The 71,678-nt window shown below is 36.6% G+C and overlaps 4 protein-coding genes across 9 annotated transcripts; 1 reads left to right on the forward strand and 3 right to left on the reverse strand.

The window, feature by feature from the left end:
• Window positions 1-2,284: 2,284 nt before the first annotated feature.
• Window positions 2,285-8,349, forward strand: LOC132645460 (DEAD-box ATP-dependent RNA helicase 31-like). Of its 2 annotated transcripts, XM_060362455.1 has the most exons (11): window positions 2,285-3,158; window positions 3,225-3,671; window positions 4,330-4,436; window positions 4,693-4,748; window positions 5,145-5,369; window positions 6,140-6,346; window positions 6,417-6,503; window positions 6,590-6,685; window positions 6,863-7,078; window positions 7,569-7,751; window positions 7,896-8,349. In XM_060362455.1, exons 1-11 carry the CDS (start codon window positions 2,401-2,403, stop codon window positions 8,121-8,123), a joined length of 2,610 nt encoding a protein of 869 aa, XP_060218438.1. In that variant the 5' UTR covers window positions 2,285-2,400; the 3' UTR covers window positions 8,124-8,349. The 2 variants fall into 2 exon arrangements, with proteins under 2 accessions (XP_060218438.1, XP_060218437.1); XM_060362454.1 differs by having other exon boundaries at window positions 2,286-3,671.
• Window positions 8,350-9,536: 1,187 nt separating this feature from the next.
• On the reverse strand, window positions 9,537-23,787 carry LOC132645459 (uncharacterized). Of its 3 annotated transcripts, XR_009584108.1 has the most exons (10): window positions 22,763-23,787; window positions 20,808-20,996; window positions 18,465-18,557; window positions 18,121-18,303; window positions 17,930-18,032; window positions 17,649-17,834; window positions 14,688-17,140; window positions 13,146-13,738; window positions 12,238-12,978; window positions 9,537-9,962 (listed from the first exon to the last, which is right to left on the reverse strand). XR_009584108.1 is itself a non-coding variant. In XM_060362451.1 (9 exons), the coding sequence occupies exons 1-9, from the start codon at window positions 22,988-22,990 to the stop codon at window positions 12,969-12,971; spliced, it is 4,035 nt and encodes a 1,344-aa protein (XP_060218434.1). In that variant the 5' UTR covers window positions 22,991-23,787; the 3' UTR covers window positions 12,492-12,968. The 3 variants fall into 3 exon arrangements, 2 of the variants coding, with proteins under 2 accessions (XP_060218434.1, XP_060218435.1); XM_060362451.1 differs by lacking the exon at window positions 9,537-9,962 and having other exon boundaries at window positions 12,492-12,978; window positions 13,146-13,735; XM_060362452.1 differs by lacking the exon at window positions 9,537-9,962 and having other exon boundaries at window positions 12,492-12,978; window positions 13,136-13,738; window positions 22,763-23,786.
• A 15,414-nt stretch (window positions 23,788-39,201) lies between these two features.
• Window positions 39,202-47,316, reverse strand: LOC132645465 (phospholipase A1 PLIP1, chloroplastic). 2 transcript variants are annotated; one of them, XM_060362459.1, is made up of 8 exons: window positions 47,021-47,316; window positions 46,705-46,812; window positions 44,031-44,128; window positions 42,759-43,491; window positions 41,404-41,931; window positions 40,797-40,856; window positions 40,258-40,674; window positions 39,202-40,090 (listed from the first exon to the last, which is right to left on the reverse strand). In XM_060362459.1, exons 4-8 carry the CDS (start codon window positions 43,446-43,448, stop codon window positions 39,671-39,673), a joined length of 2,115 nt encoding a protein of 704 aa, XP_060218442.1. In that variant the 5' UTR covers window positions 43,449-43,491; window positions 44,031-44,128; window positions 46,705-46,812; window positions 47,021-47,316; the 3' UTR covers window positions 39,202-39,670. The 2 variants fall into 2 exon arrangements, with proteins under 2 accessions (XP_060218442.1, XP_060218441.1); XM_060362458.1 differs by lacking the exon at window positions 44,031-44,128.
• A 4,404-nt stretch (window positions 47,317-51,720) lies between these two features.
• LOC132645466 (ATP-dependent RNA helicase DEAH13-like) lies at window positions 51,721-61,390 on the reverse strand. 2 transcript variants are annotated; one of them, XM_060362462.1, is made up of 14 exons: window positions 61,285-61,390; window positions 60,975-61,095; window positions 60,537-60,609; window positions 60,386-60,460; window positions 60,237-60,286; window positions 60,086-60,146; window positions 59,634-60,005; window positions 59,278-59,523; window positions 58,915-59,145; window positions 57,161-57,274; window positions 55,743-56,975; window positions 52,684-54,279; window positions 52,327-52,478; window positions 51,721-52,194 (listed from the first exon to the last, which is right to left on the reverse strand). In XM_060362462.1, the coding sequence occupies exons 2-12, from the start codon at window positions 61,016-61,018 to the stop codon at window positions 52,798-52,800; spliced, it is 3,981 nt and encodes a 1,326-aa protein (XP_060218445.1). In that variant the 5' UTR covers window positions 61,019-61,095; window positions 61,285-61,390; the 3' UTR covers window positions 51,721-52,194; window positions 52,327-52,478; window positions 52,684-52,797. The 2 variants fall into 2 exon arrangements, with proteins under 2 accessions (XP_060218445.1, XP_060218444.1); XM_060362461.1 differs by having other exon boundaries at window positions 52,327-52,482.
• Between the last annotated feature and the right edge of the window lie 10,288 nt (window positions 61,391-71,678).

Below are 71,678 nucleotides of genomic sequence, written 5' to 3' on the forward strand. Positions count from 1 at the left end.
TATGCATTTTCACTTATATTTATAGATTTTTTAGGTTAATTGTCTAATTAGGTGTAAACACCACATGCATCTAAATATTGACTTTGGTTCGCCACCAAATCCCAAAGTTATTCTTACTTGACGATTTCACAATTAGCATTTCACCTAATAATTAAGAATGGAGAAGCTCTTCCAAAAACAAGTGTACATGATTTTTAAATATATATAACGACTTAATTATATACAAAGAAAAGCAATTCTGTGAATTAAGGGTGGTCTTATTAAGTTACCAAAAAAAAAAGGTGGTCTTATTAGTTAGTAGTTACCAGTAATATTTTTGGTAAACAAACTCAAGTAATGCATAACCTTCAACTCCTCCTCACTCCATGCATTGTTTTAAAAGATAGAGAACGATATGGAGGCGTTTTAGTAGTATATTTGGAATGGGAGCATAATGTTCTGAGGCAAAAGTGTAAATCCCATCATTTTTAAAATATATATATATATATAAATTATTAGTGAACGTATAAAACTTGTATAAAATCGAAAGTACAATATATTAAAACCTAATTCAAATATCTGCACATGACAATGACTAATTAAGCCATTAACTTTATTACATATTCTAAAACAAAACCATATAGTGTACTATTATATAAACAAGTCACATTAAAATTTTAAAGATAATAAGCGTAGAAGATCACCAATATAACATGCAAAACTCGCTTAAGACGTACAAGACGAACAAACTAACACAAAGTATGGCCCCTGGTTGCTAACTTGTCACACAAGGGCGTAAGACAAATTCAACTAGTATTTCGTTTAAAGCATGGACTCCAAATTATTTGACACAATTGTGTAGAAAATGAACGAGTGTGTGGATCGGTGTTTTAAAGACAGTTTTGGGACTCGTCTCGGGGCGAGACACTGACAAAACTCTTTAAGGCTCACGTGTGGGGCTTAGTTTTGTGGGACTTAGTTTTGTGAGGCTTACGCTTTAAGCGCTCGACTATATGCCATAAACATGCCTAACGCCCAACGCTCGGGGCTCGCTTAACAGTTCTTACACAAATTATGTGTCAAATTTCTTAATTAATATCGGTGACCCTCATAATTCTTTAGTAAATGAATGATGCTTGATAGTTTTTTCCATATAGAAATAAGAAGATTGAGAGTAACTAAAATAAAGTCATGATATTGTTGCATGTTTACTATTTGAGAACATCATGTGGGTGAATATTACTTTAATATTTCTTTTAAAAATACATAGTCGAATTTTACATCTTCACTTGTGTTGGTCTTCATGTTTTTTCCTATGTCTCATTTTTTTTTATTTCGCTATTTGAAAGTGATTTTGTTTTTATTCATAAAGGGGTGATATTTTAAATTTAAATTATAATACTGAATAAAGCTAAGTTTATTCATTATTTTCTTTTAGGAGGTAAATTTCCTAGTGTTATAGTGATATGTTTTAAGAAATTGCGTAGTTAGGATGTTAGAGTTAATTTGCACCTCATAATAGGTTTTAAATCATTACACTGTAAAATCATGTTAGACGTTTTGTTTTCTATGAATTTCTTTGGTCATGTCTTTTAATTCTTTAAAATTATTAATGTGTGTTTTTTTAAATTTTAATGTTATTATACTATTTCACTACACTATAAATTTAAAGATTCATGGGGCTTACGTCCCGTACTAAGTAAAATGCCTCGCCTCACGCCCCCGCTTTTTAAAACACTGGTGTGGATAAATAGAAACGAGCAAAATTGTTGGGACCAAATTGAACATAGCACCAAATTCGTAGCTGATTTAAAAGTGAGTTATGTAGGTATTAAATTCTGCATAAGTAACACCTTATTTGTTAGCTGGTTAAAGAGATAAGTTATTCATGTATAAAATTAATATGGTGTTTAGTTTGAAATTTAGAAACACGTATAATTAATACATGTATAAGTGAATCTATGTATTACTTTATGTAAGATAGAATGTATAACTGATACATGAATAACTAATACACAAATAACTATGGGAAAATTTCAGAAATATACAAGTTAGTCACTCACATTTCAAAAAAATAGCCCAAAACTTACATTATAAAAAATAGGCCACAATATACAAATATATACAGACACTTATACCAATATATACAAACATATAAGAAGGCAGAGAGAGAGAGAAATTTGAGTCATTTTTTATAAGAATTAAAAAAATGGGTCAATTTTCGTAGCTTGTAATTTTCTCAATAACTATACCCTAGTCACCAAAACGTCGTCGTATTCTGACATACAAATATCTCCCTCTCAATCTGTTACCCTTAAACCCTCCAAAAGAGGGGCTTAAACCCTAAAAACCCTATCCTCTCAATTCCTCTTCTTCAAAACCCTAATTTCTCCCCTCCTTTATATTTATCTCCATTTTTCCATGCCTGTCAAGCTATTACCACAGCTTCGTTTCTTCAATTCAACATTCGCAGTTACTCATTTCCCCACTATGAAATGCAATTCAACCTTAAAGCCTAAAGCAATACCCGCTTTTTCTAGAATGTTCCCACACAAGCTCAAGTACAGGTCAGTTGGGTTTCCAATTTTACCGGATCCGGGTCAACAAGAGCTTCGTAAGTTCTCGACCCGGTCCGGTAGACCCGGGTCGGGTTCGGGTCCCGTTTCGAAGAGCTTGATTGAAGATGAAGCTGAACTTAGTGATTGGGTTAGTGGGTTGAGGTCAGATTCTTCGTTTAAGAAAACTCAGGTGTATAGTGATAGTGATGATAATGAGGAAAGGGGAAGGGGTAAATTTGGTAATAAGAGAAGAAGGGATGATGATGATGATGATTTTAGTGGGCCTGATAGGAGAAGTGGAGGACGAGGTGGAATGCAGTCGAATTCGAGGAATGGAGGGAGGTTTGGAAGTGAATTCGGGGGTGGTAGAGGTGGAGGACGAGGTGGAATGCAGTCGAATTCGAGGGGTGGAGGGAGGTTTGGAAATGATAGGGGTGGAAGAAGTGGTGGTCGAGATCGAATGGAGTCGTCAACGAGGGGTGGAGGAAGGTTTGGAAGTGAGGGTAGAGGAAGTGGAGGTCGGGATCGGATGGAGTCGTCAACGAGGGGAGGAAGGTTTGGTAGTGAGGGTAGAGGAAGTGGAGGTCGGGATCGAATGGAGTCGTTATCGCGGGGAGGAAGGTTTGGAAGTGATGTAGGGAGAGGTGGAGGCCGAGATAGGATGGAGTCGTCATCGCGGGGAGGAAGGTTTGGAAGTGATGTAGGGAGAGGTGGAAGCCGAGATAGGATGGAGTCCTTTCCGAGGAAAGGGGGAAGGTTTGGAAGTGAAATGGCGAGTCCGAGTGAGAGTAGGAGGGGTAATGGCAGGGTTGGTAGTGGATATGGTAGAGAAATGGGAGCACAAGGTGGTAGTAGTAGGTTAGGGAGGAAAGAAGGAACGGGTATGGGGCGAGGGAGTTCGATGTTGTTGGATGAAGATGATACAGATGATGAGAATGAAAGTGAGGATGAGGAAGAGGAGAATGGTTATAAGGGGTTTCGGAATTTGATTGATAGTGAGGAAGAAAGTGAAGAATCTGATGAAGACGATGAGGTTAAGGATGAAAAAGTGATATCTTTGGAAAAGGAGGATAGTCCAAGGGCATCACGCCCGAGTTCATCTGGAAAAAGTGATTCCCACCTCACGGAAACCGGGTAATTTATAAAATCATGACTATATATCATGCAGTATACTGATTGTTAGAATGTTTTTGAATAGCTGTCTGGAGCTGTTAGAAGCATGCTATTAAAATAATGAATAAATAATGACACTCGCATATGTGAGCCAAAGGTTTCTGAATCTTTTGCTAGAAAAGCAATGTGGATTTTGGTGGTTATTGTTATTCAGTACTTCTGAGTCACTTAGGATTTAGATATGTGATAGTCGTTATTCGGGTATATGTTAAATGAAAATAGAGAGATAATCCGGGAAAATTTAGTGGATTAGTTATCATGATCAAATATTATGGGAAGAAGAGAGACACTGTATATGCTTAATCATTCTGTAGGAAAACATAACAGAAGGGGACTGATAAAGAAATTTTGATGACGGGGTTGATTGCATGAATGATACCTCATCAATTAGTTGAGAGTGGATCTATTGTTGGCTCTACACATAGAGAGGAGTTTTGCCCAAGAATGTGGTAACTTGTCCAGTTTTAGATGGACCTTCTATAGAACTTCTAATTATCAAGGCAGTTATAATGAAATATTTCTGTTGATGCTCTAAATAACCTGAAGGAAGATTAAATTTCTTCCGTCAATTTAAATATCTTTATTCTATCAGATAATATTTGTATCATTTTTCCTGCAGGTTTGATCAGTTTCCACTCTGTCCCTTGTCTCTGAAAGGAGTTAAAGATGCTGGATACAAAACGATGACCGTAGTGCAGGAGGCAACCCTTCCCGTTATTCTGAAAGGTGAGCTTTTACACTAGCTCGAAGCTTGAAGCATAGAGGGTTGAGATTTCATTCATCAGTTAGTATATAGTGGTTGATGGCTTTGTAAATGATAAGTCCAGTTGTGTTACTTCAACCAGTCTAAAAGTACATGCAGAAACATATTATGTGTTAAGAGTGCTATCCCAGCCTTGTCTGTTGCAAAGATTTTTTGTCTTATTCACTATTATATGCGTTAATGATGACAGTGCCTGTTGTATTCAATTGTATTTGGTAGGAAAGGACGTTCTGGCCAAGGCAAAGACTGGAACTGGGAAAACTGTAGCATTTTTGGTAAAACACTGAATCTTTTCCATCAGAGAGTATCTATTGATATATGAATTAAAAAAAATGTCGCACACAATCCTCATGTAACAAATGGATTTATACTCATTAATGTCACCAGTTATCATTGGTGTTCCGTTGGAGTAACTTCCTTGGTGACTTGTGTAATTGAACATTCCTACTGCCCTCATTTCTTGGAACAGGGCTGATTGAGTTGTGGCTTCGAAATGGATTCTGTAAACCTAGTGCTTTTTAATTAAAAATATCAACTCTGTTAAATTAATCATGTTAAAGATTCTCCAAAAATTGGTATAAAGTTTGCATAGTCATTTTAAATTTGTCTGAGAAATGATTGGCATCTCTGAGATCACGTTAGCCTGAACCATTCTAATAATTTGATTTCAGCTTCCTTCAATTGAAGTTGTGGTAAAATCACCCCCCAACACTCGTGATCAAAAGAGGCCACCAGTTCTGGTGCTTGTGATATGCCCTACCCGGGAGCTTGCAACTCAAGCAGCTGCCGAGGCCAACACCTTGTTAAAATATCACCCTTCAATTGGGGTTCAAGTTGTTATAGGAGGAACACGGCTTGCACTTGAGCAGAAAAGGATGCAAGCAAATCCATGTCAGGTAATTATTTTTCTGAGAAGGGTAACAGAGGTCGTGTCAGGCGGAGTAATTATTGTTGTACACTTATTCATTATAAAGTCCCTGCATTATAAATATATACATGGCTCTTGTGATAAATGAAGTAACAGCTCTCTAGCTGAGAAGAAGAATTCACTTAGATGAAAATTCTGAAACGCTAGTAAAATCTTTGGCGAGCTTTAGTTTTTGATGACTCAGAAAAGGAGGTTTTGTTTTACGTTTAACTGTCGCATACCAGAATGGCAGAATCTAGTACAACTACAATTTATCCACAACAATAATGATATGATTGGATGTAACATTGCAGGCATGGAGTTACATTAAGGGAAAGTTAAGCCCGGCATGATGAATATTAGAAATGCTCCTCACAAGATTCCTTAAGATCTCACAAAGCAAACTTATTATAGTACCTCTTAGCTTAGTCTTATTCATCCTTTGTATGCATCCTTTAGACTGACTGAAGCATGCTTATTAACTTTCTACGGGATAATGTGGCAGGCAAGTCTTTGAGAAGATACAGATGGCTGTGTGAAAGACCTATTTTTGAACAATCTCAGTGCATCCTATGATTGAAAATAAATAATTTTTCAACTTATAGTCATGATTGCCCTTCCAATGCAAGTCAGTGTTCAACTAATGATCAATTAATAACAAATTAGATTGTCTTGGTTGCTTTGCACTTCCAAAAATAACTACTAGGTCCACTTTTCAAAAACGAAATAATTACTAATGTTTTCCAATACGCGACTCAGATACTTGTGGCGACACCTGGGAGGCTTAGAGATCACGTAGAGAATACAGCAGGATTTGCTACTCGATTGATGGGTGTTCAAGTGTTGGTTCTTGATGAAGCTGATCATTTATTGGATATGGGGTTCCGTAAAGAAATTGAGAAAATCATCTCTGCTATTCCAAAACAGCGCCAAACACTTCTCTTTTCTGCAACAGTTCCACCGGAGGTATTTTCTTTTACTCTCGTGGAGTAAGTATTACAAAGAGATGGAAATGAATTTACCTTTAACTTTCCAGGTCCGTCAAATTTGCCATATTGCTTTGAAAAGAGACCATGAATTTATCAATACCGTGGAGGAAGGCAGTGAAGAGACACATGCACAAGTAGGTCTTGGTTATTTCTTGGAGTTCTAGGATTAATACCTTTGTTGGATCTGACTTGACTTTTTAATTCTTTGTGAAATCTTCAGGTTCAGCAGATGCATCTGGTTTCTCCTCTAGAAACACATTTTTCACTTCTTTATGCTCTATTAAAAGAGCACATTGCTGATGATGTTAACTATAAGGTACTATACTTGGAAATTACGTACGAATCGCATATTTTTTTCTGGGTTTCTTGAGGGGAAAAGGAAAAGTAGGTCACCATAGCTTACTTGTCATATATGCTATTTTTGAACTGGAAGTTCAAATAACCATCACTTGCAGATTTCACCTACTATCTTGATTCTGATCCTTGAGTGCAGGTTCTTGTATTTTGCACAACTGCAATGGTGACAAGACTAGTTGCTGAACTTCTTGGTGAACTTAACTTAAATGTGCGGGAGATTCATTCTCGTAAGCCACAAAGCTATAGAACAAGGGTTTCAGATGAATTTCGCAAGTCAACAGGTCTTATTCTAGTTTCATCGGATGTCTCTGCTCGTGGAGTAGATTATCCAGATGTTACCTTAGTTGTACAGGTATGTCTTGTCAACTTGGGTTAGATGTGATGTTACCTGCACAATATTAAATGTCCTTGGTGCAGTCTAGTGTTTAAATTTCTCTACCAAGCCTAGGCTGAATGCGTTTCTTAAATGTAAGTTGTGTCAAAACCCTCCCTCTGACGAAATTAATCTTGTCTTCTATCATCCAACAGGCTAAGTCATGCATTCCTTTTTATTTTTATTTTTAAAATTGGGGGTAGGGGAAACAGGGGAGGGGATTACAAGGTGGTGGGGAATCAGACCCTCACCAACAAGGTGAAAGTTTAGGTAGCCAACCAATTGAGCTACTAAGATTCCCCAAGTCATGCATTCATTGTTCAGTTGGAAGTATTCTGTTACCAGAGTTATTTAGCTGTTCATCTAGACTGATTTCTTAGAAACCAAGCTTTATATATATCGTCTTTACATATGCTTGCTAATGTATATCATGCATCTGTAGGCTCATGTCAACTCCTTTCTTTTGTAGATTGGAGTGCCAGCTGATAGACAGCAGTATATCCATCGTCTAGGTAGAACCGGGCGGAAAGGAAAAGAAGGACAAGGCATTTTATTGTTGGCTCCATGGGAGGAATATTTCTTGTCTACAATTAAAGATTTGCCGATATCAAAGGCACCTGTACCTCTGATTGATCCAGAGACCAAGAAAAAGGTCGGTATTTACTTTGCGTGAGCCATGATTAGTTCTAGCTAGCGGTCATAATCTGAAGAGAATTCCTTTGTTTTCTTTTTCTATTTTTTAAATAACATATTTTTGGTAATAGCAACATTAAGCTAACATATATGCTTTGCGTAGGTGGAACGTGCATTAGCCCATATAGATATGAAAAGCAAAGAAACTGCATACCAGGCATGGCTTGGTTACTATAATTCCAACAGGTCTATTGGTAAGGATAAGTACAGACTTGTTGAACTTGCAAACGAGTTTAGTCGGACAATGGGGCTTGACAACCCTCCAGCAATTCCAAAGCTTGTTCTCGGGAAAATGGGATTGAAAAATGTTCCTGGACTACGTTCCAAGTAAGTTGAGATAGTGTTGCTTCTTCTCATATATGCATACGAAGTGTATATATACACGCGCAGGCCATGCAATGCAACAATTATTTTTTTAGCTTACGCTGCTTTTACAATTGTTTGTAATTTAGTTACTAGGAAGAATTGAAAGCCTTGACAGAGCATAATTTGAGTTCCTTTTCGTTTACAGGCAAATTGGCCTTTCCTCTTTCTAGTAAATTATTTTTGTCTCTTCATTTTAGAGTCCGGAAATTACAAATGCCTGCATTTCTCAGATAGCAGCAATTTTTAAATTGTAGTTTTGTTATCAACCTTTTCCTAATGTGAATTCAAACCCAAAAATGGTGCTAAGACTAATGCTATGTATATCTGTTGGTGGGAAAATCTTAGTAGCTCAGTTTTGGTTGACTACCTGAACTTTCAACATATTGGTGAGGCAACACTCCCCATCTTGTAATCCCTTCTCCTACCCCCATTTTTTTTTTTTTCAAAAAATATACATCTGTTGGTGCCAGTTTTCAACGTTAATGATGTAAATGTTTTGATATTCGACCACTTGATTAAAATTAAAGGAGCATCTAGAATTCCAGGGTGTTCTTATATAAGGTAGAACAAATATTGCCCAACTCCAGAATTGATTCAGTAGGCACCACAGTTCTCTTTGGAAATTGTTCACAGGGATAGAATTTGCTGAAGAATTATTGTCAAACTATTGGATCTAAAATAGCAAGTATATTTTTGGAAAAGGCCTACATATGGATGAAACTTAGAAACCCTCCCAGTGCAACCTCTTCTTTTTCCTTTTGTCTTGAAAAGGAATGTCTAAATAACGCAATCAGTTTGACGCATATAGGAAATATGATCACGAGCATTTATTGGACAAAAATAAACAGGATTCTATATATGGAATGTGAGTTGTAAGTGAAGTCTTACTTGAAAACTAGTGATAAGATTTTGGAAGCTCTTCCATCATCCTCACAGTACTAGATCTCCCAAAAGGTTCATAATGCTCTTCTCATAACAACCAAGAAGCTATACTAAGTTGTCCTACATTGTTCAAAGTTGTGTCAACTACACTGCATCCATATAAAGCACAGATCGAGTTATAGAAACCCACACTCCTTTCAGATAATTAAAAGAGAAAACGTCTCAAGAGTTTAGTCGAAAGGTGAAGTGCTAATGCATAAATTAAACTTTCTGCTCAATGTTGTTGAATTGTATCAGCAGACAAAGGCAGCAGTCTGTCTCTCTGTTTTAGTTATACGGTTTTTTTTTTTTTTGGTGAGAAGCAGTGCTCTCTCTCAATTATCACTCCCTGTTACATTGAGAACTATACTGGCAGCCTATATACAACTTGTATATTTATAGTTTACCTTCTTGTTTATTTAATATATAAACTACACCGGCAGCGAAAAATGTCATGAGCAAGGTAAAATCACAATTCCAAATGAATGAAAAATTAGTTGTCCAACAACGATCATACTCTATTTGATTTAAGACAAATTTTAAAAGGCATATTACCTATTACAACTAAGTAAAGCTAACCGAGCCTGGAAATCGACTACTGGAAAATCTTCATCTTAATCAATCATAAACGATACTGGGCTAGTAAGTTTTCATCACTAAAACCTATGTTGCTCGGACTCTTCAAAAATGACGCCGCACTCGTGTCGGATCCTTAAAAAATGTACTACTTTCGGAGGATCCGACATGCACCCGTGTCCATTTTTGAAGAGTCCGAGTAACATAGACCAAAACAAGAATCCCTAATCCGTAAAGCGTAACACATGCCCATGGTCTTCCTCCTTCTCATCTTCCTCAACCTCTTCTTCTTCTTCTTTATACAAAACTGTAAGGTATTTTGCCTGTAGATTAGCTACGTAAAAGGCATCAATAAGAGTGATAGGACTATGCATATTCACAGAATGCTTAATTTCTGTCTTCAATCCAGCAATAAAACAAGACACATAGAACTTCTCCTCTAAATGAGGATAAGCAGAAACCATATCACACATAACCTTCTCAAACCTTTCTACGTATTCTTCAACATCCATATCTTCACTCTGTTCAACACTTCTAAATTTTCCCATTACGTCAACACCAAATCGTTTACAAATGTCAACACAGAACTTGTCCCTAGTAATTTGGTCTGAAACGTAACATTGGTACCAATATTCAGCTTTACCTTTAATGTGAAGTGAAATGTATGTCATTTTAAGATGGTCTGGGATTTGACAAGAGTTTGAAGCCAACGCCTTAGGTTATCAAGATCAAATTTTTAATTTTGGGGGTTTGTATGGAGCATCCATGGCAGAATAAGCTCAAATGAGATAGCTAGCTAGGTATTTGTAGGAGTAATGATCAGTTAAGAGCATTAGCCAGCTGTATATTGATATATTCCATGCACTATGCTAACTAACTCACACACCACTATTCCACTGCCCACCTCTATACTCCTTTCCATTTTCGAATGCGACAATAAACTCCCCTAAGAAATATCAGAAAGTTATTAATTATATATTCGAGATATTAACCATAAATAGTACTTCCTCCGTCCCAATTTATGTGATATAATTTGATTAGACATGAGTTTATATACTGTCTGCCGAGTCAAAACAACTTGTAAGTAATTGTATCATGGAAGTAGTTGTTTATAGTGTAAATTAAAATGTCTTTAAATATATATATATATATATATATATATATATATATATATATATTACGTAACAAAAATAGTGTTGATTTGGTAATATTTTATCAAACTTTTGATGCATAATATTTAATATAGTGTTTCCTTGAATGACTGAAAGACTGAGCAACATCACAGGAAAAAAAAATAATGGTATAAGAAAATGTAGCAAGTGAACACCAATACGATTACTTTTATATAGATAAATGAACACCAACACAGTAAACAGAATATTTGAGTGTATAATCTCCAAGAATGCATGACTATAAAATAAATCAACTTGGGCAAAAAGGAGCAAATTGCACGTTTAAGGGATTATGCACTTATATTTGTGTTTTGAATTATGCATTTAATACCCTAACTTACAATAAGGAAGATTTTCATAAATAGATCATTCCACGTCATTGTGTGATTTGTCACAATGTTTAAGTTGTGCAAAATAGTGTTGATTTGCTTTGCCGCAATTCACTGCGGATCATTAGGACTTAAGTACAAAATGTCATGGTAGAACATTGAGACTTTTTTACGGATGACCTTGCTACAACTTACAAGTCCTGGTTAGTCACCTGGAGTTTAGTTTAGTTCAAATTGCGGTGCAACTTTATAACAAATTGTTTACAAATTCTAATGGATCCCCAAGAGTTTCTTATGCAATGGCTTGCCACAAGTCTTAATGAATCACCAGACGTTTAGTACAAGTTGTGTCATAACTTTGGAACTAATTATTTACCAATTCTAGCGGTTCACAAGGAGTTCCTATGACATTTCACCAATATGTTTTTGCTTCGAAATTGATCCAATCGACTCAGAATTTTTTTATCCAGCATTCCCATACCAATTTCAATTAGTTTCAATTGTTAAATTCAACTCAACCCTTCAAAAATAATAGATCCTCTTAGTCTTCTTCAACAATCAAGCTTAACAAAATCCATTAAACAAATGGTATTTTTCAAGTTTTCCAACCACGCTAATCAAAACCAATAACAATGGGTCTTCAATCTTCCACAAAAAGTACGAAGAAGATGGGAAGGAGGAGCAGAGGTCTAAATTTGCTAAACACGTTCCTTGAAAATACTTATGAAATAAAATCTTCACTCTAAATGGTGATTAAATGTTAACGGGTCTAGAAACCACGTCCCTTACACGTGACCCATTTTTATCAAACGTTCTGAGAGTTCAAAGATCTTTTCAATTTTGAGACGGAATAAAAACACGACAATGGCCTCCAAAATTTATCCCTTCATTTATGCTTCCAAATTAAAATTTAGCTGTCTTCGGTTTAATTTTTTTTTTTTTTTTAAAAAAAACCACACTTTATGTATTTTGTTGAAATAAAGAAATTAAATGTTAGATATTGCTTCTAATTTAGGAAAAAGTTAGAGAAAGCGATGATTTGTTCTTCTACAATTCTAATTAAAAGAAGTGTACTAATTACCTGCTCCCTCCACCAACACAATCACCGTGTAACTCTCCACAAAGCTTAGACAGATGAAAAGAAATGACTCGACATCTTTGCCCCAGCCGTTGTATAAATCTGAGTCTCCCCATGGTCTATTCCAGCTTCATTGACACCACGTGCGTACTTTTTGGAAGCAATAATATGATACATGCCCCCTCCTAACCATTGCATGAATCAAAAGAGAACTTCCTGATGTTACTAGCACAGCAGATGAAAGATCATGTTTCGAATTGGACTCTAAATTCTGTGTCAGCATCACAGTCGCATCGCTACACTGTAAAAATACCCCAAGTGAGCCGAAGCTAGTACAAGTACATTTTTCTTGACAAAATCCTACTACATTCTATTGAAAATGAATTTTTTTGATGGTAAAACTACTATAACAAGTTAAAAACTCTAAATTCTTGGAAGAGTTTCTACTTCCCAATGAGATTACAGTATGCTAATCTCTCTACAAGAACAGAATAAACCTATATCTCTTTGAAGAAGGTTGCTGCAGCTAAAATACAAAACTAAGAGCTGAAGGATCAGATGTGACCACTTCCTCGCAAAATCTAAAGAGTAACTCGTGGTCCAGATCTTCACTGCAAAACTAAAGTGAGCATATGACTGGCTGTTACCGTCTTCTTTCCAGCTTAATATTAAAGGGATTACAAATTTGTACCCTTTAATGATAATTCCTTCCAGCCACTGATCTGCCAAAGTCATTAAATCCTCCTGTTGATAATATAAATTGAAAAAGTTAAGAAATTGTCGTCACCAGAGAAGAAACAGATACTAATGTCTGTGAACCTGAGCCAACATCAGCTCAGCTTCACAAATAAGATGCTGCAATTCGAACAAAAGAAGCCCCTGAGAAAACCATAACTATTACCTTGGTTTACCTTTGATGATGAGGTGAAGATGGTTGATCTGGAGAAGACCGTTGCCCAGAAACTGCATGAAATCTCTGTTGCTCAAATGCTCCCCGTTGACGATTTCCCTCACCTGGCTGAGATTGTTCATTTACACTTGCTGGACGACCCAGAGACCCAAACTCAAGCTGTTCTCCTTGTGGACCATAACCGGCATTGTGGTCAAATGGATAGAGCATTACAACAGGGGATCCACCAGGTTCATTTGAAGTCACTCCACTTGGGTTCATTGCTGTTAAAGGATACATGCCATATGCCACATTTGGAGGAGGGCCACTATGGCTTGAGTTTCCACGCAATTGACCATTTTGGGACAGATAAGAAGGAACGGAGTCATGCCTATGTGAGCTCCATGATCTGTCTGCCCGGCTATCATTGGATGCCAACCTATCCCCTCTTGAGTTTGATTTCTCAGATTGGCTGCGGTTGTAATTGCGCCCACCAGCACGAGATTTTGGATTCATAGTCCAATTCGATTCTCTGTCCACATGGTTATCGTTTCTCTCATAGTTGTAATTCCCCCTTCTTGTATTAGATGAGTGCCGATCCCTAACTGAAACCTTCTGAAGCAACACCAAATTGCAAAGGTAAAATATCCACTTGAAATGTAGTACCACGTCTCAATTAAAAAAGATCTTGTGCACAGAATAGAAGAGAAAATTCTAAACGACACACAAAATCAAGCTTCCCCAATGGAAAGAAAGGTGATCTGTATGTGCGCTTCATGGACAGAATATAGACAAAATGTCACTTTAACCATCCTCAACATCAACTCAAAAGCATGGAAAAGCAAACCAGAATGAGATTTCACTTTTCACGAACATCTCCCGTGGAATTAGTGAAAAGGATAATGCTGTCTCTCACTAATAAAAGAAGCATCTGAGAAACCATTCTTTATACTAGTGCTTGAACATTATGTGAAACGGACAGAATGAAAACATTGAGTAGCATTTATAAATCTATAAATCACATACAACAGATGAGAAGTTCAGAAACGAGAGAGATGAATAATTCTATTAAATGAAAGATGTATATTAATTCGCTACAGTAGCTAGGGTGAAGAATGGACCTTGCTGGCCTAACTCAACCCCAAAAGCTCGCTCATGAGCTGAGAATTGTCCAAGACTATATAAGGAGACTAAGTACCCCATCCACAATCAATGTGGGAACACCCCCCCCCTCCCCCCCCCCCCCCCCCCCCCCCCGGCTCAAGACTGGAGATCAGGAGCGTGGACAATATAACATGGGAGCTCTACATTGGGTAAACCAAGAATTGGGATAGGTCTGGCTCTGATTCCATGTGAAAAAATGGACCTTGGGCCTAACTCAACCCTAAAAGCTAGCTCATGAGGTGAGGATTGCCCAAAATTATATAAAGAGACCAAGTACTGGGCCCCACCCCAACTGATGTGGAACTCAACACCCACCTAATACTATCTATTACAGAGACATAAAAGAGAGTTATAGAGATAAAATTTATTAATGTACAAGTCTGATGAGTCAACTACTTACAGGATTTGGCAGGTACGTCCCTGTCCCGCTGCGGAATCTTGGTATCTCATCAACATACCGTTGAAACACATTAGGAGGTCTATTAGAAGCAGACTGTAGAGGTGCAATGGGCAATGCACGAGGACCATAGCTTGTCAGCTGAGTAAAGTGGTTCATGTTCGCTGAATGAGGTCGTCCAGGACCATCCCACGGGAAACGACCCTGTAAATATACAGGTGGTACCATTACAGGAGAAGGATAAACAAGTTGTCCAGAATGTCTAGGGTTTTGGCAAAACCTTCCATATTGCAAATTTTGCCAGTGACTAGCAAAGTCACTGTTAAGTATATCGGGCCTGTGTTCATCAGGTGCCTCAATAGAAGTAGCCCCTCTAAAAGAACTGGATGGAGTTAAATCTTCAGAGTGGTCAAGTACTCCCTCAGACGTATCAAAGTTCTGGCCTGAATCCCTATGATCTAAGCATTCTTCTCCTCCTAAAGGGCTTGTTGAAGAATCAGGTGTTCCTGCCTCAGGTGGAATATTGTATATTGGAAGCATAGTTAGAAATGGAACTGGTGGCCCAGTGGGATAAAATGCAATAACCCCAGAATTATCAGTCATTCTTTGCCGAGAACCAGGCCCAATAAGCATTGGTGCAATGGGCATCATTGGGTCCGATCCACTTGTCTGAGCAACTTCATGTTCAGCCACATGCCTTGCAAGGTGCATGGAAATAACAGATTGAGGTCCTTGGATTCTCTCAGCCATTTCAGTACCCACGTTTGACACAGAATTCCAATCCTGATCTTCATCCTCAGCTTGATCTGACACGTGGTCAGACATCATTTTACCTTTTCCATAACCACTAGTTGGCTCTGCAGCACCTGTTTTCTTTCCCCGGCTTTCCTTTGCTGACTTTGTGCTTTTAGCAGAAGACCCATCCCAAGAACTCTCAGAAGAGGTTTTACTTCTCATAGAACTACTATGAGCACTGGATGAGAACCTGGAACTTGCCATCCTTTCTTCAGCATAAATGTCATTCACTCTGCTATCCTGAAACTGAATATTATCAGAATGTTCTTCCCCAATTGGCCCACGTTTTTCTTTCATATACTTCTGCTGAGCTCCCAGAGAGTTGCCGGAGCCAGTAACCCAAGATGAAGGAACAAAGTTAAAACCTGAATGTATAGACTGTTGCTTAAAATCAGATTGAAGTGTTTCATAATTTCCATTTTCTGGGTCAAATCCAACACTGGAGCCAGCATCTGGCTCTTGCCAGAAATCATTTTCTGCCTCACCTGAGTTCATCTCCATAGGGCTAAAATTTTCATTATTGCGGTCAATTGGATCTTCAGAAGTTGGATTCAACCCGAGGCCTGGGAAGTACTGGTTGAAATGGGGTGAAATCAAACCATGCGGAAATTGCATGTTCGAGAATGCAGGATCCATAAAAGGAATACTAGTGGGAACTCCTGGCATATTTCGTTGATTATAACCCATAGAAGTAAGAAATGGAGGAGAGATAGGAAAAGGCAATTGAGCTGAAGCCCAGTTAAAAGGAAAATGAACTTGCCCATTAAATCCATGCATTGAAGTAGATGCCATCATGTTCACAAGATCTTGCTCTTCCTGATGCATCCCTTGTGTCCCGCTAGTGGATGAGAGCTCTTCATTCAGAACATCAATGCTTGATTCTCGGTGAAAGCTATTTGATCCACCGTTAGATTCGGTGACAGGATCATGACTCTGATGGGATGGAACGTGTCTAACAGATGGCGTGTTATCATTTAAAGATCGACCGCTCTGACCTGCTATATTTTCAGATCCTTGGTTCTTCCTCTTATAACTGCTGTCCTGCCTCATCGGAGTGGGTTGCGTTTTTGCAATCTCTGGAGCTCTTCCACGCCTTCCTTGATTGTTACTGTCACCATAGGTGTCTGTAAGCTCAGGACTAGACCGCGTTCTGGCAAAAACAAACCTACCCTGGATATCATTCACTACTTGATCAGATTTTGATTCTCTCTGGATTTTGTCGGTATGTGAAACCTGAGAGGAAGTGGCTTCCTTCTGCACTTGATCAGGAACCCTTGAGTTGCTCAAATTGCCATGGCTCTTTTGGTTTTCAGTATAAGAGGACACAGAAGAATCATTCATTCTAGAGAAGGTTCCAGAAGAGTGATTACCATGTTGAGAAGAAACATTCCGTGGATTGGCTCCCTCCACCTTACTTACCTTTTTCCCACTGGGGTTGACCCTAAAATTCTGAGAGTCCGGTATGTCATCTGGTGTTGACAATCTTAGGCGTGACAATTCTGCCTCTGGGGCATCAGGCCTTTGGCCACTGCCATGCCTCTCCCATGTATTCATAAAAAACTGGTTTACCTCATAAATTAGATTTTCTTTGGGGCAGTCCAGTAACCTTGCCAGCCTTTTGGCACCAAATCCGAACGCACTCCGTATCCTATAAAAGTTACCTGCCAGAACAATAATCAGACCAATATGAAGTCCCACGAAACAATGATGTGAAGAACATGTCATAACTAGAACTTTAGAAACCGTGCAGTAACTTTATATTAAGCAGTTGTCATACAAGGCTGTGCCTCAAGAATTTCCCTTACTCGAGGCTTTTTATTAGTCAAAGAAAGTTTAGCTACGATAGTAAACAATTGAATTGTAACTTTCTATCCTTCTAGGGTACCAACACGCATCATGTAAAAAACAGTAGTTCTAGTACCCCTCCAAAGCCCACCAGCCTAGGAGTCGTCAACCCTTACCTTTTTGCAACCTATGCGACTCAAACCCCCAACCTCAAGATCATTAGAAGGAGGGTGATTTCATCTAGGTTATCCCTCACTTGTCAGTGGTGGAAGAAATTAAACTTCAGAACCTTACTAATATATAATTAAATCGAGCATCAGAACAGATGACAGCAATGCTTATATTGACATAATTAGTGAACAGCAATATTCTAATTTCAAGTACCTTTACTCACACTACGGCCAAGGTTGTTGTTTACTCGTAAAGGATCGATCACATTAAAATATTTGGAGACAAAAGGTAGCCCTTGGTTTTCCTGCCCACCAGGAAAAACAGCATAGACGGAGCTACAGGCATCAAGAAACAATTTACTGAGAAGCAATTCTCCAGCATCTTTGCGAGGAGGTTCCGCTGTAACACGAACAACAAAATTAAGCCATCAAATAAACTCAAGCCAAACTACAGGAAATCAAAAAATACTAAATGCCTCTACACATGTTCATTACCAGTGACATCAGGAAGTGAACTGATTGGCACAGGACCCCATAAACTAACACAAAAGTTGTCCCAATCGAAGTTGCTGAAGAACTCCAAGAAGCGGTAAAGGACCTATGAGTATGTAATGAAAATATCAAAAATAAGAAATAAAACCAGCAAAACAAAAGGAAAAAACAAAAAAGTGAAAATAAACAAGCACCTCAAGTGGCCCAGCAAAGGAATTGTTGAACACATGAAATATGTAAAGAACTAATGTTTCCAAGGCATAAGTTGAAATGAGACCGTGATGAGCACCCAGTAAACGGCTCTCATAATAACACCATGCCTTAATCAAGATAATGCTGCGCTTGAATAAATGATTCTGGTTTATCAGGTGATCAACCTACAAAAGAAAACAAGTACAGCAAAGAGTTTATGCTCCTTAACCCAGAACTCTTCTCAACTAGTTCCATTTTAGGAAAAGTAATTACTTAGGACAGCATGTTAACTCTATGGTTGTATCATCAAACAGCAGAACCTGTTATAGCATAAGAAACTACACACCTCCTCCAGGAAGCAAAGGGTACATAGACCCCCTAGCTGATTGAAAGATATGTCAACCACGATATTTTCAACTAAACATTTAATTAACTTCACCTGCAGTCAGAAAAGAAAACAAGAATAATGAGAGAGATTCATGGACAACAGAATCACCAAGGTGCTGGTGCATATCAAAAGAACTGCAGAAAATTCAACTATATAACCAACATTAGAAAATTCAACTATATAACCAACATTAGCAACCACGAATAATTTTAAGCTACCCAAGTAGTCAAAGATGATTGATTATTCGTATTGCAGTATTAGCTTGGTTGCTTTCTTTCTTTCTTCTTTCTTTCCTTTTTTTTAAAAAAAAAAAACAGAAGAATTAGCTACAAACTCAAATAACATTTCCTTCATCACCCAACTCCACTCAACACAATAATCTCCTAGTGCACCATGCTTGGTCTAAATACTAGTGGAACTGGAAGATATTCCTCACAACTTGCGAAGAGTCACTGCAATGAACATACTCCAACCAAAAAATGCTCAAGCAATTCCATATATAGCTTCAGGAGAAAATTATACAGTTAAGTATCACTACATCTAATTGATAAGATCCAAAGCCAAAGGGTCAAGTAACTACAAAAACAGACCAATAGATACTCGGACAGAACAAGGGGAGAGATAAATGTTTGTGTCTAAAGGGCTATAGAAAAATAACACTGTAGTGAATGTCAACTGTAATTATTCCTAAAAGCAACGACAATGGATATTACAGTTATTGGCCTTGGGAACGAGCATTACAACAAAACCAACTATAGACATAGAACTAATTACATGATAAAATTCCCCAAGTTCATCAAACTAGGCTCTCAATATATTTCTTCTGGGGAAAATATTATGTAAAAAGACTAATGATGATACCATCATAACTCCAATAATATCGGAAAAAGGGAGCTGATGTATGTTAAATTCCAGATGCAACATTCAATAAATAGGAGCATTGAAAAGAACACTTTTAAACTGACGATTTTGTAGAACCTCTATGTGGTGCTTAACAAACATGAAATATCAAGCATAACTGGGTTTTTTTCTTTTACTGGCAAGCGATCTCATAAATAAATTACTCTTGAAAGTTAAAACGCATAATCCCCCCAGAGTGCCAAATCATCTCAACGTACGAGATCAAATGTTAACGCCATCTGATCGTATAAGAGCATTGAAAATAAACTTAATATAGCATTGGCACAGTTTCTGGAATATAACTCTGTTCTGACAACTGTAGTCAGATACAACCATACATTTAATGTTCGTATGATATCTTCCTCTAATGCTAATTAAGATCTAGTCTCAAGTAAAAATGAGAAAAGTGTCATTACTTTTGCAACTCAAAAAAAAAAAGGTTCAAATGAATGTCACATATTTTCAAAGGAGTAGTTCCTTCTATCTTAATTAAAAATCAAAACAGCAGATAGTAAGTAATCCCAAATAGATATAGTAACACAATTCTTTCTACTTAAAAAAGATTATCAAAGAAGAATCACAAGTCTTGATAGTTGAAAAGAGAAATCTGTTCTGCTAAATTGACCAAAACCGCAAGATAAAATCATTGCATGAATCATAGAAATAAGAAACTAGAATTTCTTTTTTTTACAAATGTGGTGTTCTGGCCAGCTTGCGCGCACCTCAACTAATTCCACGGGGTACCCGCTACCTCCCACCAACAACAGGTACCGGGTAACTTTATCCACCAAGGCTTGGACGAATGGGAAGAAATCACCCAGTGTTCTTGTCTCCGCCGGCATTTGAACCTGAGACCTCAGGGTTCTCAACCAACTTCATTGACCACTAGGCGACACCCTTGGGTGCAATAGTGAAGGCTTTCTTGCATCAAAATAAAAAGAAAAGAAATTCTCTGAAAAGCTAAAGGAAAAGAAAGTTTCAAAAGATTGACCCAAAAAATAGTTACAAAAGCAAATTTTTTAATGTTTTGCTTACGAAATTTCAACAGCAAAAATCAAAGCATAGTTAGCATGGACGACCGATATCTTTACACATCCAGAGTTAGAATCCCGAAAAAGGGGACAAGTGAAATCCAAGCCCCAAATAAAACCAACAAAACATGCTCATCATACCATCTAGTTTTCTAAATTTAACAATACCTGATTAGAACACTCCTTGTAATTAAAAGATAATCCAAAAAAATTCCCCATTCTATCAGAAGTCACAAATTGTCAAATACCATTTAACTCCTAGTGAAAGCTAGCCACGACTACCTATACTCTCTCATAGGCACCAATCGAGAAGATATAGAATATGTGCATGCAAATCTCAAAGAAAACAGGATCTATGAAACGGACTTACTTCTGCCTGAATGTACTGAACCTCCTTAACATGAAATTCAGCATTTTCATTTTTCTCCTCCTTCTCTAGCATATCACGAACCTGATGAGCCCATGTATCTTTTAAACTTTGGTTGTTACTGAAGGCAGTTAAATCAATGTCCCCATCAGGAAGATAAGTCTTCAAGGGTACTGAGCCAAATGTAAAAACCTGGAAACATGAAGTGGTTGAGAAATTACAAGCAAAATGCCAAAAGATGAGACCAAAAGATGAAACCACACATAAACAAGGCTGGAGCATTTGCTCTTTTTATTTTCCTCTCTTTTTGTGTTCAGATGAGTAAGTAGAACAAAGTCCTATACGGAAACTCAAAGTAATGACTTCCTTAGTGAAGGAAGACTTGCAACAACAAAAAAAATAGCATAGTCAAATGTACAAGTCATGCACACTTATCCCGAAGAATCATTTCACCTCAAAAAAAAAATTAAAAAAAAAATTAGTCATACATAGAACAAAGTCTTTTGACATATCAAATGTTATGCACCTATGAGAACAATGAGTCCACTCTTTTAGGAAAAAAATGATTACAAGGCCATAGTTTGAACCCCCTAAAATATCGCCAGTCCACCTTGTACTCTCTTCACCCATCTCCACCACACACCCACACTCTACATTCTATCCATTTTCACACTTCAGAACTCATTGGCCTTCATAATATCCCCAACTACTTCTATCCAACTGCTGTATCTAATCCGCTCCGTTTAAGAAAATAAAAGAAAATAGAAACCTCCACTTCATAGTAAATATCACCTATGACAAGAAAATCCAATTCAACCAAATCTCTTAGTTACCCTCAGTGTTACCAAAAGCAAAAAGCGCAAAAAAAGCTCTAAGCTCTGTTGGGGCTTTAAGCGCAAAGCGCAAATAAAGCATGGGCTTTAATGAAAAAAGGCGCAAACAGAGAAAAAACATAAATATATATATGTTTATTCCAAGACTAATGATTATAAGCTAAGTTGCGCGGACTCATCATTTTTTATGCCGAACCCGTCTCGACGCAAGACTGGGACGGGTTACATCTCGGATTCGGGGTCAACCAACTTCGGATACTTTGACCGGAATCCCTGGACAAATTTGTGGGGGTGGGTGGGGGGGGGGGGGGATTGAGATTTTGATTTCTCAAAATAAAAGATAAAACCGATGTAAGAGATGGGAAATGGAATGCCCATCTGGGAGAATGAACATTGAATTCTACAATATACATGGAAGTTTTCATAGATTTATCTCTCGAAATCTAGAATATCTTTGTCACTCTATTTTCATAATTTTGAATTTTCTTAGCCGAATCCCAGCATCCGTATCCAATATCTGGATCCGCACCCCGAATCTTAAAATTTAGATTTTTCCTAATCCGACACTCGGATCCGTACCCGTATCGGATACTTGCACCCGAGTCCGAGCAACTTAGATTATAAGCATGAATAACATATATATGGACAAAGAAATTGAAAACAAATAACAATAAAGTCAAATATTAATTGTTTAGCATCGCCTCTTCAAGAAACGCTCATTGGCAAGAAAAATATGTCTTGCAGCCTTGATGACGATACCGAAGCGCACATTAAGCAAGGCCAAGCGCTCAACATGTTTTGAGCCTCGCTTCATGGCTTAAGCGTGCTTTAAGCGCGCCCTTTGACAACACTGGACTTACCCTCCTGTTGTATATTCAATAATGAGCTCCAGAATACAGAATAAAGCTCACTAATTTCAACAACATATACATCATTTCGGAAGTTCACAATGCACACAAAACGTCCTAATGCATTGAACAAGTTGATTCATTGGTCCTTGTTAGTAAAGATAAGTCACTCATATCACACAGAAATAACAAAAATATTACTCAATACATAACACGACAACAGCAAATTCCATCAATGTTGCAAATGTAACCACGATTTCGGAACATTAAAGACAACCTGACATGGGAAACACTTCATGATGAGCCGCTGGACGTAATCAGCAACAGCATTTCTACGCTCCTCGGATGGTTGATTAGGCTTAATGCAGGCAATAAGCTCTGCAGTCCTTTCCTCAGCCTTTGACCATCTCTCAGAGTCGAGGACTCCGATAACGGGCCCCGCATCTGCCACTAGACCATTTGGCAATAGCCCACTTGGCTCTGCCCATTCCTCAAGCTCTCCCATACAACACTACTTGTTTTTAACCCAACTACAAAATGTTCTTCTTTTGTTTTTCAACAACTTTAACAATAAATCCAACCTTTTTTCTCCAGTTTCCCTCTAAATGCTGTTTCAAACTAGCTTATCATACAAAAACTAAATCTGAATTACAAATAAAACCCCCCAACAAAGTAGTTCAATTATATGATTAAGGCCAATTCACCATAAATTACCAAGAAGGGTGTCAATATTACTTAATAGCTTTTATATAGTCTTATATATCAACCCCCAAAATGCAAGAAAATGATAAAATAAAATAAAAAACCCACCTTTACCCAAAATAAAAGATTAAAATTAAAACAAAAGGAACCCTAAAGGGGAGCTTCTGATAGGAATACTTGATCAAGGGATTAAAATAGAAATGGAAACCCTAAACATAAAAACTTCCAAGAAACCAAATAAAATGACAAATCCACAACTTTTCTTGATTTTCTAACAGATAAAGATTGAATTTTTTTTCATTCCCAAGAAGCATACATAAAGGGGTTCTTGAAAATCCAAAGAGAAGTAGAAATATAAATAGGAAAAAGGGGAAATGTGTGTTTTAGGAAAGGGGTGTGTGTGAGAATGGGAAGCACAGATTAAAGTGTGTGTGTCTGTGTGAGAGAGAAAAAATGGAATTCAAAGAAAGAGAGATGAATTGGTTTTGACGCTTTGAGGATTGTAGAAAAAAAAAAAATACTACTCTACTCTATTGGGCAAAGGAGAAGAGAGTTTTTTTCTTTTTTCTTTTCTTTTTTGATCCTTTTTGCCTCCTTTATGAAGTTATCCTTGTCCTCTATTCTTTGAGGGTGTGCTAAATAATCAAATGAAGGGGGTGGGGTGTGTAAATATTACAAGCAAAATGGTGGCACTGATTGTTTTAAGATCAAGAAAAAATAATATTATTGGTATGGTAATTAATGCTCTTCTAATAAGTTTCTTCTTGAAAGAATATAGCAACAAACAAAATTTTAGTTTCATTAACTATGTGAAATCTAACGTTCTATTTTAGGCTTAAATATTCGCGCTTCTTTCATAGTTCCATGTACTTTAAGGTTGTTTATCAGGCGAATTGTATCTTAACGGTTCGGCTTATCGATTATCATTTTTAAATGTATTAATCCTCTAGCCAACCGATAAGATATCGATTGATTCGGTATTGAGTTAGCAATTATCGCATGATTATTGGGCGGTGTATCGACTTAATCTAAGAGACAATGAAAATTAAAATCACAAAATCCAAGTTTTTTCTAAACTAGACCTTCGGGATTTTTTTAAGGTTCATACATGCATCGATCCAGTCGAAGAACTTGCTCCAGAGCGACTACTCCGCCTAGCCTATCTTCCTGCCCGCCCCCGGTTCTCTATGCTCGGTTCCACAAACATGTAGTCCAGCTTCCACGGACGTTAAAAATCACAGCTTCTTGTTCTTTTGCACGACTGCTTTTCCGAAGATAAAACAACTGCTTGCGCCAAGTTCTTTTGTACAACTCTTCTAGTTATAAGATCGAAACATAAGCTAAGAAGTTAATAGAATACTGAATAGCGCTTTACATTTACGATTTACAATAGATACTTTATATACCTAGAGGTAAAAAAATAAATATGATAATACTTAACGGGTTAACGATTTACTAGCTGGGGAAATTGAGGAATCCATCCCACATAAATAAATCGCAAAATTTCAACTGATAAAAAAAAAATTGTCTTAATGCAAACCTCTAATTTAAGTAGAGTTTTGCCATACCTGATGCAAAACTCCACCTTAAGGCAGAGTTTGCCTCAAACTCTGCCTGAAGGTAGCAAAACTTTGTCTGATCAGACAGAGTTTGAGACAAAACTCAGTTTTACTAATCCAAACTCTACCTTATAATTTTTTTTAATTTTTGACTAAGCGGAGATTCAAACCCGGAATCAAATGATTTTTAGTGAAGGAGAAAAATTAAAGACTACCAATTTGAGGGACAAAAATTAAAGACTAGTGCCTTTGAAGTGCATGTACACGTTGGGGGCAATTCACTGAATTGCCCTTCTTTTGGGGTGGTCTTTAAATTTTGCCCCTCATATTTGAAATCTTTAAATTTTGCCCTTCGGCTAAAACCTATGGGTTTCAGGTTCGAACCCCCACTCAGTCAAAAATTAAAAAAAAAAATCGCAAGGCAAAGTTTAAATTTCGCTATGCCCCCACCGGCATACACTTGTTAAGGAATTACCAAAGTTATGCCGGACTCGGCATACTTATGCCTTATGGGCAGACTTGGCATAAGTATGTCGGGTCTGGCATAACTTTAGTAATTCTTTCACAAGTTTATGTCGGGTCCGACATACTTATGGGCAAACTTTTAGTTAAGCCTTGACTAAAAGTCTTTTCCTAGTTATGCCTTATGGGGCAAACATTTAGTTAAGGCATAACTAAAAGTATGCCCCATAAGGTATAACCTTTCCTTAAGACGTAGACTTTGTCTTATAAGGCAAATTTTTAGTTATGCCTTAAGGAAAAGTTTCGCCTTATGGGGCATACTTTTAGGTATGCCTTATGAGGCATACTTTTAGTTGTGCTTTAATTAAAAGTCTGCCCCGTAAGGCATAACTAGGAAAAGACTTTTAGTTAAGGCTTAACTAAAAGTTTGCTCATTAAAAGTTTGCCCATAAGTATGCTGGACCCGGCATAAACTTGTTAAGGAATTACCAAAGTTATGCCGGACCCGGCATACTTATGCCAAGTCTACCAGGCATGAGTATGCCGGGTCCGGCATAACTTTGGTAATTCCTTAACAAGTGTATGTCGGATCTGGCATACACGCGACCCAAACCTTGTCTTGCATTTTTTTTTAAAAAAATTATGGTTGAGCGGGGGTTCGAACCCAGAACCTCATGATTTCTGCGTGAACGCTTAGGGTTGCAACGCGAAGGGCAAAAATTAAAGACCAGCAATATGAGGGGCATAATTTAAAGATCACAAATATGAGGGGCAAAATTTAAAGACCACCAAAAAAGGGCAATCCGCGCAAAAAAAATGTACAGGTTATGCATTTTGGGCCTTCATAATTCAGAGGTGAAACACAGTGCCCTGAGGTGTAGGGCCTTTGCTCTAACCAAACCCTGCTCAATTTCTCTTTTTTCTTGCTTTTTGTTTTTCTTTTTTAAAAAAAAATTAATAACGTTACTTTATAGTTAAGAAAGTGTATTTTCTTCTAATTTCTTGTTCTACACGTACCTCTACCTTGTATTAGTATTAAATCCTAATATACACGTTCGTGATGTGTAATTTGCCTTCGTCTCTTTGTGTACTTCCTTTCTTTTTATAAAAAACATATATTCATCAATTTTCTTATGCAATTGAAAAAATAAATAAAATAATTTTTTTAAAATCGTTCATAAGCAACATGATTTAAATTTGCTAGGAGAAGAAAATTTATGTTGTTAAGGTTGTGTCTTTCATTTGTTACGAAATCGACACATTGGTTTGTCTTCCTCCAAACATGTCTAATCGTGGCCTTATTGATTTTCAACAAAAAACTACAATCTTTAATAATACGCTTAAACAAATGATATTATACGTCATCCTCATTATTAAGCTGGACAACAATTAAGCAATTCGTTGCTACTTCAATTGCTTCATCAAATATGTTCAGATTTCACTTTGTAGCAAAAAATTACTATTTGATGTGCGTTTGTTGATGTTTTGTTGATTTTTACCCCTCCTCCAAACATAATTCTACTTGGTGGCACTAGTTTCTAATGTACATTTAGATGCGATCTTTTTGCCTTCATCTCGTGTTATTTCTTTCTATGTCGTATTTCATTATGTTTAAATTTATGTTAACTTTATATTGAAATTAAACTTTTTGAAATTTTAAAACTATAAACGTGTTTACATATTAAAAGTTTAATTTTGCATAACATATTATTTCATCCGTTTGTTATTTAAAACTTTTTGTGTGTATAAATGAGAGTTGAACCAACAAAAAATGTTGAGAATTGATTCGTTGAACCAACAAAAAATGTTGAGAATTGATTCTATCTGTGGAGATCCATTCAAATGGTCCAAAGTGGTGCCTTGCATTACTTGTTGTGTTGTTCTACCATTGAATCATTACGTGTTCCACTTGTTTTTGTCAATATGTAAGCTAAGGATCGAATAGCGTGTGTTTGTGAACAAACATATAGTTGATATATGATGTGAATTACAAGAACGAGTTATTATCAATGGATGTTGGCTAGTAGGAAAGAATGCTATCATTTTTGAAAACTTTTAATGCCAGATGGTTTTAATTGTTTTAAATTTTAATCTATTTCAACCTTCTCAGCAATAGAAGAAAACAACTATATAATGAGGTAAGTGGTAAACCAACGAATGCATGATAACATGAACAACATTAATTTTGGCCGAAGTGGAAAATTTTATTCAACTGAGTAGAATATCTATAATGTTGTCAGTCCCTTGGACTCTGGAATTGGTCCTCAAAAATATTTCTTACTACACAAAAATAGAAAAACAGTAAAACGACATCTTCTTCTAAGAATCCGCGACTTTTCTAGTACAAAAAAAAAAAGTTAAACCAAACTAATATAAAAAAAAAAAAAAACACATTAATAGTATTCACGCACGAAATTCGTGCGTGAAAGGACTAAACTGCAAAAACGCAGTTTTGAAGGAGCCTGCCACACTTGATTATTTGTGGATGGGTCATTACATCAGCAAAGGTGACTTAGGTGCAGCATTTCAGATTCCAAGGCCACTATATTGCCTCTCTTCTTTTGTATGTTTCCCTATTATACGAATGATTACTTAATTTTATTTTATTATATAATAATTATATTAAACTATTTAGTATAATAAAATATAATTTAACATAATTATTATCACGACCCAACCAGAGTGTCTGACGGGCACCCGATGCTAATCCACCCGGCCACCTCTTATCGTACATTCATATTCACATCTAGGTAGGCCACATGGCCTGCCTTGTCGACTCATATTTTGTATGTAATTTTTTAGCCTCGTCGACTTGTGTATATGGATATGGGCATTGTTGTTGATGATGATATAAATGTGTCATTACCCAATGAGATTAGTATTATTGATGCATAGAAATCATGAGCAGGCCATGTGGCCCACCTAGATGAGAATATGAATGTACGATAAGAGGTGCCCGGGTGGATTAGGGTGCCCGTTATGGCACTCCGATTGGGTCGTGACAATAATTATGTTAAATTATATTTTATTATACTAAATAGTTTAATATAATTATTATATAATAAAATAAAATTAAGTGATCATTCGTATAATTAAGTAACTCGAGTGTAATTGGTTCAAAATTAGAGAATCAAATCCTAATTCGTTGAAATATAACATGTGGCTGGTAGGATCCGGCCGCAGTGTATTGAAAATAGGGAAACATACAAAAGTAGAGAGACAATATAGTGGCCTTGGAACCTGAAATGCTGCACCTAAGTCACCTTTGCTGATGTAATGACCCATCCTCAAATAATCAAGTGTGGAACTAGGATAACTGTTAATGTGTCATATTTTATAGGAATACTATTAATGTTTTTTTTTTTTTTTGGTATTAGTTTGGTTTGACTTTTTTTTTTAGTACTAGAAAAGTCGCGGAACTAGGATAACTGTTCAACGTTCTAAAATCTTCCCTCATCTCTGCTATTGATTGCCCCTGAAGTGTAATTAAACTACGATTTCTCGAACTCTTTCCATGCTATCCCTTTGTATGTTCTGAAATCTCCTCGCGTTGCACTCAATCCCTATATTGTAAACTGAAGCTGAAAATAAGAACTTTAGAATATTTGCTTTTATTCTATTGTTGAGTCGAGGGTCCATCGGAAACAACCTTTGTACCCACAAAGGTAGAGGTAAGGTCTGCGTACATCTTACTCTCTCCAAACTTCACTTGTGAAATTACATTGGGTATGTTGTTGTTGTTGTAGTAGTAGTATTCTATTGTTCTTCACTCATTTGGCCAGCCGCATTCCAACTTGTTATCACCATGTCCTCCCCTATCCACTTCAACAAGGATCTCCATAATTGTTTAGCATATGAATAGTCAAACATTATTCAACAACTTCTGAATAACAGACCCGACACTTTTGTAACCCATTTTTTTTTTTTTGGAACCAAACTAACCCGTTAAAAAAAAAAAAAGAACCAAACTAGGCTTCACGCACAGAATCTGTGCGTGAAAGGGCTAAAGTGTACATTTACACTTTGGTCCTTTCACGCACAGATTCTGTGCGTGAAACCTCTTTCCCCCTACCCCAACCTTTATTCTTTGGAAATCAAACTCAAAATTGAGGTTTTTTTGTACTTTGACCGAAGATTAGTCACGTTTCAAAACACCGGAATATAAATATTTTGTATAAAACTTAATATTTTTTTAGTATACAATAATATCGGCTCATTACATCAAGTATACATATACATTTGGATCGTCGTTTTAGGGGTTGTAAAGTGCTCCGAAGTACGTTTGAAAATTTGTTATATTTAGGTTTAAGTGTCGTATATAGGGTTTTGATTAATCTCTTTTGTTTTACTCCCAAAGCTATGAAAGTACTTTTTTGGTTCAAGAAAGATAGAAAAGAAAAAATTACTCTACTTTGTATTAGGTTTTTTTTTCTTTTTCTTTTATGTCTTTTTTATTTTGTTATTGTATTGTGTAATCCGCACCTTTTGAATATGCAAAAATAAATATAATATTTAAAAATAATTCATCCAATACGAGAGGTTCATAATAATTGAAAAATATTTCATTCCATTAGCAACGAAATACATTATTAAATTACAATAGAGTTAAAAAAAAAATCAAACTCTAGACACTCTTCTACTTCCAGATGTGCTGCCACCACGAGAGTTTTGCCCACATGAACGCTTATCATGCCCAAATTGCTTACATGTCGAGCACTTGCGAGAGTAAGTCTTTTCGCTTAGATCTGAAAAAGAGGGAGCAGTTATCATTTCATCATCTTTTTATTTTTTTCTTTGTTTGAACAGAGTCCATTAACAAAAAGACCAGCAATGGAGTTATTCCACAAAGCAAAAGCAATACGTTTACAAAGTCATCATGACAAGTATTTAACAGCTGATGGAGATGAAGAATCAGTAACACAGGATCGTAACGGTGCTTCAAAAAATGCAAAATGGTTTGTTGAATTTGTGGAAAAAACAGACAATGTTATACGTTTAAAAAGTTGTTATGGAAAGTATCTTACTGCTTCAAATCAACCTTTTCTTTGGTATGACTGGTAGAAAAGTCTTGCAAACTTTACCTCAAAGACTTAATTCCTCAATGAGGAGGTTTTTTTCCAGTTTGTTGTGGTGGTTCGGTAGGGTTTTTGGAGTGGAGCGGGATGGTGGATCGGAAGAAAGGCCGCGGAGGAAGGAGGAGGGTTTTTCCAGTTGTTGTGGTGGTTCGGTAGGGTTTGTGGTTGTGGTGTTTCAGTATATTTCGTTATATTTCAATGTACTGTTTCAGTATATTTCTGTATATTTCAGTGTACTGTTTAAGTATATTTCGCTATATTTCAATGTATTTATAATTTACGAAACAGTTTCTGATACATTTCATTGGATTCCATTGTATATACGCATATTGCAATTTTATATTTCTTAAACAATCAACCATATTTCATTGTATTCCAGTGTATATTTTTCTGTATTTGGAAGTATTTCTAAAAGTTTGGAATGGAGTAATTTGGAGAGAGAAACGTGGGTTGTTATGGAACTTGAGCCGTTTGCGTGATACATGGTTGATTTAATTTAATTTACCATTTAAAATGAAAGAAGATAATATGTTCCATAAATACAGCCTATTTATACTCTGCCAAATTTTGTATTTTCGTGTATTTCAAAAACGCGAAATACAACCGAATATAACAAAACCAGCAAAAAACTTTTGAATGGACTGATTTTAATAGAGAGATGTTAGCTGTAATGGAACCTCATGAGGTTTGCGTGAATCATGGAACCATTAATCCAAATTACCATATAATTTGAAAAAGATTTTTATTGCCATAAATATAGCCTTTTTTTAATTCAACAGCCACACTGTATTCACTGTATTTAAAAAACGCGAGATACAATTGAAATACAGCCAAAAGCAGCTACGAATTGTAAATCTTCAATTTATAGATATAACTTATTAGAAGCTGTTAAAAGGTAGTTATTTGTGTAAGTTTTACCATTTAAGGGAAACTTACATAAATGACTACATTTTGGGAGTTATTTTTGAGGCATAGCTACACTTTAGCTAATTACATTTCGTAGCTATAGAAGACGCGCGCAACAATAGATTGTATATTCAAAATTCGGATTGTATTCAAATTTGGCTGTGTCAGATTTTAATATATTCAAGTTAAATTTCACTGTATTCAAGTCAAATTCCGATGTATTCAAGTTAGATGTATTCAACTAAGTTTAATCCAAGTCAAATGTATTCAACTCAACCGTATTCATTTGTAGCTACTATTACACTGTATTCACTTTATTATATTTAAAATTAGTTGTATACAAAAAAATATCCTTCAAAAAACAAGAAACAAAAATACACCCCAAACACATTTTTGCACTAAAAATTAATGAATACACTCAAATACGGAATACAAGAAATAAAATACACTTCAAACATTGGATCGTATGCTAAGAAATTAATGAATACACTGGATTGTATACTAAAAAACTAATGAATACACTCATAAAAGAAACACTATTTTTCAAATCCGGCACCAGAAAACGACAGGATCTGATATTACCGGCGGCGAGAAAATACCAACCATGCTTGCTGAAAACGACAAAACAACCAGAAAATTAAAAAAATCACCGCCACTTTCACTCCCATCACTGCCGGGTAGATTTGAGCCACAATAACACCATTACACTCCGATCTGAGATATACTCAAAGATCTTAACTTAATTTCTATGAAGAATACGAGCAGCAAGACGAAGAAGATGAAGAAGAAGTAGGGAACGAAGAGTCCTGTTCATACAGAGAGAGCTTAGAGACAGAGGGAAGGGAGAGAGAAGGGAGGGAGGAGAGAGAAAAATGTGGATGCAGGGGTTGCTTTTTTATTTTAACCTATTTGTATGTTTTAGTTATGTAGTGTAATTGATATACACCTTTTAGCTACGAGGCGTAAATAAATTAAAGTATAGCTACTAGATAAAAATAAGGCTCAATGTTAGCTACACCACGTAGATTTCCCTTCATTTAATCCGACCTGGCCCATTTTTATTTTCTTTTCATCATCTTCTCTTTTGTGGCCGGAAAAAAATAATATCTCCGGCGATTCTCTATCTTCTCCTTGACATTCAGGAGAAATATGAGTCATACTTAACAATTCAAAGACTTACCAATAATTAAAATTTTATAAGTCAATAATTTCTAATACCGTTAGTACTCCTATAATTCAGCGAATCAAAGTGTGCTACCAGGATTAATAAGTCTACATTCCATTTTTTTTGCTCGTACTAATTATATTAAATTAGACAGAAATGCTAAAGGAGAATATTGTGTATTATATTTGTGTTGCATTAAATAAGCTCTGGTAATTATTTTGTATCTTAGTCATTCTATAACATCAAACTAACAAAAAATACGGAAATTCTTTGAAAGTTTACCCTTGAGATTCTTTCTTTTCTTTCTGAAAATATAAAATAACATTTTTTTTTGGCAATAAAATGATTTCATTACCAAGTGAAAACAGTTACAGCGCAAATAACGTGAGCTTGGACATTGTCCCAACCTTCAGGATGTTCTTATGCTCATCTATGACTTACTACCCTATGGATACCAATTCAGCTGTTGAAACACACTTGCTAGTCTAGGAAATTTTTGACCTCTAAAGACAATTTCTTGCACCAGGTGCCTGATAAGTATATCTGCTGGCCTTTGTTTACTTTGAAACACCCTTAAGTTCTTTTCCTGCCATATAAAGTAGATGCCAGCACTTAGCACCATTCTGTACACTTCAGCTTGTGCTGATCTTCCTCTATAGTGCCCTGTTGCCCATTATAGTTCATCTTCCCATCGCATAACCTGTCTGTGTATACCCTGCAAATGTAGTAGTCTTTGCCACACCTCTGCTGAAAATTCACACTGGAAAAACAGGTGGTTGACACCCTCATCACATAAGCTGCACAATGGACATGTAGTTGCTACTGTCACACCCCACTTTGCGAGGCTATCCCTTGTGTATATTCTGTTGTGTGCTACTAGTCTCAATAGGAAGATCCACTTTGGTGCACCAACATTGTTACAGACCAACCTCCGCCAAGGTACTTTTTCAACTTGTCCCCTCAGTAACATATACATCTTGCTAATTGAGAATTTTTCCATGGCTAATAATTGAGACATCTGAAGTCCAGCCTGTTGGACATACTTCCCAGCTTTGACAATCTTTTGCATTAACCAGGAAGCTTGTTTGCATTCAACCTCCCATATCTCCCCACTTCCTCTATAGTATGCACAAACCCACTTTACCCAAAGTCTGTCCTTTTTCAAACTTAGGTTCCACAGTTACTTACATATGGCAGCCTTATTCCATATCTCTACGTTGGTGAAATTTATTGCTCCAGCGTTTTGGGATAGCATAGTGTATCCTATGCTAATAATGCCATTTTTTATTCTGCTTTGTCACCTATCCATAGAAACGTTCTGCAAATGGTAACTATCTTCTTAATGACCTTCTTTGGCAACACAAAGACTTGGGGCCAATATGTTTGTATTGAGAACAGTACACTCTTGATCAGCAGTTCCCTCCCTACATAAGATAAGAATCTACTTGTCCAAGAAGTGACTCTACCTAGCATCTTCTCCACTAGTGGTTGACATTGGGCAATGGACAGTCTTTTAGAACTCAATGGAATACCTAGGTATCTGAATGGCAACTCCCCTTTATGGAATCCTAGTATTGCTAGGATTTGTTCTTGTTGGACTGGATGCACCCCACCAAAGTATATAACACTCTTTGATGCATTTGCTATTAAGCCAGAAGCTGCTGAGAATTCTAGGAAGCTTTCATACATCAGTCTCACTGTTTTTGTGTCCCCTTTGCAAAATAGTAGTAGGTCATCTGCAAAGCCTAGCTGGGTAATTTTTGTTTTAGCACACTTGGGGTGGTACTTAAAATCGGGGTTCCTTGTGACTCTCTTTAGTAGTCTACTCAGGTATTCCATAACAAGCACAAAGAGGAAAGGGGATATGGGGTCCCCTTGCCTCAGTCCTCTTTTTGCCACAAAAGGGTTTGACGGTTTTCCATTGATGGTGATTGAGTATGATACTGTAGTAAGGAATAACATTATCAGTTTGGTGAACTTTGCTGGAAACTGTAACCCTTGAAGCATTTGCTCTATAAATACCCATTCCACAGGATCATAGGCATTTGTATATCTATCTTGATCATGCACCTAGCAGAAATCCCCTTCCTTCCTTAGCCTTTCACTAGTTCATGACTTAGGATTACATTGTCAATAATAACCCTCCCTGGTACAAAAGCTGTTTGGCTTTGATCAACCAAACTGTTCATTACTGTATGTAGTCTATTGGTAATCACTTTGGATATGACTTTGTCTAGTACTGTGCAACATGATATGGGCCTGATGTCTTTGATTGTCAGTGGGTTTTTGATTTTGGGGATAAGTGTTACAACTGTGCAGTTGATTGGTTTATAGAGTTCATCCATGCTGAAGAATCTCAGGACTGTATTTGTTATATCCTGCTCCACTACCTTTCAACTTTTCTTAAAGAAAAGTGCATTGTATCCATCATAGCCAGGTGCATTGTGATCATCTATACCCATGAGTGCATCCTTGACCTCCCCACTGATAACAGGTTGCATAAGTTATAGTTGATGTTCCCTTTGTAGCATATGGCCTTCAGCTAATACCTCTTCCTGAATTACTGGCAATTGAGCTGCTGAGGACCCCAACAGTTGCTTATAGAACCCTATGATCTCTGTTTCTGTATCTTTTTCATTTTGGACAGTGGCTCCTGTCAGGGTGTTTAGCTGTCTGATTTGATTTTGTGCAACTCTGCCTTTCATGCAAGCAAAGAAGTATGCATTGTTAGAGTCACCCAGTTGTAACCATCTAACTCTAAACTATTGTCTCAATATGATTTCTTCAATGGTTGCCCATTTCTCCAGTTGTTGTCTCAACTCTCTTTCTCCCTCAGTCATCATAGCCAGGATGGTTGGGTCCCTCATTTGTATTTGGACTGCAGCCAGTTCATGCCTGTACTTTTGCACATTGTCATTCACTTTTGAGTATTCTCTACTGTTTGGGAGCTTCAATTATTGCTTAAATTTCTTCAACTTATACCAGATATGTTGCATTCCCATTCTTCTACCACCATATGCCCATGTCTGTTGTATAATCCCCAAGAAGTCAGGGTGATCAACCAAGTGGTTGAAAAACTTAAAAGGCCTAGGTCCTATTATTGGATTATCTGTAATTTCCATTGCCAATAGGGAGTGATCAGAGCAATGGGGGTCTAGTGCAACAGCTTCCAAGTGAGTGTAGTTTTTCCTCCACTCTCTATTCACTAGGACCTAATCTATCTTGCTCAAAGTATGATTATTAGACCAGGTGTATCTTCTGCCTGATGTTTTCAATTCAGTAATTCCATTGTTTAATAAATAAGCATTGAAGTCAGCTACCTCAAATTCCTTTATTGGATTGCCATACATTCTGTCATCTATTTCCCTTACTGTATTGAAATCCCCTAGGATGACCCAAGGGCCCTGTTGCCTGCTATCAATATCCCTTATTGCATCCTATAATGGTCTTCTATCTGCATGACCCAAGGGCCCTGTTGCCTGCTATCAATATCCCTTATTGCATCCTATAATGGTCTTCTATCTGCTATGGTATGCAAGCCATACACAAATGTCACATGAAATTCCATCTGTATACCATGAAGCATAACTTTCCCATGAATAAATTGGTTTTGGATATCTATGGGTTGAAACCTCAGCCAATTTGTGTCCCATAGGATCCATAATCTACTCTTCCCAGTACCATCATATTTCCAGCAAGCATCCCAGCCTGGTGCTATTTTGTTTTTAATTCTACTAGCATGTGCTTCAGCAATTTTATGTTCTAATATAGCTATCATACCTACATTATTTTGCTTAATAAACTTCACTAACTCAGTCTGCTTGTAGACTTTATTGAGACCCCTAATATTCCAGGCTATCATCTTCATTGGGAAATAATAGGATCATGAGGTCTTACCACTGTGCCATTCTGACCACTTTGTCTCTGTTGGAGCACCCTCTGAGTATTTCTCTGTTGCATTGGAGGGAATTCTAATGGGCTGAATACATATGCAGTCACAATCCCTTGTTGCTGGTCATTTTGCACCAGTTTGTTTGGTGCCTTGGTATTCCCCATCTGAGCTTTTGGAGCAAGATTATTCTCCTGCTGGTTATTGGAGCTTGCAGCACCCTGTTGGTTGGGTTCTGCATTTCTTTTTTGCCAACGTTTAACATTTTTTGCACCATGCTCATGTCTCCTAGTAGGTGCTTTAGGCTCCTCTTCCACTACAACCTTGTCAGCAGGTGCTTTAGGTTTGCATACATGACCCACTTGCAAACATGTTGGGCAATATGTTGGCTTCCCTCATACGTGACAGGCTGCTCAAACATTTTCCCATTCGGATCTTGTAGCTTTAATGTATTTGGCAGAGGTTTTGTGATGTCCATCTTAACTAGTGGACGTGCATACGAAATCCTCTCCATACTGGTTGTGCAAGCATCTGCATAAACAGGTTTACCCGAGGTGCTTCCTATTCGACTCAGACATTTTGGGTTCCAATAGCTAAGAGGAAGCCCATGTAGTTTGATCCATAGAGGAATCATCCTGAGCACCACCTTGATCAAGTCGAATTCAGCCTCCCAACCCTTCATGATTACAGGTTTATTAAACATCATATGCGGACCATCATATAGTACTTCATCTCTATCCTCAATGCATTCGAACTTGAGTAGGAAGTAGCCATCGTTGTGATAATACACTTTGGGTGCAGTTATGTGATTCCAAGTTGTGGAAATATATCTCACTACTGCAGCTTTTGTAGGAGAACTACCAACTACCTAGAAAATCAAGGCATTCTGCCAAATTGCTACCTCTTTGTCCACATCTTAATATTGATCTTAATAATCACTATGTTATGAAAGATCCATAAAGAGTTAAAATATATTAGTGATTAATATATCGAATAGTTAATATTCTCTATGTCACAATTTATGTGACACACTTTTCTTTTTAGTCTGTCGCAAGAAGAATGTTACATTTCTATATTGAAAAATAATTAAACTTTATGGGATAATTTATAATCACAAAAATATCTAGAACTTGTTTTTTTTTTTTCTAAATTTCGTACCTAATGCAATGGTGTCATATAAATAGAAACGGAGAAATTTGGGGTCCCTTTAGAATAGTATGGAGTGGAATTGTGGCGTGTGAGTGTTAGCACAGTGCATGGAATCTTACAGCCGGCAATACTTTCAAGTGATCATCACTGGTACAAATAAATAACCTCTACCATCAGTCTTCCTTTATTCAAAATCAAAACCCTAACTAGCTATCTCATTTGAGCTTATTGTGGCATGGATGGTCCATACAAACCCCCAAAATTAAAAATTAAATTTCCGGAATTTGATCTTGATAACCTAAGGTGTTGGATAAGGCGATGTAACAGTTTCTTCAAACTCTGTCAAATCCCAGACCATCTTAAAATGTCCTACGTTTCACTTCACATTAAAGGTAAAGCTGAATACTGGTACCAATGTTACGTTTCTGATCAAATTACTTGGGACAAGTTCTGTGTTGACATTTGTAAACGCTTTGGTGTTGAACCAATGGACAAATTTAGAAGCATGGAACAGAGTGAAGATATGGGTGTTGAAGAATATGTAGAAAGGTTTGAGAAGGTTATGTGTGATATGGTTTCTGCTTATCCTCATTTAGAGGAGAAGTTCTATGTATCGTGTTTTATTGCTGGTTTGAAGACTGAGATTAAGCATTCTGTGGATATGCATTGTCCTATCACTCTTATTGATGCCTTTTACTTAGCTAATCTACAGGAAAAATACCTTACAGCTTTGTATAAAGAAGAAGAAGAAGAAGAAGAAGAAGAGGTAAAGGAAGATCATGGGCATGTGTTACGCTTTACGGATTAGGGATATTCTTGTTTTAGTGAACAAAATCTTATAAGTTCAGTATCGTTTATGAGGGTTAAGATGAAAACTTTCCAAATAGTCAGTTTCCAGGCTTGGTTAGCTTTACTTTGTTGTAATAGGTGATACGCCTTTTAAAATTTGTGTTAAATCAAATACAGTATGACTGTTGGTGGACAACTAATTTCTTGTTCAGCTTATCCAGGACATGACCTTAGATAGTCTGGCTTACCTTTTGATACTAGTAATTCGTAGCATTACTCCTGTAGTTTCTTGCCCTTTTATCTCTGTTACTATCTTATGTTTCTTGTACTTCGATTATCGTATTATTATGTTGTAGTTGCTGTTAAGAATGCTTTGTCACTTGAGCCGAGGGTCTATTGGAAATAGTCTCTCTACCTCCCAAGGTAGGGGTAAGGTCTGCGTACACTCTACCCTCCCCAGACCCCACTTGTGAGATTACACAAGGTATGTTGATGTTGTTATTATTTTGGCTGCTGGTGTAGTTTATCTTTTGATAGGTGAGGGAAATCATTAATGAAGCAACAAGAAGGTAACTATACATGCGCAAGTTGTATGTAGGCTGCCAGTATAGTTCTCAATCAAACAGGGAGTGACAATTGAGAGACAGAGAGCATTGCTTCTTAAAGAACTGCCTTTGTTTGCGGATACTTAACATCTTTGAGCAGAGAGTTTAGTTTATGCATCAGCTAGAATCCATTTTCTCCAATCACCACTTCACCTTTCGAATCTGTTGGTCCACTTTTACACTCTTGAAAAGTTTACTCTTTTAATTTCTGAAAGGAGGAGTGTGGGTTTCTATAACACGTCTGTGCTTTATATGGATGCAGTGTCCGTATCGGGTACTTGACACAATTTTGAGCAATGTAGGACAACTTAGTATAGCTTCTTGGTTATGATGATGAGAGCGTTATGAACTTTTCGGTCTGGTACTGTGTCGATGATGGAGATAAGCTTTCGAAATCTAAACACTAGTTTTCAAGTAAGACTTCACAACTCACAAGTTGACATTTTAATTTACACTATAAACAACTATCTCCATGATACAATTACTTGACAATGTGTTTTGACTGGGTAGACTATATACAAGATGATATAACTTAACAACTCTTAGAAACATTTCCTGTATTTCCTCTTATGATTTATGTCGTTACTATATCTATTCTCCTTTCCCCACAGTATGGCCACTAACACGATGCACTTAGATATTGCAGCACCAACAGTAGTCCCACCAAGGCTCCTTCGCTTATGTGCTTTCCCGATATGTCTTCATATAATAGGCTGAAACATCTCTCCCTCGTATAGTTCCATCAAAATCATAGGTTTGTAGGATAACTTGGAGGCTCTAATTGGCTGGAAGAATTCTCAAATGAAGTTGAGCTCTTGTAATGGATTTGTAATTTGGCAGCAAGAGAAGGCTCAAGGAAAGGGGTATGAATTCTCGGTAGGAAATCAAACGCCTGACATTATTTCCTTTCTTAATATTCCTCTGGTTTCTATGTCACGCTCATGGCTCCATGCGTGTGGAGATTGTGAAGCCAATAATGGCCAAATCAGGCTCCTCTGTTTTCTTACTCTCCGGACAAGTAGCTTAGTGCGTTGCCTTATAATGCTGTTCACAGCCTTCAGATAATTGCTCGAGTCATGATCCCTGAGAATTGTACCACCAGAACCATATGCCGTAGGGTCACTTAGAATTTCTAATGGGTGTGGAGAATTCAGAAAGGCTCTGAAAGCTCTCCTAGTAAATGCACAATGGGTGGTATCTAAGGAATAAAGACCACTGCCTGGAGGAAGCAAAGGGTGAGGGACAGATGTCTTCTCATCAGGCTGGATGATGAATATCTTTCCCATTGGAGAGTATAACAGTTTCTGCCAGAATAAGCACACGTACCAGGGTGTGTTAGATTGTTACACAAAGCTAGAAGTAAATTCTTAGTTGTAAAACTCAGTTCTTCTATGTATTGGATGGGGTTTGAATTTTGAAATAGCTTCAAAATTTTAAAATATAAAAACCATGTAAGGGAGAGTGTACTCACATTCTTATTCAGACAAGGATGGGATCTGAATGTACTGTTTAAACGTTTGAGGACTTGGGCCACATGGTTTGGGTAGTTGCATGAAAATGCCCTTGGAACAATGTCTCTATGCATCATCACACACTGCACATGATTCTCATCCAAACCCAAATCATTGAGTACCTTTTGACCACCACAGAACACAAATGGTGATCCAAAAGTGACAACTGGTAGAAGAGAGGATGGCTTGACGACCTTCCGAGTTAGCAGCATTAAGTTGACCAGAAGTGAGAGGCTTCCTCCTAGAGAGTGGCCAGTAAATTGAAACTTGGCCTTGTTGCCAAACCTCTGCAGATGCTCCACTATCTCTGGCATGAATTGGTCATATATTCCTTTTGCAGCTTCATAAATTCCTCGATGAACCAACACATCCATTTCCTGTGACAAGGAAATTATTTGTTGCTGATTCAGTTCATCGTCTCCATAACTATAAAGACGAGATTATAGAGAGTCACTTCCCTTCATCAAAAAGATTATAGAGAGCCACTTCTGATACCTACCTCAAATTTGCTGGGTTCAAAGAAGAGATTTGCCTGCCATGATGCCAATGAGTCTGATCCCTGCAGTTCACACATGGATAACTTGTCAATCTGGATGGAAGTGAATAATCCCCGCCTGTTCCATTTTATATGGCGCTCTTCCTTTCTAAACCATCCCAGAAAGAATGACACCTTTCTATAGTTGAAAAACTGTAGACTTTCACTCTTAATATGACATGTTTTTATAATCATTGGAAGGTCATGTCATGTTTAAGACCACATGTTCTGAAACTCTTTCTTTTTTTCTTAAACTTAGCGGTAAGTCAAACACCGCCATATAAAATGAAACGGAGGAAGTACTTTTCTATTCAATGTCCCACTTTGATTGCCTATCCAATTATTTATTTGAGCTTTGCTGTTTCCTGATGATTTTTCATCTCTCTTTGAGCCAGGGGTCTTATCAGAAACAACCTCTCTACCTGTCAAAAGGTAGAGGAAAGGTCAGCGTACACTCTACCCTCCCCAGACCCCACCTGATGGGATAATACTGGGTATGTTGTTGTTGTTGCTGTTTCCTACACTTCTTCATGTATGCTTGTTTGTCGTCAAGTTTAATAGAAACGATTACCTGAATAACAAAAGTACGAGTATATGTGGATAAGTCATCACAAATAAACCATTCACAAGGTGAGGATTGAAGTGATTGAAGGTCCATCGCTGCCTCCAGCTTTTGTTTCTCATCAGCTGCAACCATTGTTGTCATTGTTGATGCAGCTACATATGCCGCCATCTCTGACTTGTATACTCTTTGGGAAGAATTGTCTTGTTCATCTGCTGAGCACCTTTTGTTGCCTTTCAAGGTCGCATCATCAACTGCCAATTTGGACTCACTGCCAAGCGATAACAGGCCCTTAGCACGGGAGTGGACATAAGATGCTGCAGAAGCTGCTATATCATAAGCAACAGATGGCCGAGGTAGATGCTTATGCTCGGTTTCCTCTGTTTTATCTGAATTAAGCATTGACTTATCTGATAATGGCACTGGAATACGAATTGACTCCTTGTTGAACTTGGCTTTGATAGCCATAGCTTCTGCCTTTTTCTCTAAGGAAGATGTTATGAAGTCCAGTCCATAGCATCTTTCTAAATCCTTGGCCTGCATATTGGAGGAATGATTTTCACTTATTAGACTTGCTGAGGACTATTGAAATAAATAATAACTAGTAATCATGCCACGAGCAGGGAGAATTACCTCAAATGCAATTGTAGATTGAGACTGACCTATAGGGGTGATTGTTCTAGGCCCCTCTTGGTTAAATGTCTATTTACTGAAGTACAGGCGTACAGCTACCGTAACCTTATTTACGATCACCTAAGACAGGTGTTTAGGACCGCACTGGAGGACTTTATTGAGCAAAGGATATGGCTTCCTTGGGAAATATACTTAACCTGTTTTACACAGGATAATTGGCTATCATGGTGTACAAAAATAGGATTAGCAATCAGACTTTCAGGTTTCGTTTAGTTGGGCTGCCATGTTGATTTGTTTTGCCGACTAGGTTAATGTGGACTTAAGGCGTCTCTTCCAGAGAAAATCTTCTAGCCTTGGAAATGAAAGCTAAGTACCAAAAACCGTTTAACTATTTAGCCCAGATAATGCTCTGTGAAAACGAAAAGCAAAATGAAAGATGGATGTAAAGCCCAGCAGCTTTCTGTCGTTCAGGTGATGTCATTTTTTTTTTTTTTTGCACAGAAAGGAATAGAATTTTTTTTAAGAAGTAGAAAAACATTCACAAATGCGCAAAAGAAAAGGGTGACAGGCACACTGATGATAAGTAGCTTCTCTTCATCAGTTTGTTTCGTTTTCAAACATTTGGCGAGTGGGAGGACACATGGAAGGTAAAGTTGAAAACTAGATTATGAGCAAAATATGAGTAGAGAAATAACATAAGCCTTATGCATGTCCTGGATAAGTGAACAAACCTTGATCTCGGGAATAACATAAGCCATGTTGCATAAGAAAGCCAGCTGAGAGAAAAGCTTGGACTCTGACCAGGAGACTCTCCTTAACAAACCGGAGAAGGATTCTCTATCAATGTTCACCTCGTCTGCTGCATCATTGTCATCATCATAATCTATTTCACAACCTTCCTCCTCAGAGTCTTCACCACTATTTTCTATGTTGTCTTCAAGTATCTCTGCATCGTCCTCCTTCTGTTTCTCTATCCAATTTCTCCTTAGTTCCACGAGCCTTCGAATCCAATTGGACCTTCTTGTCTCTTCCTCAGCCTCCATCCCATTGTTGTCACGATCGTGATCATGATCAGGATCATGGCCAGTCTCGAAGATAACGCCCTCTATGTTAATATCCTCACTGGTCTCACTATCAAACAAGAATGACCGAAGAGAATCAGGGAGGAATGAACTTGACAACTGAAGTTTAAAGGGGCCTCCTGTAGAACGACTACTCTTCAATTTCGGCTGTGTTTCCAAACTCTGGATACGATTTGCACGACAGCTCAGGTGGTTGTCGGAATAGCATCTTCTCATTTGAGCCTTCTCACGACTCCCTTTGCTCGAAAATGACCTCCGAAAGTTGTCTTGCTCCATCCACGAATCTTTAGAGCTTTTGGTCACAGGAGAGTTTATTATGGATACACAACTGCACGCCATGATTGCCAAGAGACTTGATCACTTCTTGTGGCGAACCTAGAATCTACACATTAAAAGAAGAAATCAAGATGAGAATAAGAAGGATTCTTGGAGGGTTGCTGAGTTAAAACAGTAAATGACCTGGGTCTTATAAAGAAGCTATTCATGACAAAAGTATGCTTTGTGCACAACGAGGACATAAAGGATGATTCCCTTTAACAACCGCAAAGCACAAATTGAAGTACTTTGAAAATGACATAGTTTATCCTAATGTAGCTCGCCTATTCTATCAAAGGGATATGGGCATAACAGTAATTAAATTGGACCTATAATAAGAGAGTGATAGATTTTTGGAGTTCAACACTGTAATCGATGTTCTTTTTTTGGATTTTACAATCTTTTCATAATCCTAAACCAAAATTTGACTTAGATCTCCAAGGATATATGAGTCTTTTAAGTTTGCTCTAGTTTATGTCAGGAATTAGGATACCTTGGGAAAATTAGAAGGTTTAATATTTAGCTATTGATGTCGCTGTTGCGTCATGCATGTGGAAACTACATTTTCCTTCTCAAGTTCACACGAAAAAGTAACTAAGTACGTACCTTGTTAAACAACAAATATTTGTCCTGAGCTATGAATTTGACAAAACAAGCATTTTGTTGTTGATTTCAATGTGGAATCCTCAGAATAACGTTCTCAACTAAGACAGTCAGTATATATGCGTCCGTCACAATTAAGAATGTCCAAGAAGATGAAAAGAGGATCAGTATTAAACTTCAGGTTTGGAAACAAATTAGAGCTCCATTTTTTCATGAAAAGAACGATGAAAGGGGAATTTTATATACTAGGTGCTGGATCAGTCTAAGGAGAAAAAATGGGCATGGAGGGTGAGGGATGTTGGAATAAATCTTAGTACTATTCCTAGATTGTAGCACATGCTTTAGTCGTTCTAACAAACTAATTAATTTGTTACAAAATATTTGACTTTCTAAAAACAAAAAGTCATTTATTAATCTCTTTTCATATTTACCCTTAATTATTTTAATACGTAGAGTATTACTTAAGATACTTAAAGAAATATAAATGACAATCTAGGGAAATAATCTTATGATTAATTCCATATAATGTCCTTAGGGTACATAATAAGACTGTTTATTCGTCGGTTCGGTTTTAAAGGTTATTGATTCGGTAATATCGGTTATCAGTTTATAGATATGCGAAACAGTTATAGAATCGTTAAAATATCGGTTACACAATTCAATTATCGATTTAAACATACTGGACGGAATATTAAATGACACAAAGCTCAAGTTCATTTTTATCACGATGCAGCACATGATTTAATGTAACAGCCCATGAAAACCATTTAATGAGAGGATGACAAAAAGTGGTGGTTCGATGAGAAACTAGAAATTGGGTATGGGAACATATGTCATTCCTAATTTCAACTCCTTCATTGACCATATTGTTTATCAAATTCATATGCATACTCGGAGTTATCGTCTATGGTTAAGTGCTACGGTTTATTGGTCCATAAGTTTCCTGCCACCTTAATTATTTTATAGTAATAAATATGTTCACATTAGAACTGGAAACTTCTATGCTAATACTAGTAATACTACGAATATACTCTCTTTGCCCATCATAAATGAACACTGCAAACTGCAACGTGGTGGCAACTTAAAAGGAGGGTCCTTAATAAAGAACACCTAGTGTCAAAATGAACTTGGCTAATTAACTGATAGTTTCTCTATTGTCTTTTACTTGTCCAATTTGTATCTTATACTTCTTTTAAAAGGTAGTATTGGTTAAGTGTTTATTTAACTATATTTTCTTATTAACTATGCTTTAGAAATTTAAATCTGATTACTAATATTCTAATAAATTTAAAACATCTATTTACTGATAAAGGTAAAATTAAAAATAATTAATTCTCTCTTAATTTGTTAAAATAAGCCAATAAAAATCAATATTTAAAAGAGTCATTTCTTGCTACTTCTCACAAACCCATACTTCTAGCTTAATTTATCTTGGTTAGCAATCCCTAGTTTTCTTTGTCTCTCTTCATTATTACCGTTCAATCAAGAAAACTTGCCAACTCGTTTTTTGTTTTTCTTTTCGTCCGACTTATTTGTACTGAAACATTATTTGTGTTGATTTTTGTTATAAGTCTCTTTATTATGGCACTTTAAATAACCTTGCAGCTTGCAATTATGGTTGTAGTTCAACTACTTGAGGAAATACCGAAATAACGCTTATTAATGCTTCAAAAGTAGGTTCTACTCCAGCCATATAATTATGATTTTCCTTTCTTTTGTTGCTTTTTTAAGAAAAAATAAAATAAAAAGGAAAATAATGTACTTTTAAATAAATCAAATTATATAGAGTTTAAGGGTGTGCGTGGAACGAAGGAAAATGTTTATCATGGTAGAAAACATTTTCTAGGAAAGTAAGTGGATTTTTATTTATTTTTTTGAGTTCGGTATGTAAACAAAAAAATATTTCTATATAATCTAGAAAAATATTATGGAAGGTGGGGGATGTGGGCTACGGGATTAGGGGTGAAAATGAGGTTTTGTTGAAGGGTGGGAAGGACACAATGCGAGAAAGTCATGTTACTCATTTTTAACTTATTTTTCCAAAAAATTATTAAAAAAATTAACTAATCGAACCTGAAAAAATTGAAACTCCGTACTGAACGCACCCTAACTAACATAAAGCGCATTAAAAAGAGCTGTCATTTGCGTTATACGTCATTATTGAAGTGAACATCTACTAGCGAACTATAGCAGCATTTAAGAACAACTCCATCAACATTTACTCCAAATATTGACCACAAAGAACAGACTAAAGAAATAACATCCAATCTGTTGTCATTTCTGAACAATTCGATATACCAGTCAATATTGAAAAATATGACAATTTAATATATCAGTCAATGTTGAGAAATCATATTTTTACTCTCTCCGCTTACTTTTACTTGTCAGGGTTCTATTCTCGAAAATCAAATTATATGGACTTTGACCAACATTCTAAGGTATAGTAATATTAATATGTGAAAGTTCCAACATATAGGAGTAGTATTTGTAGTCTAGTTCTCGAACATCTAAGTTTTAGTTTTAAAATATTCAATTAATCTAATTCAATTTAGCTACGAAAATTAGTCAAATTGACTTTCGAGAAATGAAATGTGACAAGTAAAAATGAACGGAGGGAGTATTCGCAGTAAAAAAAATATTAAAGATACTATGAAGCAAAAAACAAATAAACAATTACCTGGAATTCCCAGTCGGATCAAATCAGATTCAAGTATTTCGATCAGAACAGAGTAACAATGTTATGCATAAATCGAATCATCACGTTGAACTCCAAATGTAAATGCTTCTGCAAAAAAGGAAAAAATTAGTACATTTCCAGCTCAAATGAATGTGGTGAGAATTAAATCCAAGAATCTACCACAAAGAACTAACAAAAGAAAGAACAGATTTTTTCACATATCCAAAAATTAAATACACCAGCCAATGTTGTAATTTGAAGCAAATGAAAAAAGAGCAAGGTAGAAGTAGAAGCAATAAATAAATGATTTACTTACAATGTTGATACGTCTCTCCAGAACTCCGATTGAAAACATAAATTAAATCTCCAATCACTTCTGTCTACCGGCTAATCTTGAAGAAATTGGTTCACTCTCGTCCAGCAGAAATGCCAAACTTGTCAATGTTAGTGTGATACTAAACGCAACTCTTAAGGTTTAAAGAGCTTTTTTGATGTGAAAGTATAAAACTTAGGTAGGTGCAGAGAAAGGTGATGAAATTGTTTGGTACATTTTCATGTGCTGAGAAAGCACACGAAGAACCAAGATCTTCACTTTCTCTGCTAAGAGTTTGTGGTATTTACAGGGTATTATATAAGGTGGGCATTGGCAGGGTGGAATAACAAAAACCAGCCTAAGGGAATCTTGTCACGTGGTAATTGAGTCTCTCTTGCCCTTTAAGAATCTTCACCTCCACTTGACATTTTTAACCTTGGTATTAACTCCAATTTCTCATATTTAATTACAATTTTTCTAAAGTGTATTTCTTTTGTTTAATAACAAATCTGTAATTTAAAAGAGTGAATTAGTTGAATTATTAATCGTCGCTACACTAAAACTTATCAATAAATTGAGGAGGAGAGTGAATACGTTTTTCAAAAGGTGCAGGTTAATATAGTAATCACATATTTTAGCTAAAACGGATTTGAGACGACCAAAAACTTAAATGTTTGTATAACTTCAAATTTTTATGTGTTTAATATTCATCTGCAACTTTTTCCGTGAAAAAAGCCCATTTTAGTCTATGGAGGAAGCTTTATATGGTTTCTTGTTCATCGAGCTCGTGACATTCAACCTTTTAACAAGCAAAATTTCTTTTTTATCATAAAGAGAAAGTTCAACATTTATATATGCTCGTGATTGGTAATTTTTTCTATACACAAGTTTCTTTACAATGACGAAAAATCAAAGTCACATTGTATTAATACAAGGGACATACTTACGTCGATCTTATACATAATTAAATTAAGGTAAGAGTTGGAACTTTTTTCATAGATACATTCTAATCGCTCCGAAAAAGGAAATATCCATATTGTCCATTGTTACTGTCCTTATAATGAGGGGTTTATGTCTATATTCAACCTACATCATCTTTGGAGAGATCCCAATAGGAATATAATATACTCTATACTTTTAGCTTCAACCTATATATTGGAGATTCAAATTAAATCAAGTTTAGCAAAGTGATCGAATACTATAGATCCAAGAAAAAATAACAAAAATAGAAAGGGGCATTTTAGTCAGGAAACAAGATATGACAGATGAGAGATAGTATTGATAAAAGGACATAGTAAGGGCAGTTCAGTCAATAAGGTATTAATTAAAGTGGGCGCCAAATGTGCGGTTGCATGCAGCGGAATACGGGTGTCTCCGTATTAAAGTTTGCTTATTCCACAAAGACTTTTTTCTCAAACAAAAAACAAACAAAAGAAGCAAAACCACTTACACTTATAACTTACTTTGTCTATCATAGAAACCATGCAAACTCTCCCATGAAAACGTGTGACCCCCATTTGGATGTTTTTGAACTAACTGGACGCCAAATCCTCAATGAATTCTCCATGTATTTCGGTCATGTTCACTTTTGTATAAGTAAATATCGATTTATTGGTATAATTCGGTTTGTACGTGAGTTTCGGTCGGTCGGTCGATTATGCGAGTTGAATCATATCATGTCCTATTATATCATCGTCATATCATATTATTCTAAATTTTTAATAGTGGAAGCTTCTAAGTTAAAAGTTAAATTACTAAAAGTCCATTAAAGATGTTAATGGACTTTTATGTCCTTAAGAATTAAATTATTCATTTAACATTTAATGTATAAAATACTAAGCTATATGTCTTTGAATTTATATAAATGTATGACTTGAAATATTAGGCCTATGTGGCCCCTTAAACTTGTCCGAAATTTTCATTTAGACACTCATACTAAGAGTTGTTTCTACTGAACACAAGTCAATGTCTGCCTATTCAACATCTAACTGAAAATCTCTCAACAAAATAAAATGTGTGATTTTCACACGTGCTGACATGACAAATCGATACGCGACACCTGAATTTTTTTCAAAAAATCTCTCTTTTGCTAAATTTTTTTTAGAATCCCTCGAATGTAGATGTATACGAGGAAGGTCTACTTATTGAGAATTCTGCGAAAATTTTGGCAGAGTTTCCTTTATATTCGGGCAATATCCCATACCTGCAAGCAGTCAAAACCCAACATATACACCTCACAGATCCATATAATGACCACATATACAAACACCCGTCTTTTCTATTTTTGGTCGCCGACTATCCCGTTGCTCGTCGCCGTTGTCCTGAAGTATCACTCCAGCTCTCGTCAAAGCCTCCAAACAGAATTTATCACGCGGTGTCGGCTGCGGGGTAGAACCTGGGTTAAATGATGAAATCGAGGATTATTATTTGGCAATGGAGACATCACCGCACTGCAGCCAGGTCTGGAAGACAATCTTATATCATTGCTTTTATTGGAATTATTATTATTACTACCATTCTTAGGATTAAGATTTTCTAGGAAATCTTTCGCATTTCTCAGGTTATCCTCAGTTATAGGGGGAAATTAGTTACAATCATGTGGCCGCGAAACAGCCTCGCCGTCGAATCGTAGGCCCGAGCAACTTTTACAGGTGTATCAAAAGTCCCGAGCCACACACGTGTCCTTTGTCCAGGATCTCAAATCTCAGCCGTGTACCTCTTCCTCACACCCCTATAAAGCACCTCATCTGGGTGAATCGCCACCATTACGTCACCACATTTCTTCTGCGCCATCTGAAAAAAGGAAGGATTTGATGGCCATTATAGGGATGAGAGGAAGAGGCCACCGGGGGGGGGGGGGGGGGTACGCAGCTCAAATCAGAGATCCAGGCCAGAGGACACGTGTCTTGGCTCGGGACTTTTGATACACCTGTGGAAGCTGCTCGAGCATACGATACGGCGGCGAGGCTGTTTCGCGGCCACAGGGTCGTAACTTATTCCCCCCTACAACTGAGGATAACTTTAGAAATGCGAAAGATTTCGTGGAAAATCTTAATCCTAAGAATGGTAGTAATAATAATAATTTTAATTAGAGCAAGCGGTGGGTCTCCATTGCCAAATAAGAATCTTCGGTTTCGTTGTTTTCCGCCATTTAACTAGGTTCTGCCTCGCAGCCGACATCGCGTAATAAATTGTCTTTCACGTTCTCACAAGCTCGCCACGACGTCCGACGAGATGAAGCACATTGAAGCTTATTCTTTTTTTTTTTCTCTCTTTCGGAGAATTAGATTTATATTATGGGTGGATGTTTTTTCTTTTAAATCCATGTCAGCTAAATTTTAACATCCTGACGCGCTCAACATAAGTGAGTCTCACTTTTTTGTGCCAGGTAAGCTTTTTTTATCTAATTGACACATATTGACTTGAGTTCAGGTGTTAAGAAATCACTCTCAGTATGAGTGCGTAAATGAAAATTCGAATAAGATCGAGGGTCGCAGATGTATATTATGATGCATGTATCTAGACAATTACATTTTCTAGAATTAATCGACTCTTTAAATGCTAATTCGTGTATCACGTCTTTTTATCTTTTTTGGACAAATTTCATAATTGTCTTCTCTTAAATTAGATTGTTAAGATATAAGATGATTCGTTTTAATGTAACTTATATACAATTTATTTTAACCACTTTGACAAAGAAAGAGATATAAATGTTCACAAGTTAAAGACATTTTGATGTGGAATTTTATGTAAAATTTATACCTTAATTTCACAATCTTGGTTATATAATTAATCAACCATTTGTGGAATTAAATATTGTGTATATTCTTAATATATGTGTGTTTATGATAATAAATAATTTAACCTGGTATTGTAAATGGAAATATGCAAGAACTGGGTTTCTTAGAACAAATTTCAAAAATAAAAAAAGAAAAGTTGCAATTTTATTTGCTAATCCAATTTATAATTTTTTTTTTTCTGATTTGATATTCTTATTGGAAGCATCTATTTCAAGGTTCAAAATTGCAATATTAATGAGATAAATATCCATGCTTGTGTTGCTATTTTGCTGACTCTATCATGTACTATTAGTTTTTAAATCTGAAGGAAATGGTACGTATATGATTGATTGCATTTCATTTTGGGGATAGAACGAGAGAAAATTAACTGAATAAAAAAATATCCATTGTATTCAATGCTAAAATACAAAGTACTCTTCCGATCCTTCAGCATTAATATATTCGAAGCACTTCACAATAGAAAGGAAGTATCCAGATATATATTCTGACAAATTCGAGCAATTCAATGATCGAGTGAATAACGTTGTAAAGTAACAATAATGTGCGAAAAGGATGTTCATATAAGAAACTGAACTGAAGAAGCAAAATTAATGTCCATATAAGTAATTCTCTCTCCTATTCTTCTAAGTGCTTTTAAAGGCAACTATAGTTCTACTAGTAGTATTTGTGGCATTAGTAATGAGTTCATTGTTGCTCATAAAAGGATAAGTAGCTTGAGAATTAACTAGAGATTTTCTAACCATGTTTTTAGCCCTTGCCTAATTGCCTGATTGAACTCTATATTAAATTTGGAGAGATCTATATTAAATTCGTAGAGACGCTACGACAAGTCGGCTTGCCTAATTGCCTGTTTGCTTATTGACTTTATTTGTCTTATTTTTAAACAAAATGTCGAAAGAGTAGTAATTTGCAAAGAAATAATAATAATAATAAAATAAAATTCTTCTAAATGCTTAGTAGTTCGGATTAGTGAGAAGATCATCATCAACACGAGCTAGATTTCTACAGTTCTATTTTTTGGCCAGAATACGTTACAAGTTTTTCATTAAATTCTCCAACCATCTAGATAAATGCAGTCCCAAGAACTTTAATTCTCTAACCAACTAGATAGAGTGAAGCCTGATAAGGATCTTTGCAAGTATAATAGTTTGCATATGTCCTGTAGTAACTGTTGAATCTAAAGGCAAAGCATATGAGCTCTGAATTCTTGTATAAGCTGAAACCAAACCTGCAGCGAACACGTTTTCTTCCATGTTAGAAGATGAGTGTCATTGTAGCTTTAGTCATGGTTGGATCCTTCTATTCTTTCTAAACTAGGTCATTGCATCCAAATCGAAAATCAAGTTCCTTGGTTCTGAGTTTGATATCATCTTCTAACTGCAAACACCAAATTTTTAACAGATAATGTAAACTTGTGCCTTCATGAAACAGATTACTGTAGTACGGAAAAAGGAACCAAAAAAGACTTGTATTTTAATATACAAGGAAACATCTACAGAAATTTGCTACCTCATTCTGGGCATCAAAGCTTGTTATTTTAGGAGCCACACATCTCTATCCCATTGACTTGATGATGAGTTACGTAACATGGACTGCAAGCACCATTGCTTCCAAGTTCTAAGCAGTAACAGTCTACTAGAAATCCAGAAATGCAGACAATTCTACCTATCATTATTTCAGTTAGTCCTTGCAGGAAATCATGGTATCCAAAAAATATTACTAAAAAGAAAAACTGACTAAAATCCCTTTGCCCGTAGTCAATGTGAGAAGACGATTATACTTTAATGGTCAAACACATGAAAATCCAAAACCAAACATCTAATGACCGAAACAGCAAGGAAAGGGAAGGCAGGAGACTAGCATTACCTCACACTGGCAGAGATATTATGCCTGTGCCAACACGCCAATGGAGTACACATCACCAAAATAAGCAGACATATATTCTGCAAGGCATTTAATATTTCACTAATCATCGGAAGTTCATGGTTTCCTTTTCTCTCTCTTGACCTTCTTGGAAAAACGTTCTTTTGGGTCTAAAAGTACTTCAAGTTGCATCTGTGCCCAAAGGTCTTCAAAATGGTCATGAAATCCTTCCTGAAACCAATTCAAAATTTCTGAAAACAAATCTCGAGGGTTATCATCCCACAACTTCCTTAGCTTGGCACAACTATCGATCCTTCTCTTCTTGATCCTCATCTTGTTTAAAAGACTGCCAACCCGCTTAAGGCCTGATGCCTCAGGCTTCAAAATGATAGCTGGTGAGGCTGCCAAGAATTTCTGTACAGATTTTAGGCAAGGCAGAACTTTGCCTTCAAGCAAGGAACTAGTAAATACTGCCACCTGGCTGATATCATCTTCGATTGGCAAACAATGCAGAGGAAGCTTCCATAGATGAGGACCAAAAGTTGGACTCACCCAACAGAGGACCTGGTCATTCAGTGGGTCATAATAAGGCTTTGGATCTGAGAGAGGAGCAGAAAAACTGCACAGGGACGGAGCATACTTAATGAGCCAATTCTCTTTCACGCTAGTCGCTCCTTGGATATATGGCCTTTTTGTATGCAGTAGTTCAGTGTAGACTAAATATTGTGGAGCAGATCTAGAAATAGATGACCTTCGATGTAGGAATACGATTTCTTTCACCAAGCAGGCCTGATATCGAACTGCATGAGTTTTTCGGTCAGATTCCGATAAGGATGAAACATCCTTAATGCGTTTAGCAACCCTGTCAGCCCAGCCAGCACAAATAGCTTGGCCCAAAATCTCCTCCTCATTCAGTTGAAGAGGACATTTGTTTGAAGGAATCCTCCAAACACATTCTACATCTTCCAAAGTACCATGAGGCCATGAGAAATTTTGCTGTGAATCACATAATTTGGAGTTAAAAACGAGATTAATAAGCTGCTTCCTCAACTTGGACATTTCCTCCATTGTTTTAAGATGTAACGTGTGGTCTTTGCAGAATTCCAGTGGTTTACCAGAGAGTTCAAAACATTGTAGAGCATATGCCACGGTCAAAACATCACTGGTGGGGTTTGAAAATTTTGCACGAGACACTCTAGCAATTTCTTTCAGCTTTTTTATCCTCTTTCTTTCCTCTTTCCCCAAGTCTCTCTCACTTTCTGCTGAACCTGGTTTCTCATCTTGTTTCAGATCATCTAGATCTTTATACTTTCCTTCAAGCTCCATAAGGAAAGGATTTGACAAACTCAAAGCTGCAGCTGCTGCAACTGCATAAGCCAAGACTGTGTTTGCGCGGGAATAATCTTTCACCTTTTGCATAATTTGGATTACTGTAAGGAGCATACGGGAGTGGCGAGGACTCATTGGATATTGGGCCATGGCCTTCCCTAGAGGTGTCAGCCTGCCATTGCTATCGAGTGCTTCTAGAACCTTTAAGCAACGCTCTGCTTCAACTAAGGCTGTTGGCTCAGGAGGAGTCGGGAAAGGGAAGTTAGCAACCTGAAATAACAATGGATACATATCAGTGGTGGTAATCTACAAACAACAAGAGAAATAACATGCAGAATCACCTAGAAAAGAAATCCTCAACCTGATTGCGATAAGCAAGTAAAATGACCATCGAGTGATTTTATACCTTTTTGATTGGGATGGGGGTAAGAATGTCGATCAGCCAATAGTTTTTTCAATCTATGAAGTTTTTTTGTTTGGGTCGGGGTGGGAAATGGGGGAGGGGGAAGGGGAGAGCCTGACGGTAGTTAGACAGCTTAGAGGACTCCTCAAAGGGCTATGCCTCACTCTGTTTTTGCCTTTTTGGGACCCACAAGACTGTTTCCATCCTATGGGACTCCAGGCGAAGGTGCTGAAGTCAGTAAGACGGAAAAAATTTACCTGCACCAGGTATTTACACCCAGCCAATAAACACATAACACATCATTTTATTTAACTATAGTTCTTAATGTTTAATTAACTATCATATATTTCCCAAAAGATCTTGAATAATATTAACAATATGTAATAGAGTCTTGCAAAGCTCCATTATACCCTTAACTAACGTCACTGGATCTACGGAACTAATTTCTTCTGCACTTTGTGCCACCCAAAGGCCATCAGTGGCCATTATCAACATAAATTTTTTCCTTCTATTAGCTGTAACAATCATCAGTTATATAGACATTTTAACTTTGAAAAGAAAAATATAAATATTTTAATCTTAAGAGAAAAGTATTTACCTTTGTATATCATCAGTGTAACAAATCTAAAGATTCACAGACCAAAAAACTTCAGAAAATTGAACTTTGCTTTGCACGGTTGCACTTCTACACACCATGAAAAGATTTAAACTAAAACTGGAAAAGAAATTTTACTTATGATTTAACATCTTTACGTAGTTGCCTTTGTAACTTTACTGCTTACTGCTTAACTACAATATATCCTATGCTTACCACAAAACTTGTACTCTCGGTTGAGTGCTTGACAAAATACTTTAGATTAATTTTCCAGTTGAATATTCAAAAAATAACCAGAAAAAAATATATTGAAAAAGTAAATTCATCTTAAACAGAAAAGACGCAAAACGTCGGAATTATCCGGTTTAACTTTCCTAGACTCTGCTGTTTTGGAATTGTTCAAAGAATGAAGAAAGGATCAGATGCAAGAGAAGATCAGAAATATGAGAATGCTAGAAGAAGATAGGAAATAAAAGAAAGAGGAAGCAAGAACTGACGGCAAACCTAGGTAGTTTCTAACTTTAGTTAGTATGACTAAATTCCTTTTTAATTCTTTTTATTTGTTTAAAATAACTCTTAAAAGACATTGGTTTATCTTCTACCCAGTGCAGGTAAGTTTTTACCCAGTAAGACACATCTTCAATGCTGGTGACTTTGGCAAATACTCAAAATAATAACACTTCAACCAAGTATGGAACATAGAGGAGAATAGCCTATTTCAAACAAGATACTTGCCTTATCAATATGCATGGACTTCAGAAGTAGGACAACGCCATCAACTGGTACTTTCAATATTTCTGCATTTGAGAAGTCAAAGAACATGTCATTGAAGACTGCAGAAGAATAAAGCCGATAACAGTGCCCAGGACCTGTTCTTCCTGCCCTTCCTGCACGCTGAGCAGCTGAAGCCTTACTTATAAATTGTATTTCATATGCTTCCATACCGTTAGAAGAGTTGTACTTTTTGACCTTTTCTCTGCCTGTGTCAACCACATATTTTATACCAGGAATGGTCAATGAGGTTTCAGCCACATTAGTGGCAACAACAATTAGGCGTTCTCCTTCCTTGACCTCGTCAAACACACGAAGCTGTGCGGATGCCGGAAGCATAGCATAAAGAGGTAAAACACACATCGGACCAGCACAAGTCCCATTAGCCCCAATCCTAACCTTGCTTAACAGAGGTTCAGATTCATTTGAGGCCGCCCCTTCTTCAGTGATAGGAACAAGTTCCTTTCCGCAGGAATCAGGTTCTGATGTCCTTTTACCGGCCAAAGCTTCAAAAGCAGCCTTCAGTGATGCAAGGCTTCCCTCCTCACCTAAGACATCTAACTTACCATCAGAGCTTGGAGACTTCGGGTTTAGCAGCCCTGCATCATCACTATAAACATCCAAATCACTGTCATCTGCTGAATCATAGGAAACTTCTGAGTCATCTTCATAAGATTCACCATGATCCTCATCATAGGTATTAAAGCGTTCAGTTATCTCATTTACAGAACTCCTTTCAACATCAAATGCCTCACTTATCTCCTTGTCAACCTTCTCCGTGATGGCATTCCCTTCAGATACCAAAGATAGCTCATTATTCTCTTTGGAAGCTCTCTCAACTATCTCCTTAGAAGCTTTGCGCAGCTTTTGACACAAGTATTCAACTTCCCTTTGCCCTGTCACAAACACAAGTATACCACCAGGTGGCAATCTCTTGTGAATTGACAATATCTTTTTATATGCCTGGCCAACATAGTCCACCATCTCAGTTCTCTTGGAGAAATGAACAGTCACTGGGTATTGGCGAGTGGGGACTTCCATTACAGGGGGAGGATCACAGAAAATTTTTCTGCCAGATATAAAGTCCTCAACTCGAAGTGTAGCACTCATCAGCACAAGTTTCAGCGGATAAACTCTCTCTTCAGGGCTTATTGTTTGTCCTGAAAGAAGCTTCTTCTGTTGCTCCTCATATTCTTTCTACAGCAAAAAAATAAAAAAAAAACCCACAAAGAATAGAAGTTAGTAAAAAGGGGGAGAGAGAGAGAGAGCAGTAGATAAACAAGGAGAACAGGGGTCTTAGATTAACCACTAATATTTTTAAGGCCGCCTAAGAATAATGAAATGACAACCGACAGCATGGAGATAGCAAACTATTTTCTCACCTGACGCTCTCTTACTATACGAGAAAGCATACCGATTAGTATATCGGTGTTCAAGCTCCTCTCATGAGCCTCATCCAAGATTAAGATCGAGTAACGCCTTAAAAGAAAATCATTCTGCATAAAAGGTGGAGGGACAGGGAGAAAATATCATTGTAAGAAGAGTATATAAACTTGCTTAACTAAATAAGATTCAAGAGAACTAACGGCAGGAAATTCAAAATTGCTCAAAAGATACAGTGAGAAGACAGCAACAACTAAATCTTTGCAGTCGCTTCACTTGTTAGTTTTCCCTTATTGTGTAATATATCATAGGCGCAACCTGCCCTTCAAAGACAACCCTAACATGCCAGTTTCTAAGACAAGTAAGATGATTATCATTTTGGTACTGCCGCAAATAGCATATATTTATGTCATTCATTCCCTATCTCCTCTAATAAACAAATAGAGATAACCTTACAAGTCCAATCCTTTGGACATGGCCTTCTTTTTTTAAACAAAGAAGTCCGTATAACTTCAAAAGAATCAATCTTTACGAATCAAGTAACACTCAAATAAAGGGTGCATTGCCTTTTTTGCCTTTTTGAGTGAAGAAGAGAAAGGCCTTGTGTAGACACTGTTGAGCCATGTTTGTCGCCCTAGGCTAATCATTATTTCATTTCACCTATTGTTTGTCCTAACTCCATAGAGCTAAGAGCATATGCCAAAATTCATAAAATTATTTACCTGTCAAAAAGTAACTCCAACATATACCAGTTTATGCAATTAGAACTTTAACTCATATCTGGAAAGCAAGGTCGAAAATGCGTGTGTTTATTTGATGCTCACAAAGCACAAATTGACAAAGCATAGAAGAAACAAGATTGAACCATCTACAATGGACAAAATGGAGCATGAATTGAATATCTCATGTAACGTGACATTGCCCCTACCAAACAAGTAACTTCATTCAGGAGAGACTGAATACAGTTGGAACCTTAATCCTTTCCTCCAAATGACACAGAAAGGATATTTTTATACACATAGCCACCTACTGTTTATAGGAAAGCATGGAGTAGTTGAGATTTGGTTTATGTCCATCTGTGAATTGTTCAAATAAAATTTAAATTACTTCAAAGTGTACATGTTGGTTTTCATTCAACATTATTCAATTTAATATGCAAATTGCAAAAATGTCTAGGTGTGCCTAATCACTATTTCTCCCAAAGATAATTACGTTAATAATTTTGTAATGAAACCTCACAACCTGCAGCACAATACTCATCTCACTGCAGAAGGTTAAAAACAAGAACAGTGCGATTATAGTAGTATTCATAGACATGCTTTGAACTGTATCCCGATTTCACAATTGATCCCGCTTCGGCAATTAAACTGGTTACCTCTGTCTCTCCGTGTTATCTCAACAATCAAAGGAGCCACTCGTCCAAAAATTAACTTCTAAACAGAAGCCCATACTGCTAAGATTTTTCATTATTAGATTAAAGATGGATCTGAATTGAGTGGAATCGAGATTGCAGATTCATATAGCCAACTCCAGCTAGTTAGAAATTGAGAGGCATAGTTGGTTGATTGAAAGTTTGTGGCTTCTCTGGAAGTAAAATTTATAATGTTTCGATGCTTTCACTATTTACGGTGTGCACCTCTTTATAGAGTTAGGGACAATATGTGTGAAAGGATGATAGTAAGGACACAATACGCCACTTAAAAGGTAGGGACGAAGATTTCAATTCACTTAAATACTAATACTGAAATCTTACCTGCAGTTCCCGAAGCAAAATTCCATCAGTCATGAACTTTATGGAACAATTGTCTCCTATCCTCCTGTCATGTCTAACTTGGAAACCAACCTCTTTGCCAAGACGAAGACCAAGCTCAAATGCCACTCGCTTGGCAGTTGCAAGTACCGCAACACGGCGTGGTTGAGTCACACCAATAATACCACCACGACCATTGGAATGATTTGTACCATAGCCAGCTTCATAAAGGAACTGAAAGATCCAAACAAAAAGGAAGAGATAAAACCACTAAAACAAAACTGAAAATTAAGAAATAACAAAGTTCAACTCTACATCACCGATGGAAGGAAAGGGAATCATATATAGAACAACAGAATATCTCACCTGTGGAACTTGGGTTGTCTTGCCACAACCAGTCTCACCACAAACTATTACACAAGTGTTGTCATTTATAGCTTCCATTATCTCCTGCTCCATCATGACTATCGGCAGATCGCTCCTGTTATTTTCAACCTCCTTTGGTCTTGAAACATGCACCACAGTTGGAGTTGTTAAAGCTCTTTGAGGAAGAGAGTTAGCTGAGTTGCTACTATTGCTGAGACTGGCATTTTGAACAGCCTTGGCACCATCCTGCTCAATATGAAGAGCCCGCACAGAACACGGATGGCATGCATATGAGAGAGCCTTAATGAAAATCAGGTACTGCATATATGATGTATAAACAGAGAGTTAAGCAATACCGTTGGTTTCCCCCTTTCTTCTTTATGACAATCATAATCTGACTTTAAACATTCTGCAGTTCTATCCTCTTCTTGCTTATTTCGCACAGAAGCATCTCTACCGCATACTAAAAGTCCACTCTGACAAGCCAACTCCTCAGAAGACCCTGGTACGACTGGTGTATCACTTGGGACTTCACCTTCTCCTATGGAGGACTGCAAAAGATTGCCATTGACTATTGGACTCGACTGCATTTCTTCAGAATCTTGCAAGACATCACTAGATAGGTCGTCAATAGTCCTCTTCTTGACTGGCCGATCTCTATGTGGCACATCTAACCCTGCCCTAGAATACTGCACTTCTCTTCTACGCTTTTCTCGGCTAGTTTCACCCTACCACAATACAGGACACGCTTTGAGCTAATGTCTGATCAGTCAGATATAAAAGTAAAATCGAGATGGAATACACATACCTGACCTAAGTTCCTTGAAGACCACATAAGTGAATAAAGATCATCTTGGATCTGGTGCTTCCTGAAATATTAGTTATTTATCATTTTCGGGAAAAATGTTCTTGAATACTTAAAGTGAAAAGCCGTTCAAGTTAGATGAGGCAGTTCTTACTTCAAGGTCTTAATGCTTTCTGCTAAAAGGATTGCCTTCTCCTTGTCTTCCTACATTTTTCAAGAATGAATTAGTCGAAGCCCAAAATATAGATGAAAAAACGTAAGTAAATTAATAAGAGACCAATGAACATTCCTGGACGGACTTACCTCGATTTTCTTCAACTTTTTTTTCTGTGATTGGCTTAACTTAATATTATTCTTCGGTTTAAGCTTTTTGGACACCTGATCAAATATATTAAAACAATGAGTCATCTACAAAGGCTGATTACATGTAGAGGATATGATTTTCTATTTATACCTGTTCCTTTCCTTTCTTCTTCTTCTTTTTCTTGTCTGGTAATATAATCGCATTGCTGTCTTGATCATTCAGGCTATTAAGAGAAGAAGAATCGAGATATTTAATTAATAAATACAAAGGCTTCTAAATCCACATTCTCAACTGAAAAGAGAAACAACAATTGTTTCATCAGCAAAATAAGTTACTCCCTCTGTTTCAATTTGTTTGTCTGAGTTCCCATTGAAAAAAAAAAAAAGAATTCTCTTTTTGACAACTCTTTAATTTACAACATCCACGTGACATGTTTAACACCACAAGATTAAAGCACATTTTGATACATTCCACGTATCTTTAATCTAAGACCACAAAATACAAAAAAGCTACTTTACTTTATTAAACTCCGTGTCAAGTCAAAACCAGACAAACAAATTAAAACAGAGAGAGTACTAAATTGATTACCTCCAGATGTCTGTATCGAGGTTCATATCTTCACTACGCTCCATTATCTCAATCAAACAACAGTATTTCTTGCAGCCAGACAGTAATCTCAATAGATGCAAATTGATAACTTAGCAGTGTTCTAAAAAATCCAAGGAAAAAAAAAAAAAAAAAAAAAGAGGTTCATTAGAAAACAGGGATTAGGGTTTTTGTATAATTAAAGACAGATGTACTAGAATGAAGTATTTATTGTTGAACATTATTTTAATTAAGTAATGTATAGTGATGCAAAGTTGTATGACTGTCACAAATGAGGAAGAAGAAGGCATACCAGATAGGGAAGGTGCAGTTTTGCTCGGTATTTGGCGTTTTACACCCTAAGCTTCTCCCTTCTTATTAGGGCAAAATTTTCATAAATACCATTATTTATATCTCTAATACCTGCGCTTGATCATTTAAAAATAAAATATAATTAAATATTAATAGCTCTTTTTTTCAAAAGAAAAGTATTCTTTCTGTCTCAATTTATGTGATACAGTTTAAATTTTGAGAGTTAAACTTCTCTATGTTGATCGTGAATTTGAATATATAATTAATATGTTTTTTGAAAAATAATTTACGTATTTAGAAACTACATAAAAAGTACTATAAGTTAAAATAATTAACAATTTAAAATATTTAAAGGATATGCATATGAATTGCGGTGGTCAAATTTTCCTGTTTGACTTTCGAAATCTTAATTTTTTCAATCAACCATCTTTTCATAACATTCTATATAAAATCCTCGATAAAAAAAATATGTGAAACGCATTTCAGGTTATAATTTGAAAATGAGACAGAAAAAGAGTGACATAAACCTATTGCAACAATTAAGAAAAAATGTCACATTAGAACCCAATTACGAGGATGCCCTCTCCATAGTAAAATGCATGTTAGCCTTTAATTTTTCACGGTTGGGTAAATTTATACACTAACTTATTGTCCATACAATTACAAACGCTTAATTCATGAGAAACTGCTGTTATACTTTGAGAATTTGCTCCTTCATGCTACTTATACCATTCCATATTATTGTAACACCCTTTTTACCCCGTGTCTCTTTAGATGATAATGTATCAATTATTTTTTATTATATTTATTATTTTCCTCGAATTCTATGTTTTCACTTAGCAAAGAACTATTACTATAATGAATGATGAAACCCAATAAAATAAGGTAGAACGTGATTATTTCAATGATAAGGGTAATAAGATAAAGATAAGAGCTCTTGAAATTTTCTTCACTTGAGACCTTCTCCAGTTGAAATCCTACAGAATGCAAGTTTCAAAATCAATTGAAACCGGGAGCAAAATTTATGGGGTAAGTGTAAAATTGCAAGAGAAGGTTGGGATAGATGAAAAGAAAAAAGCATGACTTTAAAGCGATAGTTGGCAAATTTACTATAATTGGCAACTGCTTTCGAATACTGTAAATCCATCACATAAGAGATACCATGCTTTTTGGTAAATATCTTTCGCGGCATAGAATTCAATCCTAACTTATTCAACTAACATCAAATAGAGATTCCTCCTTGTCATACAAAGGGAGAAATTATTCGGTGTCATATAATCTTATAATATATGTTGTCAGTCACCAAGAAAAAGACCATTGATAGGGCATAAACACGGGGAGACTACGAAAAACAAATGATAATATAACCTGCCGCCAGGGGCGGATGTACCAAGAGCCCTGAACACCCTGAATAAAAAATTATAGTGTATATTTAGGGTAAATTTTATGTGTTTATGTACATATATTAACTTTTGAACACCCTGAACATATATTATAGTGTATATTTAGGTTCAATTATTTTCCCGAATACCCTGAGTGAAAATCCTGAATCCGCCACTGCCTGCAGCGGACATCAATGGTTGACAGTATAATCTCGTATGCATAGGGGATTTGAACATTCACATCGATACATATATGCGGGGATAAAATTCAGTATGAAAGAATCTTCTCCTTTGAACACAAAGCTTAACCTATAGAGGCAGAAAGTTCAAACAATTAGTGATTATAAATCAAATAAAATAATTCCAAATCCAACTAACCCTAACCTTATATATGTCGGAGTAGTTTGGAATACAAAGAGGCGTGAGAGGTTGAAAATAATAATCAAACGGTTACAACTATATTAATACATAGATAGTTAAAGTCTGCTAGTGGGAGAGAGGAGCAGATGAAAAAATTGTTACTCCTATATGCATTAACTATCACATTGAAATTTGAGGATTAAAAGAGTTTTAGTGTCCTCAGGTCCACGTTAAAGAATACGATTGAATGGTTAACTGACATAATTAAGAGATAATTAAAAGAGTTAACGGAGTAACTTTTTAGCTTTTTAAAATAGCAAACAATTGGAAAAAAAATGAAAGAAAAGGCAAAAAAAGGAGAAAAAAGATAAATAGGAATGGTGGCCATAGAGAGGTGTCACATCACCTTGTTTATGCCTAGTTTTATATTATATATAGATTGGGCTCGAAATTTGTGGAATAAAGGAAGATTTTTAAAATTTACGGTCTAAAATAAATTATATAATTTTTTTGATTTCTCAGAGGCTTAAAACATACTCAGCCCTTAAACTTCACAGAATATTCTATTCAGAAATTCAAACTAAGTCATGTTTCAATTGAATATATCAACTCCTAAAATAAGGTTCTAATTAGACACTTTTGGTTCTTAGTTTGAAAAAAAATGCATGTTTTTTCATTCTTCTATTAGGTAGTTAAGTTAACCACATAAAAAATGTCATCTTTAATTATGTGCATCAACGTCTCGACTAGAAAATGATTGGTGTTTTACGGCTTAAGAGGCGAATGCCTATAATTAACAGACACAATATTTTATGTGGTTAACTTAACTACCCAATAGACAAATGAAAAACACACACAAAAAAAAAATTGAACAAAAAGTGTCTAATTGAAACACTTTATTAGGAGTTGTGTTCAATTCGAACAGGGCTTAGTTCCAATATTTAAATGGAAAAGGAGCTACTTACCCTTTTTCAAAGCATATCATACGTACATTAGCGACATAAAACCTACACCAACCGTCATACATATATATACCGGTCGTCATACATACATGTACATACAATAAAAGTCTATTATAAATGAAAAATCTAGCTATTTTTGTAATAATTTAAAATATTGTTAAAACGAAAATTTGTGGACTATTTTTCCCGAAAAATTAGTGGATTTAAGTCGGGTTATATCACGTAATTTTTCCTATTAAAAGTGGCCTCAGAAAAAGCCATATGCTCACTTGTTTGTTGAGTGCGAATGGACTAAAGCTGTATGGCATGAAGTGAACCAGTGGACAGGCGTAACAGTGCCGGCTGGAGGCATCAAACAAATCTTGGAGGGCGTTAGAAGGAAGCACTGGAAACAATTTAAAAAGGAGATAATAGCTGCCCTTTGTGGAGCTATGTTATACCACATTTGGCGAGCAGTAAGAAGTCACACAAAGGCATAATTGTACATAGACATGAGGTATTTTATAGGTGAAAAAAGGAATTGTAGAAAGATTAGACTTAGAAATTCCAAGAAGGCACAAAGATGTAGGAGTTTAGTTCAGCACTTACTTTGTAACTAGTTTCTGTTTTTGTTGGAGGCCTAACTTCTGTTTTCGGAATTAGGTGCTCTTCCTGTATACTAGTTGTTGGTTGTTCTTGGGACCCGGCACTTTTGTAATCCAAAAAAAAAACCCTGGAACCAAACTAACCCGTCAAAAAAAAAAAAAAAAACTAGGCTTCACGCACAGAATCTGTGCGTGAAAGGGCCCAAGTGTACATTTACACTTTGGTTCTTTCACGCACAGATTCTGTGCGTGAAATCCCTCCCCCCCCCCCCCCCCCCCCCGACCCCAACCTTTATTCTTTGAAAATCAAAATTAAGGTTTTTTTCGTACTTTGACCGAAGATTAGTCATGTTTCAAAACACCGGAATATAAATATTTTATATAGAAATTAATATTTTTTTTAGTGTACAATAATATCGACTCATTACATCAAGTATACATATACATTTGGATCTTCGTTTTAGGGGTTGTAAGGTGTTCCGAAGTACGTTTGAAAACTTGTTATATTTAGGTTTAAGTGTCATATTTTATAGGGTTTTGATTGATCTCTTTTGTTTTACTCCCAAAGCTATGAAAGTACTTTTTTGGTTCAAGAAAGATAGAAAAGAAAAAATTACTCTGCTTTGTATTAGGTTTTTTTTTCTTTTATGTCTTTTTTATTTTGTTATTGTATTGTGTAATCCGCACTTTTTGAATGTGCAAAAATAAATATAATATTTAAAAATAATTCATTCAATACTAGAGGTTCATAATAATTGATAAACACTTCATTCCATTAGCAACGAAATACATCATTAAATTACAATAGACTTAAAAAAAAAAATCAAGTTCTAGACACTTTTCTACTTCCAGATGTGCTGCCATCACGGGAGTTTTACCCACATGAACGCTTATCATGCCCAAATTGCTTACATGTCGAGCACTTGCGAGAGTAAGTCTTTTCGCTAACATCCATTTGATTGTGATAACGGGTTTGCTTGTTTTTTCCCAATTTACGGATATGCTTCTTGTTAGCAATCATAGAAAACGGCGCGGCTGGCCAATAAGCTTGATCACCAAGGGGACGGAAGTGGCCGGAATATGTTTTAACGTATTTTACGACCTTATATTCCTCCGCCACATAATCAGTTACATTTCTGGCCATTCTCTTAAAGCACTTGACTGCATAAGAACATGACATGTGGTACGTTTTCCACTTACCACAAGTGCATGATTTTGTAAGCTCAGTAACGATATGTTTGTTTCCTCTTTTGTCGTCGCAATAACCCGTTCTAACTTCATACCCTGGTTGAGCGACGTCATACTTGGTCATTTGGTGACCCTCTGCCTTTCTTCTATGGTGCTCCATCTTTTTGTAGGGCTTTGGCATCCATGTTCCGTCCTCGGCTAATATAGCTCTGGCCTGCCTTGTCCTATCCGCAAATCGCTCCACGACCTGCCTGAAAGTTAGTCTTACCATTGCGGTGACAGGTAGTCCTCGAGTAGATTTGAGGAGTCTATTGAAAGACTCTGAGCTGTTCGTTGTGAGCATGCCCCATCTCCTTCCTCCATCAGCATAAAGCGTCCATTTTTCAATTTCTAATTTCATCAACCAAACATATGCCTCTTCACTCACTTCCCTTAGCAGCTCCATTTTGCAGCCCATTTTCTTTGTTGATGCTGCATCGCAGCCCCTCACATCAATTTGTTTACAGTGCCATTTCCAAACTTTGTTTGCAAATTAGCCTTTAAGTGCCTTAAACAATATCGATGGCAAGCAAGTGGAGGCTGCCACCCTTCCAGAGTACGCATATTGTGCAATATGCCTTTATGACGATCCGAAAGGACACATATGCCCTGACGACCCTTAATAACATGAGTTTTTAGATGAGTCAAGAACATCCCCCATGTCTCGTTGCTCTCGTTGGCGGCCATTGCGAAAACAAGAGGGAATATTGACCTATTGGCATCCATACCTACTGCAATTAGGAGCTTAATGTCATATCAGCCATATATATGCATCCCATCTATCGATATCACATTCTGCAGTGAGCAAAACCATCAATACTTGGTTTGAATGCCCAAAAGACAAAGTCAAAAATTATGCCCTCTAAAAGCCGCCACTGTACAACAGTGCCAGGATTAGCATGTTTTAAAGCCGCCATATACCCCGGCAACGCCTGAAAAGAGGATTCTCAAGTTCCAAAGATCATCTCAAAAGCACGTCTACGTCCGAGAAATCCTTTCTCTTGCTTATGATTTTACCATATTTTGAGTGGATTATGATAATACAAGTTTTGATAGGCATCCTGCATAAGTTTAAACAAACCACATTTAGCAATGATATTTTAATTGCTATAAGATATATAATGTAAACGGTCAGTTAAGTTACCTTGGAGTTTCCTCAATGTGTTTAAGTAACACATGAGAAATCATGTTTATATCTAAATTAAAATGATCTACTCGACTTTGTCCCATATCACAAGTGTGTTTTGGGTGGAATTTTGTGATTTCTCACAGACCATCAGGCTTAACAATTCCCCGAAGCAACCACTGACAGCCTTGAGTATGTCGCTTACAAATCAGCCTTCATACCGATTTGTTTGAGTCATCAACCTTAAACTCCCTCATATCCTTTATACAATACATTCTGACAGCCCGTTGCAACATCTTTTTTGATGTGAACTGCATTCCCTTTGCAAGGTCGCATTCATCAATCATGGGATTTTTTTGTTCAATCCACGTTTTTTGGCGACTATGATCATCATCTCTTGTGATGACAAATGCATCCTCACGACCTTGGAGACTGTCAAGATATGGAATATAGTCAGAATGCCACTGCATTGGGCTGTCAAGAATTGGGTTTTCCGCCATCAGAGGTGGTATGTGGTGGTGAATTGGTTCTGGTTGGTTCTGGGGACTAAAATGCGTATCTTCTTCATCCCCTTCACTATCTTCATCATTGGTTACCTCTGCATTATTAGCTGGTTCATCGTCATCACTCTCTGATGTATTCACATAACTTGGACAATCAGCGCCATCTAAGAAAGGCATCCTCCTACACGATAAAAAACATATGTTAAATTTCAATATATATATATATATATATATATATATATAATTATAATTATATAACATCAAGGTGATGAACCTACACATATTGAGAATGAGCATGGTGTGGAGAATGATCAACTCCACCAAACTGAGAGGAGTGTCTTTCATCCACAATTGGTACTGAACAGAGAATTACTATAATAATTAGCTCCACTGAACTAAGAGTTTTGATAATAATGAGTTGCTCCACTAAATTGAGATGATTGCCCAATATTACTCGTATCAGGTCTATAACCCCTACAAAGATTTAAAAATGGTTATTTACCAATACATACAATAAACACGTGCTACTTCATAAAATAATAATATAAGAATGCATATTTACCAAGTTTGATTTAATTGTTGGGTAAGGTTTTCCAGCGGCACCTGGCCACTCAAAATACCCCCGTAACAACTAAAATCTCCATACGTGTTAGCTTGACTGGGCTATTCTTGCGGGATCTCTCGGGGTATCTTTTCAACATACATCTCAAGAACATTAAGGGTGACTAAATGTTTTAATTCTTCTGGCGCATTCAAATAATCTCTCAAAGAATGATCATCATTGATATAATGCCTACCATAAAGCACTATACCATGGGAAACTGATTGTGGATATCTACCTATTATAGAGATTTCATACTCATCTGTACTAACCTTCATTTTTTCATATATGTAAGTGACTAGTGATTCATAAGACATTTCAAGTGGACATTTAACATGAACGTTTGGTCTTTTATTGTAACGAACTGTACTATTGTCATCAAGGATAATACCATCCCAATGTATTGAAACCTTAACAGGTAGAATATCTTGAGCCATTTTTTGTAGGAAGTTTGATTATTTTTTTTGAATGACTTAAGAGAGTTTTTTTGAATGACTTAAGAGACTTAAACTTATGAAATGGATGAGTTTTTACCTCATCCAACATTCTTCTTAAATAGATTCATATTGACCCCTATTACGCATTGAAACGCTGCGTAATATGAATTAAATTCAAATAAACGGTCAAAAAATGCAGCATTGTATTGTCAAATCGGTCCTTTACGTGTCATAAAAAAAGCTGAAATTAGCATGCATGATGTGTTGTCAAATCATGTTCTATTGCGCATTGAAACGTTGTGTAATATGAATTAAATTCAAATAAATGGTCAAAAAATGCAGCATTGTATTGTCAAATCGGTCCTTTACGTGTCATAAAAAAGCTGAAGTTGGCATGCATAATGTGTTGTCAAATCATATTCTATTGCGCATTGAGACATTGCGTAATATGAATTAAATTCAAATAAACGGTCAAAAAATGCAGCATTGTATTGCCAAATCGGTCCTTTACGTGTCATAAAAAAGCTGAAATTGGCATGCATGATGTGTTGTTAAATCATGTTCTATTGCGCATTGAAACGTTGCGTAATATGAATTAAATTCAAATAAACGGTCAAAAAATGCAGCATTGTATTGTCAAATCGGTCCTTTACGTGTCATAAAAAAACTGAAATTGGCATGCATGATGTGCTGTTAAATCATGTTCTATTGCGCATTGAAACATTGCGTAATATGAATTATATTCAAATAAATGGTCAAAAAATCAGCATTGTATTGTCAAATCGGTCCTTTACGTGTCATAAAAAAAGTTGAAATTGGCATGCATGATGTGTTGTCAAATCATGTTCTATTGCGCATTGAAACATTGCTGTCACGACCCAGCTAAGGGCCGCGACGGGTATCCGTGGCTAACCACCGAGCACCACTCGTTCTACTACTCATCTTACTCATTTAATGCTCTTTTATCAACTTTTATACTCAAATGATAAGAAAATCATATTTCATATGGAAACATAATTACTCTTTTATATACATAAGCCATTAGACTATCAAAATAATATATATATATATATATATATATATATATATATACATATACATGATGGCAACCTCGTGAAACCACATAACCCACACTGCGTATCTACGAGCCTCTACTGGAGTACTAGACATAAGGACGGGACAGGACCCCGTCGTGCCCAACACATACAAATATACACAAAAGAATAATCAAGCACCTCCGGAACAAATGAGTGATTTCAGTCAGCTATCAGCTCCTACGAGTCTAGATCAAGCTCGCCTCATTGTCTACCTGTGGGCATGAACATAGCGTCCAAAGAAAACGGACGTCAGTACAAATATTGTACTGAGTATGTAAGACAAGAATGAAATAAATATAATAGGAGGACCGTGAGCCATAAGAGAAAGATATAACCTGCAAGAGTGTCATAAGCAAATACATTTCGTACATATATCATATTTTACGTAATCACGGTACACATATCATCACATCACATATCTCGTCACATCACAATCCTCATCGTTATCTCGCGTCCGGGAAACCATCATATGCCGCCCACTAGTGGTGATCATGCCCGGCCCTCTAGGCTCGGTGTAACATCGCAGCCCGCCTTGGCGGTGACATGCCCGACCATCTAGGCACGGTGGAACCATATGCATCCCGCCTTAGCGGTGACATTCCCGGCCATTCTGGCGCGGTGGAATTTTATCATCACATAATCAATCATAACCCGTCACTATTGCACATTTCATGAAATTATTATAATCTTATCATAGCTGGACATGTTCATACATAACATAGGCATATTATAAGCTAGCATCATTAATCATCTTATAGACATATCATGACTTAGCATTATTTCACATTTATTATTAGGAAAATACATTAAACTTGAAGACAACCTTAACTACATCGGGGTGACATAAGGTCGTGAACCCCCGATTATATTATGAACATTTACGAGTAGCCTGCCTCACCTTGAAGGGAATAATACATAAGGTGAGTGTGAGCAATAATATCATGAACTCTCGAATCACTATACTTTAACTCATCATCATCACTATCATGCTCGTATGTAGTGTAGTATATTTACGGACTCATAAGCTCCATCATTTAGGAGGATCATGGAAAAATTTAGAAGATTCATGCCTTTGAAGGAAGGGATAATCCTTACATACCTTTTACGTTTAACTAAGTTATCGTTCGCTTGTTCTCCTTCGATGTCACGTTTCTAACTTGAAGAGGGAATTCGCATTAACGTTAGCTAGTCAACTATAAGAACGCGCTACTATTTCTAGAGAAAATTGAACAGAACTTCCTTTGTTTATACTACTTTCCCCACATTCTATATCAACTCTCAAACGTTCATAACAACATTCTCAATATGATAGACAACACTCATCGTTCATTTACAACATCCGTATTTCACAATTTGTCTTCAATTTCTCCATAATCATGGCAATGGTTCATTGTTGCATTTTTCTCACATAGGACACTTATTCCATGTTCTAAATGTCATTCATAGCATTTCATAATCACAAATTATTAATGATCATGGCTCAATACAAACCTTTACTCAACATTGCTACTATTCACACTTTCATGACCCATTTCTTACATCCTTCTATAATCTAAGTGTTTCAACTCTTCCATACCCTAAATAACATGTAAATGCCATAAAACTTACCTTAGATGTTGTAGGAACAAGCCTTGAGTGGTATTACTCTTCTATCACCAAAACCCTACTTCACTTCCTTTGGGTTTTCTTGAGAGAGATGAACTTTAGCTAAGTTCCATACACTTTGTCTCATGGATTTGGTGTTATTGATCATTGATTTCCTTTGATTTTCTTATAATGAAGAGTGGAGAGTATTCTAGAGGTTTCTAGAGAGAAGTATCGTGGAAATGAAATGAATTTAATGAGCTTGGGTCTCTTTTTAATGACTTAAAATCTGATCCGGAATGAATAGTAGTTGAAGTGCACAGTGGTCGTAAACCCAGTTTACGTTCCGTATTCTAGTTTACGGGTCGTATTTCGTGGTCGTATTTAAGCATAACAAAATCAGAAAGGTATGCTAGAGGTCATGGTGATTTACGATCACGGTTTACGGGCCGTATTTCGATTTACGGTCCGTATTCCAAGCCGTATTTAACCATTTGATCATTTGGCAGAAAGTTGAAGTTTTTTAAGTTGG

This window comes from Lycium barbarum, chromosome 6, assembly GCF_019175385.1.
Source record: "Lycium barbarum isolate Lr01 chromosome 6, ASM1917538v2, whole genome shotgun sequence".
NCBI classification, from domain to species: domain Eukaryota; kingdom Viridiplantae; phylum Streptophyta; class Magnoliopsida; order Solanales; family Solanaceae; genus Lycium; species Lycium barbarum.

Excerpts from the sequence above, each read along its gene's own strand:
- LOC132645466 (XM_060362462.1), bottom strand. The coding sequence starts at position 61,018 with ATGGAGCGTAGTGAAGATATGAACCTCGATACAGACATCTGGAG. Across the intron at positions 60,610-60,974 it reads CTCGATACAGACATCTGGAG|CCTGAATGATCAAGACAGCA; the intron begins GTAATCAATTTA and ends TTCTCTTAATAG. Across the intron at positions 60,147-60,236 it reads GAAAGCATTAAGACCTTGAA|GAAGCACCAGATCCAAGATG; the intron begins GTAAGAACTGCC and ends CTAATATTTCAG.
- LOC132645459 (XM_060362451.1), bottom strand. The coding sequence starts at position 22,990 with ATGGGAGAGCTTGAGGAATGGGCAGAGCCAAGTGGGCTATTGCCAAAT. Across the intron at positions 20,997-22,762 it reads TGAAGTGTTTCCCATGTCAG|GTTTTTACATTTGGCTCAGT; the intron begins GTTGTCTTTAAT and ends TCATGTTTCCAG. Across the intron at positions 18,304-18,464 it reads CCCTTTGCTTCCTGGAGGAG|GTTGATCACCTGATAAACCA; the intron begins GTGTGTAGTTTC and ends TTTCTTTTGTAG.
- LOC132645460 (XM_060362454.1), top strand. The coding sequence starts at position 2,401 with ATGCCTGTCAAGCTATTACCACAGCTTCGTTTCTTCAATTCAACATTC. Across the intron at positions 4,437-4,692 it reads CCTTCCCGTTATTCTGAAAG|GAAAGGACGTTCTGGCCAAG; the intron begins GTGAGCTTTTAC and ends TGTATTTGGTAG. Across the intron at positions 6,504-6,589 it reads GTGAAGAGACACATGCACAA|GTTCAGCAGATGCATCTGGT; the intron begins GTAGGTCTTGGT and ends TGAAATCTTCAG.
- LOC132645465 (XM_060362458.1), bottom strand. The coding sequence starts at position 43,448 with ATGGCGTGCAGTTGTGTATCCATAATAAACTCTCCTGTGACCAAAAGC. Across the intron at positions 41,932-42,758 it reads ATGTTATTCCCGAGATCAAG|GCCAAGGATTTAGAAAGATG; the intron begins GTTTGTTCACTT and ends TCCAATATGCAG. Across the intron at positions 40,675-40,796 it reads TTGAACCCAGCAAATTTGAG|GAAATGGATGTGTTGGTTCA; the intron begins GTAGGTATCAGA and ends TCCTTGTCACAG.